The sequence below is a fragment of the Eleutherodactylus coqui genome, chromosome 3 (genome assembly GCF_035609145.1).
Source record: "Eleutherodactylus coqui strain aEleCoq1 chromosome 3, aEleCoq1.hap1, whole genome shotgun sequence".
Classification (NCBI taxonomy): Eukaryota; Metazoa; Chordata; class Amphibia; order Anura; family Eleutherodactylidae; genus Eleutherodactylus; species Eleutherodactylus coqui.
In genome coordinates, this window is record NC_089839.1 from 226,830,290 (window position 1) to 226,891,237 (window position 60,948).

General features: G+C 43.3%; 1 protein-coding gene across 2 annotated transcripts; it reads left to right on the forward strand.

The window, feature by feature from the left end:
- The first annotated feature begins 14,800 nt into the window (after positions 1–14,800).
- On the forward strand, positions 14,801–60,194 carry ALDH1L1 (aldehyde dehydrogenase 1 family member L1). Of its 2 annotated transcripts, none has more exons than XM_066597024.1 (23): positions 14,801–15,032; positions 25,835–25,985; positions 26,082–26,316; positions 30,752–30,917; positions 34,416–34,517; positions 34,852–34,941; positions 35,776–35,913; positions 36,917–37,042; positions 37,129–37,220; positions 38,078–38,225; positions 38,308–38,427; positions 38,621–38,748; positions 40,795–40,945; positions 43,100–43,170; positions 43,256–43,361; positions 44,244–44,331; positions 46,180–46,273; positions 50,243–50,342; positions 50,576–50,674; positions 50,759–50,924; positions 54,980–55,085; positions 58,838–59,037; positions 59,986–60,194. In XM_066597024.1, exons 2-23 carry the CDS (start codon positions 25,856–25,858, stop codon positions 60,039–60,041), a joined length of 2,712 nt encoding a protein of 903 aa, XP_066453121.1. In that variant the 5' UTR covers positions 14,801–15,032; positions 25,835–25,855; the 3' UTR covers positions 60,042–60,194. The 2 variants fall into 2 exon arrangements, with proteins under 2 accessions (XP_066453121.1, XP_066453122.1); XM_066597025.1 differs by having other exon boundaries at positions 14,819–15,032; positions 25,848–25,985.
- The last annotated feature ends 754 nt before the right edge of the window (positions 60,195–60,948 follow it).

The following is a 60,948-nucleotide window of genomic DNA, read 5'->3' on the forward strand; positions in this document are numbered from 1 at the left end:
CAGAGGGGTGGAGAGGAGGCAGAGAGGGGGCGAGAGCTCAGTTCCTGCTCCTGGCTCTTCCATCCTCCCCCCTCTGCGGATGAGGACGACTTATATCGGCTCGGCGTGAAAACCAAGCCGATATACATTCGTGTGAATCCAGCCTTCGAGCTTATTCGGATGACTGTATGCGCAAAAACGCTTGCGCAGCACAATGTTTTTGAGCATGGATGAAGATGGATGAGGTAGATTTGCGCACGTGTCTGCGCATATTTCTGTACTTTTTGCGCGCACAGGGCCAGTTCACATGTGTGAAGCACCCTTTCTGTGGATTAAGAGGTTAATTAGCCTAATGAGGTCCAGATGTGTTCTTTTCCCTGCGTTTAGCAAAGAGCCTGAAGAGATGGAATTTCTTATCTGTTCTACAAAACATAATAGACATGCCCGTCGTCCATGCTGGCAGTGAGGTGTGCTGACTGGGGATGACGCAGCAGTTTCTCGGCTCCCTGAGGGGGGGGCTTCAGGCCGGCAGATATATAGCGCACTTCATTCTAAATGCCAATTACTATCTTGCAGCTAATTCTGTCTTATTTTTCTATGTCAGAGTTCCGAGTTGGCAGACAAGAGGCGGTTATATAAGAGGAAACACATGTGCGACATATGAGCGCAGCCCGGATCTCCCGCGAACTGCAGGAGCCATATACTGTGGGGCTGTGTAGAATAATGTATGTGACCCTGGGGCCGCTTTCATACGGGCTGTGAAACTACAAAACGCATGTTTGTGATGCTATGTTGCGAGAAAGAAAATTATGGCATGCTCTATCTTTCTGTAATGTGCATTTTTTTCTATCCCCCGTGTTTCCTTATGAAGCCTCCTTGTATCGCATCACAATGGACAAACTTGCGATTTTCATGCGATTTTAACATTAGAAACTCCTACTCTCTTTCGTGATTTAAAAAAATCTCATAATTTAATCGCATGCGGCAGCGATGTGATATTACTCTCAAGAAAAAGCATCACTGATGCTACAAAGTCACCGGATCAAAGCTGCGATATCGCCGCGATTTTAATGCCCGTGCGAAAGAGGCCTGAGAGTGTCTTCACACTTGCAATAAAATAACGCGATGCGAGAGCGCGTGACAACGCAGAATTATGAAACCCATGCTTTTCAATGGTTTCCTTCACATTTGTGATGTTTTCACTGATGCAATGTTACGAGAAAGTAAGCATTGAAAGCAATGGGAGAGCATCGCAATCCTCTGCCCCGGCTGTGACAGCCGCGCGGGGGGGAACCACGCACTGATGTGAGACTGTTTCCATGTGAAAATGCTTGGCATCCAGGGCTTTTCAGAAGGATTGCGAGGGCGATATCGGGCCGCAATATCAGTAAATTCCACAGAATTGTGAAGTAGTATCACCGACTGCTTTAGGAGGAATCCCTCCGCACATCGTGTTACCTTCTTACTGCAGCGTGCTGTGGGAAAATGTATACAGACTTAGGCTGGCTTCTCACATGGCGAATTCCCGGCAGAAATCTCACGGTTTGGCCGCAGCGAAAAACCATGAGATTTCTGCCAGGAAAGCGCTGCTTCAAAACCGCTTGGCCGGACACTTTTCCATTGCGAAAGGTGCTCCCATAGGGAAAAGCGCGGCCGCAATGGAAAAAAAAAATGGACATGCTTTGGCCGGCGAATCCGCTCCACAACGCCGGCTTTGCCATCCCGTGTGGACGAGATTTCTGAGAAATCTCGTCCACATGGCTGGCTAATCCCGGGATTAGCGGCCACAGGCAGATTTGCCGCAGTGAAATTTCCGGACTGAATTTCCGCGGCAAATCCGCCCCGTGTGAATCCAGCCTTGCAGTGCGCCCCTTTGGCTTCAACATATGTAAACAAATATGTCCTCCCCCACATCGACAAGTTTTGGGAAAGGTTTTTACTTGTGGAGCGCTCCGACACTTCTTCAACTTGTAGTCCCCGTAGCCGTGCCATAAGGTAAACGCACACAAGTCTGATCTGCTGTGGAAAATGTATGCAAGGCAAATCTGCAGCATTTCCGCTGTGTTTGCATTGACCTCAACGAAACATTCAGTTTTTAAAAATTGGATCAAAAGGGAAAAAACCTCAAAAGGAGAAACAGAAAAATCAGGCAGTTCTCTGCTCCGCCAATGGTTTTTAAAATGATAAATTCTTTATTAATAAATTATTTAAAAAGTCCTTGGGCAATGGACTACCAAGATGGGACAAACAAATACACAACAACCATATCCCAGTATACAGTACTAGGGCTTTCCCACCAAAATATATATATATGGAATCCCTTGGTGCGTACTCAAAATGTACTGGTAGATAGGTAAGTACTAGTCGGTTTCCCAGGGCTCCCCTATAATGAGGGTCCCTGTCGAAAATATTGCAGCCTTAGTGTATAGGCCTGCAGATGTTTAACATAAAGAAAAGCAACGTCACCTGATGTGTACACCTATAGCATTTGGTTGGTGAACTCGCCCACAATGGGATGCATCCAACCAAATCCAGTTCACACATCGATTCGTATACTCAATGTGGTTCAATGCATTTTAGTAGGACCTTTCAACTCATCAGGAACCGGATAGTCATGTACAAAAGAAGAGGGAAGGACACAGTATGGTCCCTTTCCCTCAATGCACATCCCGTGGTAAATAAGATGGGAGATGCCAGAGATAATACCAGAATTTAATGATAGTTGGTATGGTAACACCGGGACGACTAGTATAATTCTTAACGCTGCATTAGTCTGGGGCTATGTTAGAAGGCTTCTACAGAGTGTAGAACTCTATGATGGTACTCCGCATTTCTGAAGGGAAGGGGTTTCAGGGGTATCGGTGCCTAGGAGGATTGCATTGGTATCAGTGGTAAACCCAATAAGAGCTATAGATCTACAAGGCTTAAATGCCATTGGATCACCCACATTTAAAGGCAAGTAACTAGGATAGCCGTAGTTGATGTCCCTGTTAACTATCATTCAATCACTCTTATTAGGCTGGCATCTGAGATAGCTACAGCTGTTGTCCCTGTTGATCTCGGTCTTGTTTGGTCCTTTATCTATACTACATTGTGCATATTCGCCTTCTAATTAATGTTAGGCATAGATAGGAATGAAAAAATCTCCTCCTTATCTTGCTTACAATAACCCCCCACCCATAACCTAGTGCAGCAAAAGAGAAGATAAATGATAAAACTAAACAAGAAAAAGGTAGTGTGGCCTACAGCAATTCTGTACATTACAGGACCAAACTGATCCCGCTGACTTACAGCTGCCAGAAACTACTGGAATGGGAGCAATCTGCAGGATTTCGTAAATTTGCCTAACTTCATACTGAAATCCAAAGAAAACATTGATGGTAAATAAAATGAGAACTGACCTTGTATCTGTCATACTGTCTGTGAATGAGTAACCACAGCTGCGCGCAAAATACTACCATACAGTAATAACTGCAGATCCTGAACCAAATCACATGCGAAAAAGCTCTGCACCGACCAGAAGAAAGTACACTAATGTACAACAATTCACTATTACCCCATCTAATGACTGCAATTACCATAGTCATTGTTGTACATAAGGGAGCAGTATTATAGTAGTTATATTCTTGTACATAGAGGCAGTATTATAGTAGTTATATTCTTGTACATAGGGGGCAGTATTATAGTAGTTATATTCTTGTACATAGGAGGCAGTATTATAGTAGTTATATTCTTGTACATAGGGGGCAGTATTATAGTAGTTATATTCTTGTACATAGAGGCAGTATTATAGTAGTTATATTCTTGCACCTAGGAGCAGTATTATAGTAGTTATATTCTTGTACATAGGGGTCAGTATTATAGTAGTTATATTCTTGTACATAGGGGTCAGTATTATAGTAGTTATATTCTTGTACATAGTGGGCAGTATTATAGTAGTTATATTCTTGTACGTAGGGGACAGTATTATAGTAGTTATATTCTTGTACATAGGGGCAGTATTATAGTAGTTATGGTCTTGTACATAGGAGCAGTATTATAGTAGTTATATTCTTGTACATAGAGGCAGTATTATAGTAGTTATAGTCTTGTACATAGAGGCAGTATTATAGTAGTTATATTCTTGTACGTAGGGGGACAGTATTATAGTAGTTATATTCTTGTACATAGGGGCAGTATTATAGTAGTTATGGTCTTGTACATAGGAGCAGTATTATAGTAGTTATATTCTTGTACATAGCAGGCAGCATTATAGTAGTTATATTCTTGTACATAGGGCGCAGTATTATAGTAGTTATATTCTTGTACATAGGGGCAGTATTATAGTTGTTATATTCTTGTACATAGGAGGCAGCATTATAGTAGTTATATTCTTGTACATAGGGAGCATTATTCTAGTAGTTATATTCTTGTACATAGGGGCAGTATTCTAGTAGTTATATTCTTGTACATAGGGGGCAGTATTATAGTAGTTATATTCTTGTACATAGGAGGCAGTATTACAGTAGTTATATTCTTGTACATAGGCGGCAGTATTATAGTAGTTATATTCTTGTACATAGGGGTCAGTATTATAGTAGTTATAGTCTTGCACCTAGGAGCAGTATTATAGTAGTTATATTCTTGTACCTAGGGGTCAGTATTATAGTAGTTATATTCTTGTACATAGGAGGCAGTATTACAGTAGTTATATTCTTGCACCTAGGAGCAGTATTATAGTAGTTATATTCTTGTACGTAGGGGACAGTATTATAGTAGTTATATTCTTGTACATAGGGGCAGTATTATAGTAGTTATATTCTTGTACATAGGGAGCAGTATTATAGTAGTTATATTCTTGTACATAGGGGCAGTATTCTAGTAGGTATATTCTTGTACATAGGGGCAGTATTCTAGTAGGTATATTCTTGTACATAGGGGCAGTATTATAGTAGTTATATTCTTGTACATAGGGGCAGTATTATAGTAGTTATATTCTTGTACATAGGGGGCAGTATTATAGTAGTTATATTCTTCTACATAGGAGGCAGTATTACAGTAGTTATATTCTTGTACATAGGGGGCAGTATTATAGTAGTTATATTCTTGTACATAGGGGGCAGTATTATAGTAGTTATATTCTTCTACATAGGGGTCAGTATTATAGTACTTATAGTCTTGCACCTAGGAGCAGTATTATAGTAGTTATATTCTTGTACATAGGGGTCAGTATTCTAGTAGTTATATTCTTGTACATAGGGGGCAGTATTATAGTAGTTATATTCTTGTACATAAGGAGCAGTATTATAGTAGTTATATTCTTGTACATAGGGGGCAGTATTATAGTAGTTATATTCTTGTACATAGGGGGCAGTATTATAGTAGTTATATTCTTGTACATAGGGAGCAGTATTATAGTAGTTATATTCTTGTATATAGAAGGCAGTATTATAGTAGTTATATTCTTGTACATAGGGGCAGTATTATAGTAGTTATATTCTTGTACATAGGAGGCAGTATTATAGTAGTTATATTCTTGTACATAGGGGCAGTATTATAGTAGTTATATTCTTGTACATAGGGAGCAGTATTATAGTAGTTATATTCTTGTATATAGAAGGCAGTATTATAGTAGTTATATTCTTGTACATAGGAGGCAGTATTATAGTAGTTATATTCTTGTACATAGGAGGCAGTATTATAGTAGTTATATTCTTGTACATAGGAGGCAGTATTATAGTAGTTATGTTCTTGTACATAGGGGAGCAGTATTATAGTAGTTATATTCTTGTACATAGGGGGCAGTATTATAGTAGTTATATTCTTGAACCTAGGGGTCAGTATTATAGCAGTTATATTCTTGTACATAGGGGCAGAATTATAGTAGTTATATTCTTGTACCTAGGGGTCAGTATTATAGCAGTTATATTCTTGTACATAGGGGAGCAGTATTATAGTAGTTATATTCTTGTACATAGGGGGCAGTATTATAGTAGTTATATTCTTGTACCTAGGGGTCAGTATTATAGCAGTTATATTCTTGTACCTAGGGGTCAGTATTATAGCAGTTATATTCTTGTACCTAGGGGTCAGTATTATAGCAGTTATATTCTTGTACCTAGGGGTCAGTATTATAGCAGTTAATATTCTTGTACCTAGGGGCAGTATTATAGCAGTTATATTCTTGTACACAGAAGGCAGTGTTATAGTAGTTATATCCTTGTACATAGAGGGCAGTATTATAATAGTTATGTTCTTGTACATAGGGGGCAGTATTATAGTAGTTATATTCTTATATATAGGAGGCGATATTATAGTAGTTATATTCTTGTACATAGGGGGCAGTATTATAGTAGTTATATTTTTGTATATAGTGGGAAGTATTAGAGTACTTATATTCTTGTATATAAGGACAGTATTATAGTAGTTATATTATTGTACATTGGTACGCAGTATTACAATAGTTATATTCTTTACATAGGTGAGTAGTATTATATTAGTTATATTTTTGTACATAGGTGGCAGTATTTTAATAGTTATATTTTTGTACATAGGGGGCAGTATTAGGGCTCAGTCACACGGGTGCCGATCCACCCGTGTTTCTGCACAATAAGGCCACTGCACTGCAGGTGCGGACGACTCTCCGCACCGGCCGGAAAAAAGAACACATGAACGGCAATGGAGCCGGTCATGCAGAGAGTCGTCCGCACATGGTGTGGCCGTCTTATCGTGTAGAAACACGGGCGGATCCACGCCCGTGTGATTGGGCCCTTATAGTAGTTATATTCTTGTACATAGGAGCAGTATTTTAGTAGTTATATTATTGTACATAGGGGGCAGTATTAAAGTAGTTATATGCTTGTACATAGGGGGCAGTATTATAGTAGTTGTATTCTTGTACACGGGCAGTATTATAGTAGTTATATTCTTGTACATAGGAGCAGTATTTTAGTAGTTATATTCTTGTACATAGAGGGCAGTATTATAGTAGTTATATTTTTGTACATAGGGAGCAGTATTATAGTAGTTATATTCTTATACTTAGGGGTCAGTATTATAGCAGTTATATTCTTGCAGATAGTGGGCAGTAGAATAGTAGTTATATTCTTGTACATAGGGGCAGAATTATAGTAGTTATATTTTTGTACATAGGAGGCAGTATTATAGTAGTTATATTCCTGTACATAGGGGCAGTGTTATAGTAGTTATATTCTTGTGCATAGGAGGCTGTGTTATAGTAGTTATATCCTTGTACATAGGGGGAAGTATTATAATAGTTATGTTCTTGTACATAGGGGGGCAGTATTATAGTAGTTATATTCTTGTACACAGGAGGCGGTATTATAGTAGTTATATTCTTGTACATAGGGGGCAGTATTATAGTAGTTATATTCTTGTATAAAGGTCAGTATGTTAGTAGTTATATTATTGTACATAGGTGGGCAGTATTATAGTAGTTATATTCTTGTACATATGGGCAGTATTTTAGTAGTTATATTCTTGTACATAGAGGGCAGTATTATAGTAGTTATATTTTTGTACATAGGAGGGCAGTATTATAGTAGATATATTCTTGTACATAGGAGGCAGTATTATAGTAGTTATATTCTTGTACATAGGAGGCAATATTATAGTGGTTATATTCTCGTACATAGGAGGCAGTATTATAGTTGTTCTAATCTTGTACATATTCACAGACGTGACTTGGTTAAAAGTAATAAATTTTATTAAGTTTTATCTAAAAAAACACGATTGGGCACAACAAAGGACACAACACAAAATCTAAGTTGTAATGGAAAGGCGTTAACCCACCAAATAGTGGATAGAAAAATGATTGGTGGGTTTCAAAATTACAACTTGGTATTACTTCTGATACTCCGTATTTCTTAATGTCGCACGTCACTTAGGAATACAGTCTGCATGGGGGCTGTTCATGGATTTCCCAAAAACCGGAACCCCAATTAGATATCTGTAGTTTTATTAATATAATGACAGAATTCGACCAGAGATACTCAGGTTGCGGAAACGTGATGTTCAACCTGAGGAAGTGAATATCTCTGTCAAAAATACTGCCTAGTGGGCTGAAAAGTTTTTAACAGCTCAAAAGGACAGTATGTCAAGGAAATTGATTTTAGTCAATTTTTATTCCTTATGGCCAGTACTCCTACTCATGGCGACAATGTTTGAGCAGAAACTTTCAGATTGCAAAAAAGTGATATTCAACCTAAGAAGATAGTTATCTCTGTCAGAGCTTGTTGCCTAGTGAGCTAAGACTTGTGAACGGCTCAAAAGGACAGTGTGTCAGAGATTTTAATTTTGTCAATGTTTTTTACTCATTATAAACAGTACTCCCACTCTACGCGTTTCACCACTGAGTGTACGTGGATCCTCAGGAGACTTAGTACTTAGAGAGTAGTAATAACAACAATAATGTTTACAGAGTTATGATGGTAAACAATTAGGGTATCACTCCATAGATAGAGTATCACTAAAATATTTAATCCTCTATCAGGAAATGAGCTCTTAGCGTTCAATTTGAGCTAGTAGGGTTTAACCTCGGTGAGGGAATAGATAAAGATTGTAAGTACGAGGTTCATTTCTTTCAAATGTTAAACCCTTCTTCTCTATCAATCCTACTTTCAATAGTCCCATGCCAGGTGTAATGGTCAATAGGATCTCCTTACAATGAGAGTAGGGATAAAGAGTACTACATGCATGAGATTACTGGGTTTGGAATTTTGGTCTGGAGGTAATAACTCTAACAGATCCAAATCCCCTATAAATGAGTGAAGGAGGTTTCAAGTCCTAAAGTCCTTAACTACTCATGCAAATACAAGCAATGAGGCCGTTAGCATAGCAGGACAAGGAGTCAATCCTCCCTAGGTACAGAGGAGTATTTTTCCCTACACCCTCCTTTCTTTTTTCTATCTTTTTTCCCCCTTTTCCTCTCTCCCAGTAAGCTCAAGGTTAATGCATGGACAGCAATCCCTACAGAAAGATAGAGTGCTCAAGAGGTCAGAGCATGACATAGGTTAGTTCCCATCGCCTTGATGGTAGGCTAGGGAGTGTAGAGTGTAGAGTGTACATAGGAGCAGTATTTTAGTAGTTATATTCTTGTACATAGGGGGCAGTATTATAGTAGTTATATTCTTGTACATAGAAGGCAGTATTATAGTAGTTATATTCTTGTACATAGAAGGCAGTATTATAGTAGTTATATTCTTGTACATAGGGGGCAGTATTATAGTTGTTATATTCTTGTACATAGAAGGCAGTATTATAGTAGTTATAGTCTTGTATATAAAGGTCAGTAAATTAGTAGTTATATTATTGTACATACAGTGGGGAAAATTATTTAGTCAGATACCAATTGTACAGATTCTCCCACTTTAAAAGATGAGAGGCCTGTCATAGGTAGACCTCAACTATGAGAGACAACATGAGAAAACGCTTCCAGAAAATTACATTAACAAATTTATTTGCAAATTATGGCGGAAAATAAGTATTTGGTCACCTACAAACAAGCAAGATTTCTGGGTCTCACAGACCTGTAACTTATTCTTTAAGAGGCTCCTCTGTCCTCTACTCATTACCTGTAGTAATGGCACCTGTTTGAACTTGTTATCCTATAAAAGACACCTGTTCCCAACCTCAAGCAGTCACACTCCAAACTCCACTATGTTTGAGCGATCGTTTCGCATAAGCTGCTAATGGGCACTAATGCCCATTAGTAGCTTACTAGCTTCATTTTCATGTAGGTGGTCTGTTATCTGCATATAGCCCCTTTGCTCTCCCGCGGGACTGCAGCTGAATACAATGTTATCAGTGCTCCCATCAAGAATCACAGCGTGCGGTCCTTGTTATCAGCTCTCCAGCTGAAGGGTGGATTTTAAACTCCACTAAAAATCATCATTCGGACAAAAAGCAAACAATGGTAGCATTTACACACAACGATTATCACTCAAAATACATAGTTTGAGCGAATTTTGAACGATTATTGTTGCCTTTTGAACCGGGCTTAATTCCCAATGCAGACTATCCGAGATGCTTGATGAGTGCAGGCACCATCATGCATGTTTTGGGAATACCATGTTTTGCAGACCTATTGGAGAGATGTCCTTGAGTTTATGGGGGCGCACCTAGGGGCCCCACACATCCTGCATCCTAAAATTTGTCTCTTTGGCTTTGTGGGGAACATTCCAGTTGACACCGTAACATGTACTGTATACAAATTTCTGTTCTTTTATGCTAAAAAAGTGGTATTGCTTAACCGGAAACACCTAAAATAGCCTACTATGGCTGCTTGGCAGCGTGAAGTAAATGTGGTCATTCCTCTATATAAACTGACATACATGGACTGAGGTTGCCCTACCAAATTTGCTAGAATATGGGACGAATGGGTTATCTGTTATCTGTTCTTTGGGGGGGGGGGAGGGGGGGGAATAAATAAAAGGGTATATGTAACAATATAAAAGATGGAAAGAATTCAAAAGTTCTGATGACTGTAATTTGAACATACCGACGATGTCTCGTCCTTTGCTTATTTGTATTATATTGTATGAGAATACAGAATAAATGTTCTTTTAAAAAAGGAACATGCACGTATTCATTGTGTTTTTTTTCCACAATGCCATTGACTTTAATGGACAATTTCAGTCTGTAATACGCACACATATAGGGCGTGCTGCATGTCTAAACACCCCAATACAAATCAGTGGGTTTATGCTGTCCGTATTACAAGCGTAAAAGATATGCACGTAATATGGACCGCAAATATGCCCATGTGAATAAGTCTTAAAAAGCCCTATCCATTAGTACTAACCATGAAGGTCGCGTTATCCGGAGTTTACCTCACCATGGGTAAGCTCCCAATACATCTGAGGGTGGAGTCACGTCCAGGAAGTCTGGGAACTAGCAACACACTTATATACAGTATCAGAAGGAAACAGAATAACACACAAACGTTCCCAAAACTGGCTTAGAGGACATGTGCCGCATGGAGGCGTCTACCGAGTCTTGTGAACATTTATATGTTCGTTATCTACGTGTTCCCTCTTCACGCAGCTGGGGATGGCGTACTGCTGTTGCTAGGCAACAGTCATGTGATCTGCTCCCTTGCTGCAGCCAGGGATGCTTCCTTCCTTAGTGGTTGTGCTTTGTTCATATGCAGAGTATATCCGAGGACGCCGGCACTGACACGGATTAACATCCCTCTCATCACCATTATGCTGCTTTACTGAGACAGGTGGGCAATGTTTTAGACTCCCTATGGGAGGCGCCATGTATAATGAACTGTGATAGGCTCTCCCCGAGGTTTAGAGGATGGGCTAAATTAATTGATTGGTTAATGCATTCTTCATACTCGCCATATATAGGGGCATTTTATGTAATTTGGTGGGTGCTTGAGAAAGACCTTATTGCCAAAATGGTATTTAACACAGAGCCGGCGATCTGGCTTGCATTGGTGTTCCCTCCACCAGCGGAGAACGAGCTGGGGAGAACCCAGAGGGCCGGTCTGTAATACAGCTGATATTACGGCTTTATCAGCTTGTTTCGGGATCAGCGTCATCAGGCTGTCATGCCCCGTGTCTGGCTACGTCCAATCGGCTCGCAAACAGTAGCATTCGGCCTCATATGCCACTCAGGAGGTTAGCAACTGAACACACAACCTGGGGAAAACGTTGAAAAGATGGCATCTTACCCATCCTTTGCTTTAACGACTTTAATGTAAATAATAAAACGAGTTCTCAACGGAGGCCTTAATCAGGCGCAGAAATCAGTAAAATATAATAAACGCAAAGAGTTTAACGTCCAGACTTTATTCGGGCCTCACGTGAGTAAAAAAAATCTCTGTAGTGCGGTCGAAGTGCAGGTTATTACAATTCAGGACACTGGGGGGCCTCAGCCGGAGGTCACACACAAGTCTCTTCAGCATTTAGATTCCCGCACACCAGGTTTACTAACACACGGGCTGTCCTGAAACTTGTTCCCGCCATTGGCACAAACAGGACTGCATGGTGGTGGAGCCAAAGGGGCTGGACCGGCTCTCTACAAAAGGCGGAATGCAAGGACCCTTTCCTGTTTTTTCTTAAGTCTGCCTGTAAGGCTTCCAGCTGTTGGCCCTGTAAGGGTCAGCTCAAGCTTCGCCTACTACGCCACCGAGACTACTGCACTTCGGAAACGGGAACTATCCACATGCCCGCCAAGAACCTCCATCCTCCATCACCATCTTAAAGAAATAGCTCCCTCTAATATCTTATACATGAAAGCACTTCACAAATCTTCCCAGAACAAAACGCCAACCCCCTCCCCCTCTACAGGTATACTACAGAGGAATAAAGTGCAGTCTACTTTCCATCCACAATGCTATCCTGATGACTTTTGGTGATAAATACCAAGGGATTCTGGAGGAAACCTGCATCATCTACAAGAGATGTGAGATCAGGATAGAGGGTCACCTTCAGAAGGACAAGGAACCCAAACATTCTGCTAAAGCTACACTGGAGGGTATAAGAGGCAAACATGGAAATGTATTGGAGTCACAGCTGTGACGCCCAACCCAATGGAGAAATCTCTGACTAGCCAAAAGAGGCGGGGCTTAGCATGGCCATCCTAGCTACTTGCCAAGCAACTGACCACCTCTAGCAAGAGGAAGGCAGGGCAGCACTCATCCCTCTTATACCAACTCTGTTTTCTACAGTAGGCCAGCTGACCAGCAGTTCTCAATTCTTTCTGGTGTGCACACCCAGTGTTCCTTATGAGGCCGGCCTCACTTACACATTGATTTATGAGGGTCGTAGCTTCAGGTCACCCTACAGCGTATGTGAAAAGTCAAGAGTGCTTCTCTCCGCTTCTGCTCTCAGTCCAATGGTTGTTCAGGTCTCTAGCCCTCGGAGTCACAATGATCCTGGTTCTCCTTCCTCCAGGCAGCAGCTTATGCAACTTCACTTCTCAGTCCCTGCACTCCTGCTTCTCCACTGTGGCGCAGCACACACCAAAAATGTTCCTTGATGTTCGGAGGTGGGGCTTCTCCCTTCAGCGCTGACAATTTCCAGTGCTTCAATGCGCTAGAACCCACAGCTATGTGCCAGAATCTACTGCAAGGCTCTGCCTCTCCTCTACGCTTCCCCTTCCCCTGTCTGACAAGAGAGCAGAGCTTAGTGTATCCAAAGCAGCAGCTTTTAAGAGCAGCTCAGCTACTAATGTGAATAGTAAGAGGGGGAGCAGGGCACTGCCCACCCCTCTCACAATGTGACGTGAAAACTTCTGGACATTAATCTAATTGGAAGGAGTTGGAGCAGTTCTGCCTAGAAGAATAGAGATCCCGGCAGAATAGAGATTCCAAGAGATCTGTGTCTGTAATTACAGCAAAAGGCGACTCCACAAAGTATTGCCCTTTAGGGGGGCAAATACTTGCACACATTGAATTCTTTTTTTTTTTTTTTTTAAATCTTAATTATTTTTTGCTTCACAGTAAAAAATATTTTGTACCTTCCAAGCTGTTGGCATATTGTGCAAACAGAACAGTACAATCCCACCAAATATCCAATTTACTTCCAGGTTGTAATGCAACAAAAGAGTACAAACCAAGGGGGTGAATATTTTTGCAAGCCACTTCATTTATGTGAATTATAGCTGGAGACTTCTGGCTTTGGGTTAGGGTGTGAATACAATGTCATCAGTATGCAGAATGCTTATTTGTTTACACTGATTCTCATATCAAAGGGTCTTTTGTAGGTCCCAGATATCGATCAGATAATGAATAGGAAGGTGAACAATGCGGGTACAGTATGGAAATGAGGTTTGATATAGATGGGGCAACACCTTCTTCCTTTATGATGGGGGCACAGCCTAATCCAACATCAAAAATGATGGTTGGACAGCAAATTGCAGCTGACAGTCGGAGACCGAAACCGGATATTTTATAAAAATATAATTTTACTGAACTGGAACTTGATGAAAATTTCTGCTCTGTGGGAGGGCGCGCTACGTGAACGTTCCATAATTACTTTAACCGAATCCTCACATTTATAAGCTGTCCGTCTCATCCGTAGTGCTGCATACTGTATTTCCAGAGGTCCACGACACAGTCTAACATCTCAAACTTAAGACACCGAATGTGACGTCTGAACATAATGCAAAGTATCTCTCATTTACATGTAAATTTGGACCTCAGCTTACTTATGTAGGTGTGAAAGATAATCAAAACATAGGTACATTGCTTGCATTTTATTGCCTCTCTATTACTGGTAGCACCGCCATGAAGTGCCCTGCCATCCTGCTACATACACACCATGAACCCCCACATAACCATTACACTTCTGTCCATCAAGTGTGTGGAGGTTTTGATGTTCCGGATCCATTTCGCCGCCGTTCAGTCGCTGGCAGTGTTTACACATAATGATAATCATTCAGTTTTGCACGATCCAGCAAGAATCTGAACGATAATCGTTCTGTGTAAAAGGGCCATAGCGCGGCACATGGCCGTGTCTGTGGATCATCCTGGGTTACAACAACTGTCCCTTGATTCATGGCGAGAGCCACTGCAGGAACATTTGTGTAGATCATAAAGTAATTTTTTATGTTGCACATTCTACTCCATCGAGCTGTCAGGTTTATGCTGGTAGTTGTAGTTTTTCAAAAGTCGAAGAGCCACACATTAGAGACCACTGATGTACTGAGAGCAGATTGATTAGTGCAAGTGATGACGGACCAGAGAGGGCGATCTTGGGGTCTGGAATCGGATCTTGCTCTGCCGCCTCCCTAGTTAGAGCCCCCTTGTGTCCAGCACTGCTACTACTACTCTGTTCCTTCTACTCTCTTTTCTCTTCCTGATCTGTCAGTTTATTGCATTTGCAGCCTTTCCTGCAGCCTTGAGACAAGAGGAACATGTTCAGCTCTGACCTCTTCATGCATTGCCCTGTGTGTTACAGTAATTATCCGTAAAACCTCCTTGGATCGTGTCCCACTCCCAAACTCCTCCTCCGCTGCCCCATCTCAGGCCTCCAGAACTGCTCCAGTCTCGGCACTCAGACACATAACCTGGCAGGAGTTTTGCTGCGTCCCGTCTCCAGGTGAGTCCTCTGCAGGAATGTGCGCTTCATTCTCGCCTCTTGCGACTTAAGGGGATATTTCAGTAATTTGTAAACAAGCCCTAACTTGATGGGCCCGGCCCGCTATATGGTTATCGTATTTGCTTCGCCTAGCAGTCATAACAAAGCAATGGCTATGCAAACTGCGACAAACATTAAGCAGATGTGGCGCTCTAAACGTTGCTTTGCTTACTGCTATATCTGTATAGTGAAGTGATCTGCAATTTTCTAAAATACATTGACGATTCCTCGTTGTTTTCAAGATCTCTGCTTGCTGTCAGTAAATGAGAATTTATTGCTTAAATCCACTTCTTAACTTAATACATCTCACAGCTGCAGGTTTGTTACAATTGCATCCTGCGTAGACAATCCTCTGTGAGCTAAACACATCAACAGCACAAATATCTCTCCTGATAATTTGTTACAATGTATCAGTATAGGTAACATGTCAGCCTGGAGTCCGGGATGTTACAATGTATCAGTGCAGGTAACATGAATCAGTGTGGAGTCCGGGATGTTACAATGTATCAGTGCAGATAACATGCATCAGTGTGGAGTCCGGGATGTTACAATGTATCAGTGCAGGTAACATGTATCAGTGTGGAGTCCGGGATGTTACAATATATTAGTGCAGGTAACATGTATCAGTGTGGAGTCCGGGATGTTACAATGTATCAGTGCAGGTAACATGTATCAGTGTGGAGTCCGGGATGTTACAATGTATCAGTGCAGGTAACATGTATCAGTGTGGAGTCCAGGATATTACAATGTATCAGTGCAGGTAACATGAATCAGTGTGGAGTCTGGGATGTTACAATGTATTAGTGCAGGTAACATGTATCAGTGTGGAGTCCGGGATGTTACAATGTATCAGTGCAGGTAACATGTATCAGTGTGGAGTCTGGGATGTTACAATGTATCAGTGCAGGTAACATGTATCAGTCTGGAGTCCGGGATGTTACAATGTATCAGTGCAGGTGACATGTATCAGTGTGGAATCCAGGATGTTACAATGTATCAGTGCAGGTAACATGTATCAGTGTGGAGTCCAGGATGTTACAATGTATCAGTGCAGGTAACATGTATCAGTGTGGAGTCCAGGATATTACAATGTATCAGTGCAGGTAACATGAATCAGTGTGGAGTCTGGGATGTTACAATGTATTAGTGCAGGTAACATGTATCAGTGTGGGGTCCGGGATGTTACAATGTATCAGTGCAGGTAACATGTATCAGTGTGGAGTCTGGGATGTTACAATGTATCAGTGCAGGTAACATGTATCAGTCTGGAGTCCGGGATGTTACAATGTATCAGTGCAGGTAACATGTATCAGTGTAGAGTCCGGGATGTTACAATGTATCAGTGTGGAGTACGGGATGTTACAATGTATCAGTGCAGGTAACATGTATCAGTGTGGAGTCCGGGATGTTACAATGTATCAGTGCAGGTAACATGTATCAGTGTGGAGTCCGGGATGTTACAATGTATCAGTGCAGGTAACATGCATCAGTGTGGAGTCCGGGATGTTACAATGTATCAGTGCAGGTAACATGTATCAGTGTGGAGTCCGGGATGTTACAATGTATCAGTGCAGGTAACATGAATCAGTGTGGAGTCCGGGATGTTACAATGTATCAGTGCAGGTAACATGTATCAGTGTGGAGTCCGGGATGTTACAGTGTATTAGTGCAGGTAACATGCATCAGTGTGGAGTCCGGGATGTTACAATATATTAGTGCAGGTAACATGTATCAGTGTGGAGTCCGGGATGTTACAATGTATCAGTGCAGGTAACATGTATCAGTGTGGAGTCCGGGATGTTACAATGTAACAGTGCAGGTAACATGTATCAGTGTGGAGTCCGGGATGTTACAATGTATCAGTGCAGGTAACATGTATCAGTGTGGGGTCTGGGATGTTACAATGTATCAGTGCAGGTAACGTGTATCAGTGTGGAGTCCGGGATGCTACAATGTATCAGTGCAGGTAACACGTATCGGTGTGGAGTCCAGGATGTTACAATGTATCAGTGCAGGTAACATGTATAACTGTGGAGTCCGGGATGTTACAATGTTTCAGTGCAGGGAACCTGTATCCGTGTGGAGTCCGGGATGTTACAATGTATCAGTGCAGGTAACATGTATCAGTGTGGAGTCCGGGATGTTACAATTGTATCAGTGCAGGTACCATGTATCAGTGTGGAGTCCAGGATGTTACAATGTATCAGTGCAGGTAACATGTAGCAGTCTAGAGTCCAGGATGTTACAATGTATCGGTACAGGTAACATGTATCCAATTGGAGTCCGGGATGTTACAATGCATCAGTGCAGGTAACATGTATCCAATTGGAGTCTGGGATGTTACAATGTATCAGTGCAGGTAACATGCATCAGTGTGGAGTCCGGGATGTTACAATGTATCAGTGCAGGTAACATGTATCAGTGTGGAGTCCGGGATGTTACAATGTATCAGTGCAGGTAACATGCATCAGTGTGGAGTCCGGGATGTTACAATGTATCAGTGCAGGTAACATGTATCAGTGTGGAGTCTGGGATGTTACAATGTATCAGTGCAGGTAACATGTATCAGTGTGGAGTCCGGGATGTTACAATGTATCAGTGCAGGTAACATGTATCAGTGTGGAGTCCGGGATGTTACAATGTATCAGTGCAGGTAACATGTATCAGTGTGGAGTCCGGGATGTTACAATGTATCAGTGCAGGTAACACGTATCGGTGTGGAGTCCAGGATCGACTAGATACAATTGTAACAAATCCTTAGCTGTGAGAAGTATTAGCTCTGTACAGGTTTTCAGCTTCTAGTTATTAAGAAGAAGGTTAGTTTTTGCTGACAGCAAGAAAAGTTCTTGAAAAAAGACATTGAAATGTCTATTAGAAAGTTGCAGAATGCTTCAAATGGGCATACAATTACAAAGTGATGAAGGGGCTACAAGGCCCTGTAAAGCCTCACTCACATGGGTGTATTAACCATCCACATATTTTATACACATTTAGCACAGACAGTATACACCCACATAGACCCGCATTGGGGTATGGAAACATGTGTTTTTAACACATATGAAAAAAATAGCAACACGTCCTTTTTTGGTTCATATTACAAACCAAAATCACCCATGTAAGTCTATGGGAGCATTAAAAATACGCAGTGAATATACAGGATACATGCATATTCACTGCAGGAAGGCATAAGAAATCCATTTGTCTTTTTTGCTTTGTTTTTTTGTGCGCGTGAAAACCACAGTGAAAATGTGTGCAAAAAAAAAAAAAAAACGCAGCAAGAACCAAATCTGCAGTAAATACGAGCAGCTTTGGTCTGTGAAAACACTGCAGATTTCACGGACCAAAACTGCATCCAGTCGTGTGAGTGAGCTCTAAGAAAGCATGAGGGCTCATTCACACGGCTGTCGGTGTAAAACACTGCGTGCATCATGCAGCGCTTTACCACTGTGGGAGCTGACGACGAGACGGCTATTGCTGCGTAAAGCAGATATAGTGCACTGCGATTACAGCGTATCTCACACACGCCGTCATGCACAGTGCGACTGTTTTTTGCTGTGTAAGCAACATTGCCCATACACACCGTATTGCGTATGGACACAATTGGATATGCTACCCATAAGGAAGAATAACGCTTTTCGTGCGTGATATGCTGTGAAATAGAGCATGCTGGGATCTTTTTAACGTGCGTATCTACACGCGATGTTTACGCTAATATGAATGAATCAATGAAAATCAATGTACTTTCATTGTCTCCATTCACCCCTTATCACACAAGCGTGCAGAATACGTGGTGAAATCACGGCCGTGTGAATGAGCCCTAAGGAAGAGCATGTGACCCCAGGAAGAAGGGGAGACTCGTCTGGTTCGGTTGGGGGTTTCTTTAGTGTACAGTAGAATGGAGTTAACCACATGGCTGACAGTCTACTGCGAAGGTGAGGGGAGCAGTGTGGGCGAGGATAGTAAAGCAGGACCACCTACCTGCCTGGCCCCCTATAAGTTGTGTTGTGATGTTCTGTTTTATAAGGTCAGATTTACACAACTGGTTTTCTTGTGCGCGTTCTGTCCGGTTGTGATTCCAACAAAACTCACACGGGAAAATAACCCATTGATTTCAGTGGGTTAATTTACATGTGCAATTTTCCGTCTGCACCAATACTGCGATCTTTCGATCTCTCACTATAACTTTTTTTTAGGTGATATCGTCCGTTATTTTCCAAGGTTAGCAAATAAAAAATGAAATTGCATGTTGTTTCAATAGTAAGACTTTAAAAATTCCATCAACATGTGAGTACAATGCAATATTTTTACAACTTCCATAGAAAATAATGGGCAATTTTTTCTTTCTTTTTAAGCAAAAATCACCCCAAAATAGGCTACACAGCGACTGTTTCATCTCAGACTACCAGAAGAAAATCGCTCATGTGAATTAAATCATTTAAATCCTTTAGGGTCCTTTACATATGTAATATCTGACCAGATTTCTATCAGTCAGCTATTGCGCATGAGAATTGGATATGCTAATGCGCCCTAAGGCTACATTCACACTGGCGAGCATTCCGATCCTCACACGTGTGTTTCACTCTCAATAGAAGATTGCAAGTGTTTCTCATTGATTACAATTAGAGATGAGCGAACCTACTCGACCACGACCCTTTTTCGCCCGAGCGCCACGATTTTCGAGTACTTCCGTACTCGGGCAAAAAGATTCGGGGGGTGCCGTGGGTGAATGGGGGGTTGCAGTGGGGAGTGGGGGGGAGAGGGAGAGAGAGAGGGCTCCCCCCTGTTCCCCGCTGCTACCCCCCGCTCCGCCACGCCTCCCCCCGCCCCCCCCCCGAATCTTTTCACCCGAGTACGGAAGTACTCGAAAATTGCGGTGCTCGATCGAGTAATTACTCGAAACGAGTATATTCGCTCATCTCTAATTACAATGCAAAACATTTCACTTGTATGCGCATCGCAGAACATGTAAGTGCCATGTGATGTCTTTGAGGCCCCATTGAAAACAGTGAGCGCTCCTTCCGAGGAACGCGAGAAAATAGAACATGTAGCATTTTTTTTAATCTCGTAGCATTGCTGTGAGGGAAAACATCACTCGTGAGTTTGAATCCATTCAAAAGAATGGAGTTCATATTCGCACGAGTTTTAAGCGTCTCTTATATCTACAGTCGTGTTTTTTTTTAGCATTTATTACGCATGCGATGTACAGCCACACGATACGCGGTGAATGGAGTCAATGAAAGTAAATGGACTTTCATTGATCCATTCACATGAGAGTGTAAACATTGCATGTAGATACACGTGAGTAATAGATTGCAGCATGCTATATTCCTCACTGTACCACACAGCGTAAAGGAGTATTCCCACTGCCGTAGACGCAACTACACTCTGCGGCATGGAGCATAGAGATCAATGGTTTTGTTTTGTCCCATTACACGTCCTTGATTATCATGGCCGTATAAGATGACAAAACCACACTCATCTGAATCCGCCTTAAGCCCATTGCGTATGCGTGGCAATTCATATGCAACCCCGCGATGAATCAGATCGGGGATTTAATTTAAAAAAAAAGACAGAATCACACTGCGCGAGATATGTGGTGATGCGCAGTATACTTGCTGCCCATACGCGATCTCTGCCAACAGAGGAGTAAAGCGCTGCAGGACACCCATACCCATACGCCTTTGGAAATGAGCCGTAAGGTGGTATTGCAGCACTTCACTCACTCACATGGAGTTGGTAGCTATGTTTCATGGCAAAACAATTGCGAGTTTCCCATCTGGTGGAGGGCCACAAGTTATATGGCTGGTCCCTCGATTGCAAGGACTTGGGTTGGCTTAGGGTGGACCAACAGTTGGTCGAGGGGAGCCAGTGGAGGTCTGCTGGCATCAGTAGTTGCTAGTCGGTGGGTGGGACACAAGTTACACGACTGGTCCCTGGTTCAGACACACTTGGGCAACCATGAAGGTTGATCATGGTGGACCAACGGTTGCTTCTGAGGAGCCAGTGGAGGTCTGCTGGCACCAGCGGCTCCTAGTCTGTGAAAGGGACAGAAGATGGTCCCAGGTTCAGTAGGACCTGAGCAACTTTGAAGGTTGGCCAGGGTGACCGACAGTTACTTGGTGGGAGCCGGTGGAGGTGCACTGGCACTGCTGACTCCTACTCTCTACCTGATTTCCACATATTTGTACCATGGTATTGTTTGGTGGGCTGTGTTAGATGGGGATGTAAGGTATGCCCTCCTTATCTTATGACTAGCACAGGGGGTCTGATGTGAGGGGTGCGGAGAATGCAGATTTTTGTAGCTGTAAGTGGTGCTGTCTTCTCTCAGACTTCTCTGCTCTTCAAGTAGCAGGTGAATATGATATGTTCAGTCATTAAAGGTCAGCGAAGCCGGAGCTGCCAGATCTCACCCAGACCAGTCTGGGCAGTGCTGACAGTGGCAGTTACCACTGGCACGGTGGTAAATGCACCCTAACTTGCACCCATGTTCCTCATATGTTTTTGCAATCATTGTGTCTCGGATATTACAATCATGAGATGGGACCCACTAAGGTCCCTGGAAACCTCAGGAAGATTTGTCCTCTTGCTGAAAGCTCAAGGACGGTGAACAATAAATGCGAATCAACGACGCTTACAGCCAGTTTATAACTAATAGAAAATAACACAACAAAGTCCATAACATCCAGGTCACTGAACGAGAGTAACCGCCGGGGAGATTACATGCACAAAGCTGACTGGGTGAGCCCATCAGGAGGTGGGATGGACCTCTTTCCTCATTAGTGAACGCAGGACAGCGCCCCAAACCTCACCCCCCCCCCCCCACATGATATGAGTAAGCCAAGAAGTCATAACACATGTCCCTGAATACATCAATGTACAACTGTAACTGCAGAGAAAGGGCAAAGAGGACAGTATTATAATAGTTATATTCTTCTATATAGGGGGGACAGTAAGAAGGCTGAGAGGAGACTTAACCCCTTAGCGACCAAGCCTGTTTGCGCCTTAATGACCAGGCCAAATTTTGGAAATCTGACATGTGTCACTTTAACATGGAAAAACACCGTAAAGGTTTTGCATATCCCAGTGATTCTGACATTGTTTTTTCGCAACATGTTGTACTTCATTTTGGCGGAAAAAATAGACCGATAGAATTTGTGTAGATTTATTAAAAGCGCCAAAATTGGGAACATTTTTTTAAAAATCGTCATTTTTTCACATTTCCAACTGCAATATCTCAAATATGTGCAAACATAACATAGAATTTTTTGATGAGATATATATTTCCATCTGTTTACTTTATTCTAGGTGCACATTGGAAAAACTTTAGTTTTTTTTAACCATTTAGGAGCCGTACAAATTTTACATTAATTATCAACATTTTGAGGAACACTTTATTTTCGGCACAAAGCCAAGATTGCAAAGGCTCATAGGTATCAGAATTATAGATACCCCCACAAATGACCCCATTTTAAAAACTACACCCTTTAATGTATTCACTGAGGGGGGTCAGGAGTATTTTGACCCCACAGTTTCTTTTCAGGAATTAATGTAATTTAGACGAGAAAAAAGTATTTCATATTTTTGCAAATACATCATTTTAAACACAGGATTTTTTCTTTAGTGCACAAGAAAATGAGGATTTACACCTCAAAATGCATACCCCCATTTGTGCTGTGTTCAGAAAACATACCCTTTGTGGCCCTAATCTTCTGTCCGTATGCACAACGGGCCAAAACTGAAAGGAGCAGCCGGTGGTTTTCAGATCAGACATTTTGCTTGAAGGCGTTTGGGCCCCATTGCTCACTTGTAGACCCCTTGAGCGGCCAAAACGCAGAGGACCCCCACAAATGACCTCATTTTGGAAACTAGACCTCTTAGCGCATTAATCTAGGGGTGTACTGCGTATTTTCACCCAACAGTTTTTGAATGAATCAAAGCAAAGCAAAAGAAAAAAATTACGAATATTGTTTTTTTATCAATTATGTCATTTTAAAAATATATTTTTTGGACAGCAGACATATGAATGAAAACTTTCACCCCAAAATGGATACCCGTTTGTCCCGTATTCAGAAACATACCCTTTGTGGCCCTAATCTTCTGTCCGTATGCACAACAGGGCCCTAACCGAAAGGAGCAGCGGGTGGTTTTCAGAACAGACATTTTGCTTGAAGGTGATTTAGGCCCCATTGCCCACTTGTAGACCCCTTAAGTGGCCAAAACAATAGAGAACCCCCACAAATGACCCCATTTTAAAAACTATACCCCTTAGGGCGCCCACCCACTGGCGTTTTTTTTCACTGCGAAATTCGCAGGTTTTTTTTTCCTGCAGGGGGTCTATTGGACTTGTAATGTAAAAATCGCAATCGCGCAAAATCGCGATTTACCGCGATATCGTGATTTTAGCTTTGCATGTCCCATAGCCCAAAGACCACTGCAGAAAAAAAAACGCTGCGAATTTCGCTGTAAAAAAACGCTAGTGGGTGGGCACCCTTAGACTTTCACCCCAAAATGTATACCCACATTTGTCCCGTGTTCAGAAACATATGCATTGTGACCCTAATCTTCTGTCTGGATGCACAACGGGGCCCAAACTGAACGAAGCGTCAAACTTTAACTGTCTTTTAACTTTTACGTGATCGCCATTATCCATTGGATAATGGCGATCACGTGACCGAAGACCGCTCACCGCGGCCCCCTCGTGACATCTCCAAACTCTTGGCTACCTTTAGTAGCCAGGAGCAAGGAGATTTTAAATTTCCTCTTGACCTCCCCAGCTTCTGCGCTTGTGTCCGCCATTTTGGCGACGGGCAAATGCGCCAAAACTGAGGAAAGGTCCGCGGAATAGGATCCCATCAGGGGACATCGCCGGTGGCCTTGGTTAAGTAATTTCACCTCCCCTCACGGATCAGATCCCTGACGGGAGGTGAAAATTGAGCTTTTTTTTTACTTTTACGTGATCGCCGTGACTTGGAAACGCGTACCGTGGCAGCCCATGAAATCTCCAGGCTCTTGGCTACATTTAGTAGCCAGGTGCGGGGAGATTTTGAATTACTCTGCCAATCTGCGGCTTTTCTGCCTGCGTCCGCCATTTTGGCAACAGACGCGTGCGCAGAAGCCGGGCAAGGTCCGCGGATAAATCTGGGGGCCTTAGCTACCTAATTTCATCTCCCCTCATGGATAGGATGTATGAGAGGAGATAAAACAAACTTTTTTTTTTCCCCACACTTTTTCTACTTTTTAAAACTTTTACATGATCGCTGCTATCCAATGGATAGCAGCGATCATGTGACCGGGAACCGCATACAGCGGCTCCCGGTGACAGCTACTTGCTCTCGGCTACTCATACTAGCCCGGCGCAGGGAGTTTTTAAATTTACCGGGCCTCCCAGCTCTTTGCGCATGCGCGTGACGTAATTCGTCTGGCGCGCATGCGCTGACACCGGCGGCAGGGTCGGGGAGAACAAAGCAGAAGCCGGACAGCGCGGAGGATGGGGGTGAGTATTCTCAGCTCCCCTTATGGATCCGATCCGTAAGGGGAGCTGAAATTTTAACTATTTACAACTTTTTATTAACTTTAACGCGGTATCCGGCGATCGCGTGACCGGAGGTTGGGTCCTGCGGCCCGGGATGACAGCTCCATGCTGTCGGCTACCTCCGGCAACCGGCAGCATGGAGCTATCACGTCCTGAGCCTGCAGGGCTGTCATTCCCAGAGGAGGCATGTTTTTACGTCCTCTGGGAATTAAGCCCAGCAGGCCAAGACGTAAAAAGGCAATGGGCTGGTCACTAAGGGGTTAATAGCTGTCTACAAATATATGAATTGTTGTCACAGTGCAGAGGGATCAGCCCTATTTTTATCAGCACAAATAAAGACTAAAAGCAATGGGATGAAACAAATTAGATATTAGACAATGAGCGTGATCAATGAGTGGAACAGGTTACCACGGGAGGTGGTGAGTTCTCCTTCAATAGAAGTGTTCAAACAAAGCCTGGACAAATATCTCTCTGGGATGATTTAGTGAATCCTGCACTGAGCAGGGGGTTGGACCTGATGATCCTGGAGGTCGCTTACAACTCTACCATTCTATGATTCCATGAGTATTATAGTAGTTATATTCTTGTACATAACAGGCAGTATTATAGTAGTTATATTCTTGTACACAGGGAGCAGTATTATAGTAGTTATATTCTTGTACATAGGGGGCAGTATTATAGTAGTTATATTCTTGTACATATGGCGCAGTATTATAGTAGTTATATTCTTGTACATAGGGGGCAGTATTATAGTAGCTGTATTCTTGTACATCGGGGGCAGTATTATAGTAGTTATATTCTTGTACATAGGAGCAGTATTATAGTAGTTATATTCTTGTACATAGGAGCAGTATTGTAGTAGTTATATTCTCGTACATAGGGGACAGTATTATAGTAGTTATATTCTTGTACATAGGAGCAGTATTATAGTAGTTATATTCTTGTACATAGGGGGCAGTATTATAGTAGTTATATTCTTGTACATAGGGGTGAAGTATTATAGTAATTTTATTCTTGTACATAGGGGGCAGTATTAGAGAAATTATATTCTTGTACATAGGGGGCAGTATTATAGTATTTACTATCCGTATATTTTATACGCGTAGCATGGACAATTATTGTGTAATCTATTTGTACTTTTTGTGCGATTTTGTTCTCATTTAGCAGGAGTTGATAATAATGTATAGCAGTTTGTAATAATACCGAATTTTCTGTAACATGTGCTCATCAGTTTGTCACACCAGCTGCAGCCATGAGGATAGCGGTGATCGGGCAGAGCCTGTTTGGGAAAGAAGTATATAAGGAGCTTGTGAAGGAAGGACACCAAGTGGTGGGAGTATTCACCATTCCTGATAAGGCAGGCGGCAAGCCAGATCCACTAGGTACGTGCTACATCATCATCATCGTCATTTTGTACATTGCCACATGAACATAACTAACATGAATTACCAGTTCTACTTTATTCCTTGTACCCGCAGGAGAAGAAGCGGAGAAAGATGGTGTGCCGGTCTTCAAATTCCCACGCTGGAGGGTGAAGAATCAGGCCCTCCCGGAGGTGGTGGAGCAGTATGAATCCGTGAAGGCGGAGCTGAACGTTCTTCCCTTCTGCTCTCAGTTCATCCCCATGGAAGTCATCGATTTTCCGAGACACAAATCTATTATCTATCATCCTTCCATCCTGCCTCGACACCGGGGGGCCTCCGCCATTAACTGGTAAGTATGGGGACTGCATTGAGAGACATTGGGGAGAAATCACATCTGGGCCCTTTGGGACCCCTAGTTCAAGATTAAAGGATGGTTGTAGAATGATGTCATCATCAAGCTGGGCGGAGCCTGCCCACTATACAAGTTATTATATAATGTACATAGGTCATATATGTGTAACGCTGTTTGGGGAGATATGAGCACCGATCTTCCCACAAGACCTTGACGCCAATGGCCCATTTATACATAACGATTATTATCGCTCAAATTTGAGTGATAATTGTTCAGTGTGAATGAGAAAAAAGACGCTCACTTTTCATTCACAGTTTAAGATTAAAAAACCTCGTTGGCTCGCTGGCTTCACGTCCTGCATAAACGCTCACCGCTTAGCGCTTCACATTGCAGGAGAAGCAGACCAGAAGCCCGCGATCCAGCGGCAAGTCTTTCTGTCTAAATGCTCTGCACAAGAACTGACGACCTTAGCGCTGTGACCTCAGCGCTCCTGCAGTCGTTTACCCGACTTTCGTCCCGTGTAAAAGAGCCATAACCTGTATGGGACACGAAGGCCTAGAAGCCTTCAGTGAATGGGAGTGGGCATGTAACTAAATCTTATCAGTGCCTGCACCCATATACTGGAAATTACAGCAGCAAGCACACAAGTGAGAAGTCCTGAAGAAGCTGTACACACATACCCGAGTATATATAGAGAATCCTGTGCACAATACCTCCAGACTAAGACGGCGGAAGATAATGCCGATGCAGGGGCCCCTGTCACTGTGCATGACTGTACATGCAGCATTCCTCCTGAAGACGACCATCAGTAGGTCAGGAGATGATGACAGGGACTTCCTCCAATCGCCAGACAGTGAGAGTAGATGCAGCCTGACTACATTAACACTTCATCCCTAACAACCGACTAATCTAGCATTGCAACCGGACTGCTAACTCCCTATTGGCCATCGGATGCCGACCTGTCCCTATCCTGTACTACACACTGATTCCTAACTAAGCTACTAACACTATCACACTGAGTATACTATACCATTAGTAGGGAGCTGCTTAAAGGGGTTTTGTCATTAGAAAAAAAAAATCAATACTTCTCTATTCTTCACCCGTCAGTCTTCTTACCGCATCTTCTCCTGACTCCTCCAGTCCCCCGGGTCACCTCACCGCAAGCCGGACGATTCTTCTTCTTCTGGCGAAGCGTCCATTCTGGGCAGTCTCCTTCCTTCAGGTCAATGTACACTACATCGCTAGTGATGTAGCGTGCACTGTCTAGCAGGAAATGCAGAGCTATTGCTTAGACTGTGCATGGGTGCTGTCTCGCAACAATAGTATATGAACACTCGTGGTGAGACAGTGCGCATGCGCAGTCTTGGCAGTAGATCGACATTCCTTGCTAGGTAGTGAACATAACGTCACTAGTGACATAACCTACACTGACCTGCCGGAAGAGATTGCCGAGAATGGACCCTCCATAACAAGAAGAAGAGTATCCGACCGGCTTGCAGTGAGGTGACCCAGAGGACTGGAGGAGACAGTAGAAGATCGGCGGAGAGAAGATGCAGTAAGAAGACTGATGGGCGAGGAATAGGTAAATATAAATTTTTTCCAAAGACAAAACCCCTTTAAAGCTTAACCCTTTTTAATCCACTGTCTGACCTGTAAAGACATTATGATTTAAGGCTGTACATCTCTGATGTTGAAAAACGTCCGTCAGGGTTCTCTTATTGTATATTGCCAGCCTCTCTGCTGTCGGAGCCTATCCAACGTGTCACCTCATGCAGTACTGGCTTTAGCCAGCATATAGCGCCGTTGTAGAACGTCAGAAAAAGAGTAAGCCCCCTAGGAAAACCATAATACAAATTGGATTGGAAAGGGTTAAAACTTAAAGGGATTGTCTCGCGAAAGCAAATGGGGTTAAGTACTTCTGTATGGCCATATTAATGCACTTTGTAATATACATCGTGCATTAAATATGAGCCATACAGAAGTTATTCACTTACCTGCTCCGTTGCTGGCGTCCCCGTCTCCATGGCTCCGTTTAATTTCGGTGTCTTCTTGCTTTTTTAGACACGCTTGCGCAGATGGGTCTTCTCCCTGCGGCTCGGCTCGGCAGCAGCGGCGTTTTGGCTCCGCCCCTTGTACGCGTCATCGCGTAGCTCCGCCCCCGTCAATGTGCCGATTCCAGCCAATCAGGAGGCTGGAATCGGCACATGTGACGGGGCGGAGCTACGCAATGCCGCGTACAAGGGGCGGAGCCAAAATGCCGCTGCTGCCGAGCCGAGCCGAAGGGAGAAGACCCATCTGCGCAAGCGCGTCTAAAAAAGCAAGAAGACACCGAAATTAGACGGAGCCATGGAGACGGGGACGCCAGCAACGGAGCAGGTAAGTGAATAACTTCTGTATGGCTCATATTTAATGCACGATGTATATTACAAAGTGCATTAATATGGCCATACAGAAGTACTTAACCCCACTTGCTTTCGCGAGACAACCCCTTTAAGTAGCAGGTGGTGTCAGTGTCATACACAGAAGGGATCACCAGAACTGTTAGACAAATCTATATATCAAAGCAGAGTATACTGGGATGCTCTATTCTAATCCACCCACCCTATTCCCCCACTTCTACTGTAGGAAGCTGCACAGATGACCAGCCTTACATACTGCTATCTCTGCTGGATGATAGTCCAGTGCTGCAGCTCACTCTACATGTGCTCAGCATTCTCCTTAGCTCAATCCTGGGGTCTCTGCTGCAACCCAGCAGGGGCAGGAGCATGGACCAACCATTAGCTAACCCTTTGATGATGGCCAGATCATTATTCTCAATTATTATTATACCCTAGGAAAATAGTAGCTCCCTACATGTGTTTAACATCTCATTAGATACTACAGGCTACACCCCAGACTGTACGAGGGCCCGGGTATCTCAGCTACACCCCAGACTGTACGAGGGCCCGGGTATCTCAGCTACACCTCACACTGTATGAGGGCCACAGTATCTCAGCTACTCCCCAGACTGTACGAGGGCCAGGTATTTCGGCTACACCCTGGACTGTACGAGGGCCAGGGTAGCTCAGCTACACCCTGGACTGTACGAGGGCCAGGCTAGCTCAGCTACACCCTGGACTGTACGAGGGCCAGGCTAGCTCAGCTACACCCTGGACTGTACGAGGGCCAGGCTAGCCCAGCTACACCCTGGACTGTACGAGGGCCAGGCTATCTCAGCTACACCCTGGACTGTACGAGGGCCAGGCTATCTCAGCAACACCCTGGACTGTACGAGGGCCAGGCTATCTCAGCTACACCCTGGACTGTACGAGGGCCAGGCTATCTCAGCTACGCCCTGGACTGTACGAGGGCCAGGCTATCTCAGCTACGCCCTGGACTGTACGAGGGCCAGGCTATCTCAGCTACACCCTGGACTGTACGAGGGCCAGGCTATCTCAGCTACGCCCTGGACTGTACGAGGGCCAGGCTATCTCAGCTACACCCTGGACTGTACGAGGGCCAGGCTATCTCAGCTACACCCTGGACTGTACGAGGGCCAGGCTATCTCAGCTACACCCTGGACTGTACGAGGGCCAGGCTATCTCAGCTACACCCTGGACTGTACGAGGGCCAGGCTATCTCAGCTACACCCCGGACTGTACGAGGGCCAAGGTATCTCAGCTACACCCCGGACTGTACGAGGGCCAGAGTATCTCGGTTACACCTTGGATTGTTTGAGGGCCCGGGGATCTCGGCTACATTCGGGACTGTACGAGGGCCAGGGTATCTCGATTACACCTTGGACTGTATGAGGGCCCGGGATCTCCGCAACACCCCAGACTGTACGAGGGCCAGGGTATCTCGGCTACACTCTGGACCAGGGGCGTAACTAAAGGCTCAGGGGCCCTAATGCAAAATGTGAGCTGGGCCACCCCCCCCCCCCATCTATCTGTATCTGTACCCGTACCCATACCTAAACCATGCTGCACAGAGACATAACTTGAAGCTTCTGGGCCCCAATGCAAAACCTGTATCAGGGCCCCCAACTATAATGCTTTATTCATAGTACTGGGCTCATGGGCCTTATGGGCCCCCTAAGGCTCCTGGGCCCGGGTGCAACCGCATCCCCTGCACCTTCTATAGTTACGCCCCTGCTCTGGACTGTAGGAGGGCCCGGGGATCTCAGCTACACTCTGGACTGTACGAGGGCCAGGGTATCTCGGCTACACCCTGGATTGTACGAGGGCCTGAGTATCTCAGCTACACCCGGACTGTACGAGGGCTGAGTATCTTGGCTACACCCTGGACTGTACAAGGGCCGGGTATTTCAGCTAAACCCAGGACTGTACGAGGGCTGAGTATCTTGGCTACACCCCAGGACTGACGAGGGCCCAGGTATCTCAGCTACACCCCGGACTACTCCTCTTCTGCTCATATATCTTTTCTCATGCAGGACGCTGATGCAGGGGGATAAGAAAGGCGGTTTCACCGTATTTTGGGCTGATGCTGGGCTGGATACGGGCGACATTCTACTGCAGAAGGAGTGTGAGGTCCTTCCAGATGACACCGTCAACTCCATATACAACAGATTCCTTTTTCCGGAGGGAATTAAAGGCATGGTCAGTATACGGTGTGTGCAGGATAACAATAAAATAGCTGCTTTCTTCCTAAAACAGCGCCAGCCCTTTATACACATTGTATGTGGTATTACAGCACAACACCATTCACCCTATTAACCCCTTATTGACCGCAATACGCCTTTTTACTGACCTCACTAATGCGCTTTAACCCTTCACATACCTCTCTTTAAGGCAGTGGCAGAGAAACCAAAGATCCAGACAGTTTAACCCCTTACATGCCACAATACATAGTAATTGCGGCATGTAAGCAGATGAATGGGGGAGAGGGCCCATCAGCACCCTACAATATGATTGTAAGGTACCAATGGGATCCCATGGCAGCCAAAAGCCTGACGAAGTTCTCCATGTCTACCATGTAACTCAGCCTATTAGACGCTACCTGCATTAGAGTAGGATGCTGTCATAGAATGCACTACATAAGTAATGCAGTGTACTATCCTAGCAATTGAACAATTGCATCTTCAAGTCAAGAATTGGTATTTTTCTTTTCTTCGCCTCCCAAAAAAATGTAATAAAAAGTAATCCAAGAGTCACGTGTACCCCAAACTGGTGCCAATGAAAACTATAACTCTTCCTGCCAAAAAAGAACCCCTCACAGAGCTCTGCTGCTGAAAAAATAAAAATGTTCTGGGTCTTAGGGCTTATTCACACATCCATATATCGGCCGGGTTTTCACGTCTGGCCGATATACCGTGTCCCTTTCTGCAGGGAGAGGAGACAGGCCAGTCTGCAGGGAGAGGAGACAGGCCGGGCCAGGAGCAGTTAAGAGTTTTTCCTCCCCCTCCATTCTGCATCATTTACATTCTGCTTCTAGAAACTCGCTTTGGGTCATGTTACAGAAGTGGCCAGACAGGATTTTTGGGCTCTCATTTCGGGTGAGGACATTGGAGGTTTCCGTTCCTTAGCTAAGTCTTCTACTTTAGTCCCATTCAAAGCTGCATTCCTAGTTCCACTACATGGAATAAACCCTGATCTTAGAGAGTTACGCCTTAGACAGGAGCTACGATCCTTTTCTGTGATGGATTCTGCTGTCTTGTATCCTAAAAAGGACGATATTGCCGCGAGAAAATCGCAACTTTTCCTGCTATTTTGTGAGCGTCAGCACTGCTTTTTCTCACAAAATTATTACTGCCACGTGTGACTTTCTCGCACAATTTTTTAGTGCGAAAGTCAATAGGACTTTCTAATGTTAAAAATGCATGGAAATCATACGTTTGTGCTTTGCGGTGCGATAAAAAGGAGGCTCTATAGGGAAACATGGGAGATGAAAAAACACAAAACGCGGAAAGATAGGACATTCCGCCATTTTTTTCTCGCAACATCGCATGAGTGAAAACATCGCAAATGTGAAGGAAAGCATTGAAATACATTGGTTTCATAATTTGCGCTTGTACTCAGTCTCGAATCACATGAAAAACGCACGATTTTCTCGCCCCTGTGAAATCACCCTAAGAAATGTTGCCTTTTTTTCTACATTGAACTATTGCACAGCAATGCACTAAATATGCAACAATGCACAAGAATATGCTGTATAAAACGTGAACCTGAAGAAAGGGGGGCAGCAGTGATGCGTAAGGCGAGATCTAAGGTGAAATCAGCAGAATTCTTAATTTTGATGCATCTTTGGATGTGACTGGAGCACAATGGAACATGATTTTATTATGGAGAAGTGGATGGCTACGAGCTAATGTTTAACATATACTGTTAGTGAAACATCCTTGACATGAAATCAACCCAGCGGCTTAAAATCCAGTTGTAATTCTAGGCTGAGTAAATATTCATTCTGGCTCATTTTTCAGATGATTAAACAGAGAATGTGACTGGGGTCAGGGTCACATGATCAGCACCCGCGAGGCAATCCTCAGCCAGCATTTTCTGCTACTAACCCCTCGTGTGATCTTACGGTAACATTTTATTAGTCCGGCATGCACGGGACTACAGACACACCGGATTATTACACATTCCAAACTATCAGACCAGTTGCAGAGTATCAGAATGTCCACATCAGTAGCCCCCCTCATTGATGGCGTAGTACTGCCAGTCCCCCAAAAATGTGTGCAGAAACAGTTAGGGCTCCTTTCCTTCACACTGGAGATCGTGATTTAGCTGCAAGAAAATCGTGGCAAAAACGCATCCTTATTCCCGCAATTTTTGAGCGTCGGCGATGCTTTTTCCTAATTATAATATCGCATCGCTGCCACCCGCAATTTTCTTGCAACATTGCAGGTGTAGAAAAATCATCACAAATGGGAATGAAACTATTGAAAATCATTGGTTTCATAATCTGCTTTTTTACTGACTCTCGCATCACGCGAAAAACCGTGTGATTTTTCTCACCCATGTGAGACCACCCTAATCGCCAGAAGCAGAGAAAGCTCAGATCCTGGCAGTTTAACCCCTTACATACCACAATCAAATAGCAACTGCAACATGTAAGCAGATTACAGGAGGAGGGGTTTAATAAAAAAAATAAATAAATAAATTAAAAAAATGCATTTTTCCCCACAGTAACCCATTTCAAAGGGATAAAATGTAAAAAAAAGCAGCATATAATCGGTATTACCGCATTCAGAGCGTCCCAAACAATGAAAATATTTTGTTATTCATCTCACATGTTGAACGTCATAAAAATAATTTTAAACATTATTATCAGAATTTGTATTTTTCTTTTGTTTGCCTCACAAAAATGTAATAAAAAGCAACACAAAAGTCATATTTAACCCAAAATGTACCAAAAAAACAACTTTTTCCTCAAAATGGAAGCTCTCAGAGAGCTGCGCTGCTGGAAAAAAGGGAACTGTTCTGGGTCTTAAAAAATGTGGCAATGCAGAGTCCATTGTTTTTCTTTAAAAGCATGTTTTTATTGTCAAAAGCAGTAAAAAAATAAGTAAAATCTCTAAAATTTGATATTGCAGTAAGGCTGCATGTCCACTGACGCGATTCAACTGGCGATAAATCACCGGCGAATCACACTGCCTGAAGCTTTCCATAGTGTTGCTATGGAAAGTGCAGCTGCGGCATCCACGAGCGGAGAATCATAGCGATTCTTCGCTTGCAGGATTCGATTTGCCATGATTCTCCGTGGTGAGCCTGTCTCCCAAATAGGCTCAGTATGGAGAACCATCAGCTGTCTACTGCTCCCCGGCGGCGGCTCCCACGGCAGAGATCTGCCGTGGGATTTTGCTACGCCCGTGGACAGGGGGCCTAATTGTGCCGATCAGATGAGACAGTTATCATGTTATATTTACCGAATGATAAACACTGTAAAAACAAACCCCAAAACAATGGTGACATTTCTAAAGGGGAGAGAGGTCCTTAAGGCACAAACAAGGCTAGTGATTAAGGGGTTAAATCCCCCTGGTGAAGAACACAAAGTATACTAGAAAGTTACACAACTTCTGATATAATGATAAGTCGTTACTGCCGGGACGGACTCCTCAGTCATCATAATCATCACTGGTTGATTCTGTCTTGCAGGTGGAAGCCGTGCGGCTCATCGCAGAAGGTTCAGCTCCGAGGATCCCACAACCTACTGAAGGCGCCACGTATGATCCCATGCAGAAGAAGGAGACTGCAAAGGTCTGTGGCGCCGTCTGTTGTACTGGTTGGTCTGATCCGCTGTCGTTAGGTACACATTGACGTGGCATCACCTGCAAGTTGCGGTAAAATAGTTGGATTACCTCAACCACACCGCAACTTCAGTGGTTAACTATAGGAAAAAGTCCGAGCGCCCTTGTGACCACTGCAAAAAATCCAAGTGTGGAAATATTGAGGTCATACATAGTGCAGGTCATGTGACTTCATCATTGACACATTGCATTTTGGAAAAGTTTTTTTTGTGCCCAATGACCCACGTTTAGATGCGTTGGTTCGGTTGCACCTGACTTTTGGGTTTTCTGTTTCCAATCTTCAGATAAAATGGGATCAGCCAGCAGAAGCCATACACAACTTCATCCGAGGAAACGATAAGGTGCCCGGAGCCTGGACAGAGGTCAACGGAAGTGTAAGTTTAGCATTATCACAGTGACACCTGGTGGGCGCCACCAGTACTACAGGAAATGAAGAACGCCAAACTGCATTTTAAGGCTAATTCACACAACCGTGATTTTGGCGCGTATCACACGTACAACGCACAGCCGCGTGACACGCTGTGAATGGAGTCAATGAAAGTGCATGGACTTTGATTGATCCATTCACATTAGCATGTAAACACTGCGTGTAGATACATGTGTGAAAAAGATTGCAGCAGGCTCTGTTTCACCGCATATCACGCAGCTTGAGTCCTATACTTTTCTATGGGCAGCGTATGCAATGCTATCCATACACAATACATTGCTTATGGGCGACGGTACATATGCAAAAAAAGATACCGGTCTCTGCCGGCTCACTCAGACTGGTAAAACGCTGCACGACCCATTCTCTTGCTTGTGGATGATGTAGGGGACATAGGAGCCTCTACTGTGAGGCGACAAGATAATATGTGTTTGGTATCTTGTTTATTGGCGCTTTAACCACCTGTAAAATTGGTGCTGTTTCTTTTTTTTTTTTGCGGGGTGTGGTGGGGGTAGTGGCACCATTTCACACTTCGACTCGGGCTGCGTAAAGGCTTGGAGTACCCCTGAGGGGACGCTGTCTACATTAATCAGAGGCAGGCGGCAGGTGTGGTCCAGTTATGTCCACTGGACTGTTAATCCTTGATTTGCACATGGTGTGTGGGGCTAAGGGGGGCTGGAAGATACATATTAGGAAGGGGGATTCATCAATAACACTATTGGGGGAAGGGTTAAACCTCATACAACAACTATTTATAGTGAATGCACTCTTTTCTTTTCTCCAGAAAGTGACTTTTTTCGGTTCAGCCTTCACTTCTAATGGGCCGCACCCTGATGGAGAACTTCTGGAGATTCCCGGGGCGTCCAGGCCGGCGCTGGTAACCAAGAATGGACTGGTGCTCTTTGGAAATGACGGGAAAACTGTAAGTGGTGGTTTGGGGGTTTTGGATGCAAATCTCCTGCAATATTTTACTCCATAAAATCCGGGCACCACGGAGACTCGCTACTTCATCCAACTTACCAAATTAAAGGGGTGTTCCCATCACGGACCAAGATAGGAATACCACTGATTGCAGGGCCGGGATGACAGAAACCGTCATACTCAGCTGAGCTACACTGTTTCCATAACTCATAGAGGTCAACGGAAGTGAAGCAAACAGCGCAGGACAACCAGCTACACAGTTTCTGCAGCTACTGAGTTACAAAAACACCGTAGCTCAGGGGTGGAACTACAGGCTTATGGGTCTGGGTGCAAAAGTTCTGCTCCCCCTGAATCGTCTCCCACAGCTAGTTTGTATGGCTACTGTCCGTTGTTGCGCCAAAATATACATGCAGACGTTATATATAATCAGGCAGCATATCTATAATTGAAAGTTTATAACACGACGGCTTAGATACTCCTACAGTAAAAGTGCCCACTCTTGTGCAACACAAAGTAATACTGCTCACACAAAGCAATAATTCTCCCATAGTGACCACCACAGGAAATAGTGCCTGCTTTGTGCCCTCCACATAGTAATAGTTCCCCTCTGTTCCCACCACAAAGTAATAATGCCCACTTTGTGCCCTAGAAAAGTAATAACACCTCACGATGCTCACAAAGTAATTCAGGTCCCTTTGTGCCCCTATACAGTTATAGAGCCCTCCTGATGCCTGCTGGAGGAGGGTTAGGAACCTTTCTATGTTCTGACGACATAACAAGTAGCAGCGTGAGCGGTATGCCTGTGCTCTGTGCCCATTTAACCCCAAACGTCTACACTAGGAGTCAGTCTGTTGGCCCGGGCATGGTTACCCATTCAGCAGGGTCTCCATTTATGGCTTATCTATATGGTAGCCACACACATCCCACCATGGGGGAGCTCATCGGTCATTGCCTCTAGAGATGTCCCACAGCCCACTTCTCACAGGTTTCTTTATTTATCACAGCTGACTGTAAAGAACCTTCAGTTTGAGGACGGGAAGATGATTCCAGCATCTCAGTACTATAAGTCATCAGATAACACATCCTTACAGCTGTCCCAAGAGGAACAAGCCATAGCGGATGAGATGCGGGTATGTCCTTCCCGAAGTCATTGCCATGAATGCCCGCTAGACCAGTAGATAGGTAATAGGTCACCACCTCTGTGCTACTGTTCCAGGCCACCTGGAGACGAATCCTCACCAATGTTCCTGGGATTGAGGACTCCACTGACTTCTTCAAGGCCGGAGCAGCGTCTATGGATGTAGTAAGGTTGGTAGTAATAACCAGAGTCATTACACCTGCAGCATGCCATGCAAAGCCACTGCAAATCAGCCTTGGGGAGATATATGGGCACAATGGCTATTGTTTTTTGGGCACTATGACTAGTATACTGGCTGTAGGATGACTGGTATTGTTTGGACACTGTAGTTAGAATTATATGTACCATATGGTGACCTTATATATGGACTGGAGATGGTGGTATGTGAGGCCAAAAACTGGTATTATGTGGGCACTGTACTATGGACTATGACTGGTATTATGTGGGCAATATGGTTGGAATTAGCTATGGGTTATGTTTGGTATTGGATATAAATTATGGCTGGCATATGGGCACTGTGGCTGGCATTAGATATGGGTTATGAGTAGTATTAGATATGACTGATAAGTGGGCACTTTGGATGGCATAAATATGGATTATGACTGGTTTTTTGTGGACACTGTAGCTATTACTAAGTATGGACTATGGTTGGTATTAGATGTGGACTGTGGCTGGTAAAAGTCATGGGCTATGACTGGTATTATATGACCACTGCAAGTGGGTATGACTATATTTGTACTACAGCTAGCATTATATTGGCTCTACTGTTGGCACTTTGGTCTGATCTAATTTTGCACCACAGCTGTAGCTATTATTTTGGCACTTTGGTCTGATTATATATGGACTATAGCTGGTGCTTTGTTAAAGGTGTAGCAGTGTTATTTATGCAGCCTGAATCTATCTGTAGGGGGTGCTGTAATTTTTGCAGTTGGGCCTGTTGAATTCTGTGGGGGGCGTCATGACTTTGGCAGGTCTGGTGAAGTCTACCCCTATGACAGATGTGCTCTTCCTTCTCTCCTATCTCCAGGCTAGTGGAAGAAGTGAAGCTGAAGTGTAACGGGCTGCAGCTGCAGAATGAAGACGTCTACATGGCCACCAGGTTTGAGGAATTCATTCAGCTGTTGGTGAGGAAGCTGCGAGGGGAGGACACGATGGACGAAATACTCATAGATTATGTAAGACAGCAAAATATCGGTGGGTGTCAGTAATGGGTAAGCAGGGAGCAGTCTGAACCCCATCTGCTCTATCCCCGCACAGGTGGAGAAGGACGTCAATAACATGAAGCTCAGGATTCCTCATCAACTTTTCATCAATGGACAATTTGTAGACGCTGAAGGCGGGAAAACTTACGACACGATTAACCCCACAGATGGGAATGTAAGTGTTAATTACCAGTTACAATCAGAACTAAAATAGTCAAAAAATTCAAAAAATGTACTGAAGCGATGATGTCACTAAATGGGTGTTCCCACTAATATGACACCCCCCACAATATGGGCCATCCTACAGGCTGGCATGGCAGTCAGGGGTTAAACTCTCCACCATGTTTAACCATATTTTCCTATCATAGGCCATTTGCAAGGTAGCGCTGGCCCAGGTGTCTGATATCGATAAAGCTGTCGCTGCTGCCAAAGAAGCCTTCGAAAATGGTGAATGGGGAAAAATGAACGCACGGGACCGAGGCCGTTTGATATACAGGTGAGTTCCTGTAAGCTGCTGTTCACACAGTGGAATCAGTGTCAGATTTTTAATTTTTTTTGCACAGATTCTGCCTCAAAATCTACAAGAGAAATCCGTGGCTGAGTGATGATTCGCACTTCAGACTTATGTGGATCCCATTGGAAAGGGATTAATTCACGTGTGGCTTTCCTGATGAGGATTTCACATCAAGAAGTGACGTCACTTTTTTTTTCCGCATGTGGGTTTTAAATTTGTGCTACATAGACTATTGTGCAAATTCTCATTCAAGTGAGTGGGACACTTAGGTGACACAAATCTGCCATGGATTTGATTTACAATCCGCTTGGATTCCATATGCATTCCATGTGAAATCCACAGCAAGAATTCCCCTTGTGAAAAGGTATACTGTGTGTTTTAGTGCATCTGCTGCTCCCGCTGAAGTGGCTGCCACAGTTGATCTGACCACCATGAATCTTAACTCCTCCACACTCCAAGACATAGATTTATGTCCTGTGTGTGCCGGGCTTTCATGGAGCAGGATCGGCTGCTGATTCTGCTTCATATTAGGGCGCCCACACACTTGCGTTTTTTTAATGCTGCATTTTTTAAAATACGGACGTCAATGGGACTTTCTATTGTTTAAAACGCAAATCACAAACTTGAGATGCGTTTTTAACATGAGAAAGCCCCATTGACATTCGCGTTAAAAAAGACGCAAGTGTGTGGGAGTCCTAAAGCAGGTGCCGACTGTCTTTGACAGCTGACATCCGCCTGCAACAGCTGCAATCAGCATTTACCGAGCGAGGTTGTTAACCCTTTAAATGCCGCCGTCAATTCTGACAGTGGAATTAAATGCCCCAATCAAAGTTCAGGTTCTGAAACGGCCCCCTGCAATTAGGTTGCCAAGGCAACCTGGGGACTTCTAAAGGCCTCCAGGACTGTCATAGTTGATTGCCTCTTAAGGCATGTGGTATAATGTAATACTGTGGTATTGCATTATACTCTGAGCAATCAAAATATCACAAATTCAAGTCCCATATGAGGACTAGAAAAGAGTTTTAAAAAGTTTTATTAATTATTATTAGAAAAAACAAAACATAATAAAAAAATCCGTTTCCTATATTTAGAATAAAAAAATAAAAATACCAAATATCTTTTTTTTTAATCACTGCATCTGATAGATTGCTGAGTCCGATCTATCAAAGTAATGTGTTATCTATCTCTTACAATGAATGCTGACAGAATAAAATTTTTAAAAAAGTCAGAATTGCACTCTTTTTGGTCAACCCCTCTCCAAGAAAAAAATTAATAAAAAGTAATCAAAAGCTTGTATTAACTCTAAAATGGTACCAATAGAAACTACAGGGCTTCCCACAAAAAATGAGCCTCACACAACTATGTTGACAGAAAAGTGAAAAAGTTATGGCGGTCAGAATATAATGGCAGCATCATTTTTTCCAAAAATGCGTATTTTATTTTTTTTAAAGCACTACAGCAAAAAAAACTTGGTATCGTAGTAATCATACTGACGCACAGAATAAAGTTGTCATGTAATTCTTATTGCAGTGTATGCAACATAAAAACAACCCCCACCCCCAAGATGGCGGAATTGCGTTTTTTTTCTATTTGACTCCACTTAGAAATTTTTAAAAAGTTTTTCAGTACATTATAAATAAAAAAACAACAAGCCCTGGAAAACTAAGAGTTCTGATTTTTTTGAAGGTCAGGAGGAAAAACCAAAAATGGAAAAAAAAAGGCCTAGTCATTAAGGGGTTAATAGTAATTGTATAGCAGTATTATGTAGACCTTGGATAGCATGGCCATTGGATCACTTTATGTAATAAGCTAGTATTCAGGCACTGTAAAGTGGCTTTTACTGTACGGTATATTTTTGCGGTAGGACCCTACGGCACCACAATGCATGGCAGCGTTTACTTAGGCACTATGCGGTATATTATTTTGCAGTGTATGGCACTTAGAACTAGGTACTATATGACAGAGCCAAGAGAAAGTATAAGTCAGTACTGTTTCCCAGTGTTCTCTTTTCCTCTCGTGTTGCCCCAGGCTGGCTGACCTCATGGAGGAGCACCAGGAAGAGCTGGCCACCATTGAATCCATAGACTCGGGTGCAGTGTACACATTGGCTCTGAAGACCCATGTGGGGATGTCCATACAGACATTCCGGTACTTTGCTGGCTGGTGTGATAAAATTCAGGTGAGATGTCCTTAAGGCCTCATGTCCACGGGCAAATGATGAATTAGGATCCGCAGCGGATGACCCGCATGCGGATCCGCATCCCATAGGGATGCATTGACCACCCGCAGGTAGATAAATACCCGCGGATGGTCAATAAAAGTGATTTTTTTAAAAATGGACCATGCTCCACTTTCGCGCAGGTCTCCCATGGGGACGGCTCCCGCGGGCTTCTATTGAAGCCTATGGCAGCCGTCCGGATCCGCGGGAGACCAAAATCGGAATATACTCACCTGCTCCGGATCTTCCCTTCTTCGCGGCTTCATCTTCTTCCCGTCGCGGCCGGATCTTTTTTCTTCGGGCCGGCGCATGCAAGAAGATCCGGCCGCGACGGAGAGAAGATGAATCCGCGACAAAGGGAAGATCCGGAGCGTGCGAGCGGTGACTTAATTTTTATTTTAAGCGCTCATGTCCGCGGGGCAGGAGGGACCCGCTACGGATTCTCCATGGAGAATCCGTAGCGGGCCTGATTTTCCCCGTGGACATGAGGCCTTAAAGTTCCTGCACCCCCTATATTATCATTGTACAGTTATTTTACATACACTAAATGGCCCCCAGCCTCTTTATTGCAGCTCCCCGCCCCCTCTCATGATTGGCTCTTCCCTGTATGCAATTTCTCCCCGTGACCCCGGAGTGCAGCATAAAATCACGTGACAAGTTTTCTGTGGATCAGTTTCAGTGTGAATCCACATTAGATGGGAAAATCCAGCGATCTGAGCGACTTCCAACGAGGCCTGGTCATCGGTGCTAGACTAGCCAGGCCCTAACTGCCAATTGTGTAGAGATTTCTCATGTAACGGTGTGGAGAGTATAATTAGAATGGCGGAATCTAGGAAATCATCCAGCGAAAGAGGAACCTCTGGATGGAAACAACTCTTGCAAAAAGGGGTCAGAGGAAGATGTCAAAAATTGTTCTGATCAACAGGTGCTGCACAATCAGCCAAATACAACACTGGTGCTTCAAAAACGTGTCCGAACACACAACTCAGTATTTCTTGGCACGGATGGGATATATCAGCAGACGACCAGTTCCAGCCCATAAACGTTAGACTCCAGCAGACAAAAGAGCGCAAAACTTGTATCACAGAACAGCAGGAAAACATCACCTGGTCAGATGGATCCAGATTTCTGTTGCATCGTGCTGATGAGAGGTCAGGAATTGGCGCAAGCGGCATAAATTGATGACCCCTTCCTGTCAGCTGATCAGAACATGTCTGCAGCAACTACAAGTAGCTTCCTGTCCGCAGGGGCCGATATTCCTTCAGAACGATTTCATCACATAGTGGAATCTATGCCATGAAGAATAAATGGGGTGCTCTAATAAAGGGGCCGTTCAGTGTATAAATCTAAGGAGCTTGTGTGGTGCCATGGTTACTAATGTCAGGGAGGTAAGGATACCAAGGTTTAGGCTGTTCAGATGGTCAGTAAAAGGCCCCGGCAATATACTCACACCCAGCAATTGCTGATGGTCAAGTTGCTACACATGAAGTTGTGTACCAGCAAGTCTGCCTTGTAACATCTACGACCATTGGCAGACAGATTTTCCATGTCAATATTAGACAAACAAGGCAAATAAAAGAACAGACGCAAAATCTACAAAATCTGCTTACCATAGTGATCAAGTATTCTTCATGACAGTTTGACCATAGAGGGTGCTATTCCTGATGATTTCCTTCTGGCCCAGGGGTGCCACAAGCCTGTAGCTGTCTGAGGCCAAGTGTGAAATGGAGCAGCGTCCTCCAGTAGTCATGGTGGACCCTGTACTGGACCTACAGTCGGGCAGCAACCCCACAAGCAGAGCACTCGCTCTGTCCACAGCTCTAGTCGGGGGGCCACTGCGCTGTCATCAGAGGCTGTGACACCTGACCTCTGCCCCCAGTGAGTGCTCTGCTTGTGGGGTTGCTGCCCCACCGGGTCACAGCTGGCAATTAATTTTTACTGGCCATTAGTATGCCTGGTAAGAAGTAAATAGTAGCCAGGTGACAACCCACCGCCCCTCTGAAGTCCTGACGCCTGAGGCAACAGGCTCAGGTCACCTCATGGAAGGAGCCCTGTTTTTCACAAATATCCAGGTGTTTGATGGGGCCTAGAATAACGTATGTGCACATTTTACAGGGCTCCACCATCCCAATAAATCAAGCGCGACCAAATCGGAACTTATCCTTCACCAAGAGGGAGCCCATTGGGTAAGTGCGCCATATAGAGCTGAGCGTAGTGCCTAAACGGTACGCTGCAAAATGTGAAACAGATGACTTATGATTTCCAATGCAGAGTGTGTGGAATCGTCATCCCATGGAACTATCCGCTCATGATGTTGGCGTGGAAAACAGCAGCTTGTCTTGCAGCAGGTAACACGGTGGTGCTGAAACCAGCTCAGGTGAGGCGTGTCACACTTCCTGCTCAGCTCTGTAGATTCACTGTGAAATTTCTTAAAACCTACAGCGCAAAAAAAAAAAAAGATCAGGCTGAGAGAGCATGCTGGGAGTTGTAGTTTAGTGTAGGTCACAGGTATTTAGGGTTAAATGCATTAGTTTATATAGGCCAGTGATTGATGTAATCACAGCACAAGAACTGTCCACCCAGAGCGTCAGGGACTATGTTCTATAGCTAAGCAGTTGCAACCTGACATCAGCATGTTCAATGCCAAGAGGTGGCGGAAAATGCTGTAAACCTCAGCATTATTTGACTCCACCAGCAGAATAGTGAGTGCAGCTCTGGAGTATAATGCAGGATGTAACACAGGATCGGTACAGGATAAGTAATGTGTATATACACAGTGACTGCACCAGCAGAATAGTGAGTGCAGCTCTGGAGTATAATACAGGATGTAACTCAGGATCAGTACAGGATAAGTAATGTATGTACACAGTGACTCCACCAGCAGAATAGTGAGTGCAGCTCTGGAGTATAATACAGAATGTAACTCAGGATCAGTACAGGATAAGTAAAGTATATACACAGTGACTCCACCAGCAGAATAGTGAGTGCAGCTCTGGAGTATAATACTGGATGTAACTCAGGATCAGTACAGGATAAGTAATGTATGTACACAGTGACTCCACCAGCAGAATAGTGAGTTCAGCTCTGGAGTATAATATAGGATGCAGCACTGGATTAGTACAGGATAAGTAATGTAATGTACTTTATGTGTTATAACATTTTAACCATTGTGATACATTGGGAAGGTCAGCTTATCTAATGCAGTTGCTAGACTGTACAAATGTATCAATTATAAGTTTATACTTGTCACGTCCTGTAGGTCACTCCATTAACAGCTCTGAAGTTTGCTGAATTAACAGTAAAAGCTGGATTTCCTAAGGGAGTGGTTAATATCCTGCCTGGAGCTGGTAGGTCCACTAGTAAAGTTTATCAGTAGAGATGAGCGAGCACCAAAATGCTCGGGTGCTCGTTACTCGGGACGAAATTTTCGCGATGCTCGAGGGTTTGTTTCGAGTAACGAACCCCATTGAAGTCAATGGGCGACCCGAGCATTTTTGTATATCGCCGATGCTCGCTAAGGTTTTCATTTGTGAAAATCGGGGCAATTCAAGAAAGTGATGGGAACGACACAGCAACGGATAGGGCAGGCAAGGGGCTACATGTTGGGCTGCATCTCAAGTTCACAGGTCCCACTATTAAGCCACAATAGCGGCAAGAGTGCCCCCCGCACTGTCAGCATAAAGATCGTTCTCCTCTTTCACAGCTGTAACAGCTGTGGCAGAGAAGAACGATGTTAGCCCATTGAATTCAATGGAGCCGGCAATACAGCAGGTTCCACTGAAAGCAATGGGCTGCCGGCGTGCGCGGGATGAATTGTCGGGAAGGGCTTAAATATATAAGCCCTTCCCTGCAATTCATCCAGAAATGTGTAAAAATAAAAATATATACCGCATATACCGGCGTATAAGGCGACGGGGCGTATATGATGACCCCCCAACTGTCACCTTATACGCCGGGAATACAGTGGAGCAAAGAATAAAAATCATTACTCACTTCCCCCGGCGGTCTGCGGTGCTGCTGCAGGCTGTCGCTCCCTCCTGGTCCCCGGCAGAGCATTGCTTTCTGGACGCAGGGCTTTAAATCCCCGCCTCCAGAAAACAGACGTGCCTTCAGCCAATCACAGCCAATGACAATGATGTCATTGAATGGCTGTGATTGGCTGAAGGCACGTGTGTTTTCTGGAGGCGGGGATTTAAAGCCCTGCGGCCAGAAAGCAATGCTCTGCCGGGGACCAGGAGGGAGCGACAGCCTGCAGCAGCGCCGCAGACCACCGGGGGAAGTGAGTAATGATTTTTATTCTTTGCTCCGCTGTATTCCCGGCGTATAAGGTGACAGTTGGGGGGTCGTCTTATACGCCCCGTCGCCTTATACGCCGGTATATGCGGTATATCTTATTTTTACACATTTCTGGATGAATTGCAGGGAAGGGTTTATATATTTAAGCCCTTCCCGACAATTCATCCCGCGCACGCCGGCAGCCCATTGCTTTCAGTGGAACCTGCTGTATTGCCGGTTCCATTGAATTCAATGGTCAAACATCGTTCTTCTCTGCCACAGCTGTTACAGCTGCAACAGAGAAGAATGATTTGTCTTCTATATGTTCTCAATGGGGTCGGCGCTGCTGCCGCCGGCCCCATTGAGCGCATATAGAGAAGAGAACAGGAATCGCAGATCGCACATAGGTGCGATCTGCGATTTCTATGGCCTAAGAAGGACCGTTGGGGTTCTTGAAGCCTAAAATCACTCCTAACACTCTCCCTATAGCAGCTCCGGCACCAATAGCACTTTCCCTGAACTATGTCAGAATGCATCTGTGGCAAGCCGCGGGCGGGCAGATTTTAATACTCGGGTGACACCTAATCTCGTCAGCCACTCACTGCAGGGGGGTGGTATAGGGCTTGAACGTCGCAGGGGGAAGTTGTAATGCCTTCCCTGTTTTTCTATTGGCCAGAAAAGCGCGCAAATTTCTCAGGGAAGAAAATGAAAGTGACTCGAACATCGCGTGGTACTCGTCTCGAGTAACGAGCACCTCGAACACCCTAATACTCGAACGAGTATCAAGCTCAGACGAGTATGCTCGCTCATCTCTATTTATCAGCCTACTGACAAAACACAGCATTTAAGTTGGTTTCTCAAGGAATATGCATTGGACAAATTAAGAGGGTTACAAACTCATTGATGTTTGTTTCACTCAGGATCTCTTATTGGACAACGTCTATCTGATCATCCTGATGTCAGGAAATTAGGATTTACAGGATCCACACCCATAGGAAAGCAAATCATGAAAAGGTAAAGTATGAGTTTGTTATACTTATAAATAGGGGGCAGTATTATAGTAGTTATATTCTTGTACATAGGAGGCAGTATTATAGTAGTTATATTCTTGTACATAGGAGGCAGTATTATAGTAGTTATATTCTTGTAAATAGGGGCACTATTATAGTAGTTGTATTCTTGTACATAGGGTAAGTATTATAATAGTTATATCCTTGTACATAGGGGGCAGTATTATAGTAGTTATATTCTTGTACATAGGAGGCAGTATAGTAGTTATAGTCTTGTACATAGAGGACAGTATTATAGTAGTTATATTCTTGTACACAGGGAGCAGTATTATAGTAGTTATATTCTTGTACATAGGAGCAGTATTATAGTAGTTATATTCTTGTACATAGGAGGCAGTATTATAGTAGTTATATTCTTGTACATAGGGGACAGTATTATAGTAGTTATATTCTTGTACATAGGAGCAGTATTATAGTAGTTATATTCTTGTACATAGGGGACAGTATTATAGTAGTTATATTCTTGTACATAGGAGCAGTATTATAGTAGTTATATTCTTGTACATAGGGGCAGTATTATAGTAGTTATATTCTTGTACGTAGGGGGCAGTATTATAGTAGTTATATTCTTGTACATAGAGGGCAGTATTATAGTAGTTATAGTCTTGTACATAGAGGACAGTATTATAGTAGTTATATTCTTGTACACAGGGAGCAGTATTATAGTAGTTATATTCTTGTACATAGAGGGCAGTATTATAGTAGTTATATTCTTGTACATAGAGGGCAGTATTATAGTAGTTATATTCTTGTACATAGGAGACAGTATTATAGTAGTTATATCCTTGTACATAGGGGAGCAGTATTCTAGTAGTTATATTCTTGTACATAGGGGGCAGTATTATAGTAGTTATATTCTTGTACATAGGGGCAGTATTATAGTAGTTATATTCTTGCACATAGGGGGCAGTATTATAGTAGTTATATCCTTGTACATAGGGGAGCAGTATTCTAGTAGTTATATTCTTGTACATAGGGGAGCAGTATTATAATAGTTATATTCTTGTACATAGGAGACAGTATTCTAGTAGTTATATCCTTGTACATAGGGGAGCAGTATTCTAGTAGTTATATTCTTGTACATAGGGAGTAGTATTATAGTAGTTATATTCTTTTACATAGGGGCAGTATTATAGTAGTTATATTCTTGTACATAGAGGGCAGTATTATAGTATAGTCTTGTACATAGAGGACAGTTTTATAGTAGTTATATTCTTGTACACAGGGAGCAGTATTATAGTAGTTATATTCTTGTACATAGGAGCAGTATTATAGTAGTTATATTCTTGTACATAGGAGGCAGTATTATAGTAGTTATATTCTTGTACATAGGGGACAGTATTATAGTAGTTATATTCTTGTACATAGGAGCAGTATTATAGTAGTTATATTCTTGTACATAGGGGACAGTATTATAGTAGTTATATTCTTGTACATAGGAGCAGTATTATAGTAGTTATATTCTTGTACATAGGGGCAGTATTATAGTAGTTATATTCTTGTACGTAGGGGGCAGTATTATAGTAGTTATATTCTTGTACATAGAGGGCAGTATTATAGTAGTTATAGTCTTGTACATAGAGGACAGTATTATAGTAGTTATATTCTTGTACACAGGGAGCAGTATTATAGTAGTTATATTCTTGTACATAGAGGGCAGTATTATAGTAGTTATATTCTTGTACATAGAGGGCAGTATTATAGTAGTTATATTCTTGTACATAGGAGACAGTATTATAGTAGTTATATCCTTGTACATAGGGGAGCAGTATTCTAGTAGTTATATTCTTGTACATAGGGGGCAGTATTATAGTAGTTATATTCTTGTACATAGGGGCAGTATTATAGTAGTTATATTCTTGCACATAGGGGGCAGTATTATAGTAGTTATATCCTTGTACATAGGGGAGCAGTATTCTAGTAGTTATATTCTTGTACATAGGGGAGCAGTATTATAATAGTTATATTCTTGTACATAGGAGACAGTATTCTAGTAGTTATATCCTTGTACATAGGGGAGCAGTATTCTAGTAGTTATATTCTTGTACATAGGGAGTAGTATTATAGTAGTTATATTCTTTTACATAGGGGCAGTATTATAGTAGTTATATTCTTGTACATAGAGGGCAGTATTATAGTATAGTCTTGTACATAGAGGACAGTATTATAGTAGTTATATTCTTGTACACAGGGAGCAGTATTATAGTAGTTATATTCTTGTACATAGGAGCAGTATTATAGTAGTTATATTCTTGTACATAGGAGGCAGTATTATAGTAGTTATATTCTTGTACATAGGGGACAGTATTATAGTAGTTATTTTCTTGTACATAGGAGCAGTATTATAGTAGTTATATTCTTGTACATAGGGGACAGTATTATAGTAGTTATATTCTTGTACATAGGAACAGTATTATAGTAGTTATATTCTTGTACATAGGGGCAGTATTATAGTAGTTATATTCTTGTACGTAGGGGGCAATATTATAGTAGTTATATTCTTGTACATAGAGGGCAGTATTATAGTAGTTATAGTCTTGTACATAGAGGACAGTATTATAGTAGTTATATTCTTGTACACAGGGAGCAGTATTATAGTAGTTATATTCTTGTACATAGAGGGCAGTATTATAGTAGTTATATTCTTGTACATAGAGGGCAGTATTATAGTAGTTATATTCTTGTACATAGGAGACAGTATTATAGTAGTTATATCCTTGTACATAGGGGAGCAGTATTCTAGTAGTTATATTCTTGTACATAGGGGGCAGTATTATAGTAGTTATATTCTTGTACATAGGGGCAGTATTATAGTAGTTATATTCTTGCACATAGGGGGCAGTATTATAGTAGTTATATCCTTGTACATAGGGGAGCAGTATTCTAGTAGTTATATTCTTGTACATAGGGGAGCAGTATTATAATAGTTATATTCTTGTACATAGGAGACAGTATTCTAGTAGTTATATCCTTGTACATAGGGGAGCAGTATTCTAGTAGTTATATTCTTGTACATAGGGAGTAGTATTATAGTAGTTATATTCTTTTACATAGAGGGCAGTATTATAGTATAGTCTTGTACATAGAGGACAGTATTATAGTAGTTATATTCTTGTACACAGGGAGCAGTATTATAGTAGTTATATTCTTGTACATAGGAGCAGTATTATAGTAGTTATATTCTTGTACATAGAGGGCAGTATTATAGTAGTTATATTCTTGTACATAGGAGATAGTATTCTAGTAGTTATATTCTTGTACATAGGGGGCAGTATTCTAGTAGTTATATTCTTGTACATAGGGGCAGTATTATAGTAGTTATATTCTTGCACATAGGGGGCAGTATTATAGTAGTTATATCCTTGTACATAGGGCAGTATTCTAGTAGTTATATTCTTGTACATAGGGGAGCAGTATTATAATAGTTATATTCTTGTACATAGGAGACAGTATTATAGTAGTTATATCCTAGTACATAGGGGAGCAGTATTCTAGTAGTTATATTCTTGTACATAGGGGGCAGTATTATAGTAGTTATATTCTTGTACATAGGGGCAGTATTATAGTAGTTATATTCTTGTACATAGGGGGCAGTATTATAGTAGTTATATCCTTGTACATAGGGGAGCAGTATTCTAGTAGTTATATTCTTGTACATAGGGGGCAGTATTATAGTAGTTATATTCTTGTACATAGGGCAGTATTATAGTAGTTATATTCGTGTACATAGGGGTCAGTATTATAGTAGTTATATTCTTGTACACAGGGGAGCAGTATTATAGTAGTTTTTGTACATTTAAGATAGTATTATAGTACTTATATTCTTGTACCTAGGGGGCAGTAATATAGTAGTTATATTCTAATGAATTTAGCATGTATTAGAAATGTCTTTCTTTCCTGTTTTCTCTTACAGTTGTGCAGTAAGTAATGTGAAGAAAGTGTCCTTGGAGCTTGGTGGGAAATCCCCTCTGATCATCTTTAAGGATTGTGATCTGGACAAGGCGGTGCGGATGGTGAGGTTTTATGTCCCATAATCTTAATGTAAATATGAAAAGACGTCTGAAGATTTGGTTAAGATCAGTGCAGCAGTTGTGCTTGTCGCCACTATGTGGAGCTCCAGTGTGTTCTTATGCATTTTGCGTCTTGTTACTTTGGACTCAATGTTCTGTATGATGACGTTTTACTTTATTTGATGTCACTTTGAAGTACTGCAGGTTATATAGCAGCTTTTTTCCTGTCCTTTCAGGGAATGAGTTCCGTGTTCTTTAATAAAGGTGAAAACTGCATTGCTGCCGGACGGTTATTCCTGGAGGACTCTATTCACGATGCGTTCGTGAAGCGAGTGGTGAGTGGACAGATAGACTACATGATGATGTAAAGACACATGAAGAGCTCCTCTGAACCATTATCATCACCTTCCCTTTTCCAGGTAGAAGAGGTAAAAAAGATGAAGATCGGTGACCCACTGGACAGGACGACAGACCATGGACCCCAGAACCACAAGGCCCACCTAGATAAACTCATTGAGTATTGCCAAACGGGTGTGAAGGAGGGTGCCACCCTGGTGTATGGGGGTAAACAAGTCCCAAGACCAGGTGAGTTATGTCTGAAAGGGATCATCAACGTGCAAAATTTTAAATTCCACAACATGTCCCAGCATATCTTGCAATTTCCACTTTCAGAGAGTATACTGAGACTTGTAGTGCTTCAGCAGTCACACATCAGTATGTCCTATCCATAGATACTTGTTAATGCTACTGTATAGTCTACAGCGTCAGTGATAGAAAATGTCTCTGGGGGGCGTCACCTCCAGTCTCGTTCCTTGTACGTCTCTCCAGGCCTCATATCTCATTCATAGACCGGGTCAGGATCTTCTGCCAGTCTGATGGTATCTGTGCACCAGGCAGCGGGTATCCAGCCAGGAACCTCATGTGCAGCATTAATACAGGAAGGGGAGAGAGTCACAGAGCAGCTGAGGACAGAACACGGGAGGCTGGGATGTGCAAGGAGCGAGAGCAGCGGGACATTGATATCTGCGCCATCAGACTTCCACCTACTGCGATGCCAACTACTGCTGCCCGTCTTACACCTTATACTTTTTGGCACAACACTGCATGATTACTATGGGGATGTGGCTGGGAACATAGTCTTTGGGTGTAAAGAATTAATAGCATCGACAGACCAAATGCTTCTCACAGCTGAGGGGTTGTTACAATTATATCCAATCTGGACTATCCTTTTGTGAGCTAAACAGTCTGGACTGCAGACTGAAACATTGTAACAGACTGTCAGCACAGAAACTAGCAATCTTTCAGCTTTTTAATTTTTTTTTTACATTTTATTAATCAAAATATGTAGTTTCCTTTACATTATACATTAAAGGGGTTGTCTCGCGAAAGCAAGTGGGGTTAAGTACTTCTGTATGGCCATATTAATGCACTTTGTAATATACATCGTACATTAAATATGAGCCATACAGAAGTTATTCACTTACCTTCCCTGCGCCGGCGTCCCCGTCTCCATGGCTCCGTCTAATTTCAGCGTCTAATCTCCCGATTAGACGCGCTTGCGCAGAAGGGTCTTCTCCCATCTGTTCGGTCCGGCACGAGCGGCATTCTGGCTCCGCCCCTTCTACGCGTCATCGCGTAGCTCCGCCCCATCACGTGCCGATTCCAGCCTCCTGATTGGCTGGAATCGGCACATGTGATGGGGGTGGAGCTACGCGATGACGCGTAGAAGCGGGCGGAGCCAGAATGCCGCTCGTGCCGGACCGAACAGATGGGAGAAGACCCTTCTGCGCAAGCGCGTCTAATCGGGAGATTAGACGCTGAAATTAGACGGAGCCATGGAGACAGGGACGCCGCAGGGAAGGTAAGTGAATAACTTCTGTATGGCTCATATTTAATGCACGATGTATATTACAAAGTGCATTAATATGGCCATACAGAAGTACTTAACCCCACTTGCTTTCGCGAGACAACCCCTTTAACGCCTTCCTGCCCCAGGGCGTTAATATACTTCCTGCAGTAGATATACATTCACACCCTATGAATGGCAGGGGCTTGGCTTCTGAGAGCAACACAGAACGCCGATCCCTGCTGTTAACCCTTACAAATTTAATTGCAGTATGTAAAAGGCTCTCAGATGAAAGGTGCTCCCTCTGTGATGTCACAGCTGGTCTCCAATGTACTGGCCATATCAATAAAATGGAGATTGGGTTTTCAGATTTACACCTTTTTAACCATGGTAAACAAATTTTAACAAAAGGCCTTTTTTAAAAAAAAGTAGACACCAGCAGTTACCTTGATTTTAATAGCTGCCATTTTAAACCTTGGGAAGTAAATATTGTTTTTAATCAGTTTAAGTGCTTAATAAGAAATTGTGCCTCTGATGATAGCTTTATCAATCAATTATGTTCAAACAGCGCTTCCTTCAGAAAGGATACCCAAAACAGCTTATTAATTGAGCTTGCCTAGGAACCAAAACTTTAGATCAGTTGGCATGTCTTGACCGGAGTAATGTGACTGTGCAACCAAATGAAATTAAATTATCATTCATTACTAAATACACGCTTTGTAAAAACAATGCCGCCCCTAGAGGGCGTTGTCCTTTTGCTGCAAAACTTGGCATGCAGTTACATCTCAGGCAGATATGCAAATAATTAGAGTTGTGGCGTGATTAGATTGAACGGTCTTGCCACCTGAGGCCCTAAAAGTGGTTCCATCAGCTCTGTTTGCATTGTTTTCATGAACGGCGAAACTGGACTGCCTTTGCTGTGGAGTGGCACACTGCCCCCACTGCTGGGGTGATAGTCTGGGGGGGCCATCATATTCAGCAGTTTGTCACCCCTAGTAGTGGTATGAGGGACAGTGACAGCACAGCGATATGTTCAGGACATCCTGCAGCCACATGTGTTCCTCAGAATGCGTCCACAACATTGTCATCCTTCCATGGCCTACCTGGTCGCCAGATTTATCATCTATAGGAAAATTTATGGAACCATCTCAGATGCCAGCTTCCAGCAGCCTATGGGTTTGCATGATCTGGAGGCTCAGTTACATCAATTATAGAGCGGTATGCGGCAGGATACCATACGGAACCTGTATGCCTCCATATCCGCCTGTATCAAATTTTGTATCCAAGCTAGAGGTAGCTCAACAGGGTGCTAGAGCCGCCATGCCCGCCCGTATCACATCTTGTATCCAAGCTAGAGGTGCCCCAACAGGGTACTAGAGCCTCCATTCCTGCCCGTATCCCATCTTGTATCCAAGCTAGAGGTGGCCCAAAAGGGTACTAAAGCCTTCATTCCTGCCCGTATCCCATCTTGTATCCAAGCTAGAGGTGGCCCAAAAGGGTACTAGAGCCTCCATTCCTGCCCGTATGCCATCTTGTATCCAAGCTAGAGGTGGCCCAACAGAGTACTAGAGCCTCCATGCCCACCCGTATCACATCTTGTATCCAAGCTAGAGGCGACCCAACAAGGTACTAGAGCCTGCATGCCCACCCGTATCACATCTTGTATCCAAGCTACAGGTGGCCCAACAGAGTACTAGAGCCTCCCTTTAAGGGGTAAATTTTTCGCAATAAATGACCCTTTTGCTCTGATATTGTAATCACTTACTTATATCAATGTTACAATCACATTTAGAAAGTTTCATTCCATTCCAACTATTCCTTCTAGGGGAGTGATTGGTTTGATAATGCGTGTATAACGCCCAATATTCATGAATTAAAGTGTAGCTGTCATTTAATTATTTTTTTTTTTACTGTACATAATAGATGATTCTAAGCATTTTTTAAAGTTGGTTTTATTAGTCTATGTTGCATATTTTTCCTTCATAATCCCTCTTCTGCTATGCAGCTAGGGGAGGACGTTACTAGGGAAATCTCTATTCACCTAGCGGCATAGCAGAAGAGCGCGCTCCAGCTGTGGCTGCAGTGATCTCTCTGGTGCAGACACTGCTGTTTCTTTATAACAATTTATTAATAAATGGAGGCTTACAAATAAATTTAACCCTTTCCAATCCACTGTCTGATGTCTGAAGACATTCTGATTGAAGGCTGTACAGCTCCGATGTTGGAAGACTTCCGTCAGGGTATTCTTACCGTATATTACTGGCTGCTTTGTTGTCAGGGGCTTCTCCAGCATGTCCCATACCGCAGTACTGGCTCTAGCCAGCAGACGGCACCATTGTGTAATGACTGAAAGAGAAAACGCCCTAGGAAACCCTGAATCCAAAATTGGATTGCAAAGGGTTAATGGAGGCTTACACACATACTTCCTTCTGTGCCCAACAACGCTGCTATTTCTCTCCTGCTCCACTGCTCCTTCCCCAATGGCGCACTGTGAAGAAGAAGCCGTTCTATGCTGCAGATGGCTTCTCCCCTTGACAGTCTGCTCCCCATTGGACGCGATGCACTAACAGAGCTCTTAGTGCATTGGGTGTACAGTAGACCCCGAGACCTTGAAAGTGCATTAGATCTGGTGGGAAATGGGTACTGTAAAGGGGGCAAGCCATCTGCAGCATAGCATTTTCTCTAGTATCCTGCAGTAAGAACCCCATACGTGACTCCCTGTCAGTTTTTCCTGCTGAATGTCATCTGGTCTGGATTTCCCATCTGAATAAATCTCATTATTTTCTCTCTGAAGGCTTCTTCTTTGATCCGACCATATTCACTGATGTAGCAGATCATATGTTCATCGCTAAAGAAGAGTCGTTTGGTCCGGTTATGATCATCTCAAAGTTTACAGATGGGTAGGAGATATTTAGTGCATCCTGACTTGTTGGAGACTGTATGACGATGTGTTATTGAGTGACCATGCCTGCCTCCGATAATGGTGATGCTCGTGTATGGAAGAATTATGAAGTAGCACTGTAAGGGCAGCTCTGGTGAGGCAGAATCAGTGTTAGAGCTGGGTGAAGCAAACATAAGAGTGTCCTCCAAATTGAAGGGAACATTGAATTAGTAACATAGTAACATATTATGTTAGACTGCATTGGATGGACATATGGCTTTTTCAGCCTAATTTCCCTCCTAATGTTGAACCAGAGGAAGGCAACAAAAAAACGTCCCTTCTGTAGTAATCAGTGACTACAACATGTAATATTGTAATGCTCATAATTACTAGTAATGACCTCATTGTGATTTGTTGCTTCATCTATTTGCCTATGTAATAGATTTTCAGTGGCTTCTGTTATATTTGGTAGCCTATAGAAAACCTCTATGAGGATTTTATTTTTGTTCTTTTTAATTTTTTTAAAAATTTCTCTTGCATGTATTTCTACCGATAGAGACTCCACATGTTTAAAGCCCATACTACAGGAAGATACATGTAAGGGAAATTAACAGGATTTTACATAAAGACAAATCCCTCCCTTTTTACGTTTTTTTACTATCCCCTCTGAACAGACTGTAACCCTGTAAGTTCACTGCCAGTCATAGCTTTCAACCAACCAGGTCTCAGTTATTGCCGCTATGTCGTAGTTTTCCTCAGACATTATTACTTCTAGTTCATTAACCTTATTGGTCAGACTCCTAACATTAGTTCCCTTATTGGTCGGACGTCTGGCATGAGTCACCATTCAGTTTAGAAGGCTTTGGTTATTTTTTATATTATGTGTATCCCTACTAACTATTCTGCCAGTTCTAACTGTACTGACCCCTCCCACCGCTCCACTCCCATTTCCATTACTTAAGGTCCATTTACACGGAATGACTGTTGGGCCTGACACCCGTCCCTGTGTGTCCACGCTCCCGTGCCGTCACACAAGAGCTAGCAGAGCTGGCTGGTTCACGGAGCGGCCAGCAGGGGGGCAGGGCACTGCAGAAGATTTCTCTCCTCTCGCTCCCCCGCCCCTCTCTATTGTGATAACACAGTGGCCATTCACTACTGAATAGCCGCTGTTTAAACTGACCAGTCCTAAGTCACTGTCTACATTATCTTCCCCCTCCTATCTCTCTGGTTGCCCTTGTTCCCCGTCCCTAGTTTAAACACTCCTCCAGTCTTCTAGCCTTCTTCTCCCATTGAGATCCAGCCTATCCCTACAGTGGAGCTTGTAGCCAACAGCAAAGTCAGTACAGTTCTACAGGATGCCAACCCCCTCCTTCCTGCACCAAGTCTTGAGCCACTTGTTTACCTCATTTAATCTCCCACTGCCTTTCTGATGTGGCACGTGGTACAGGTAATATTTAAGAAAATGCAACTAAAGTGCCACGCCTCTGAACGGATGAAAGCAATCACACACATAGTATTGCAAGGACCAATTGCACCTCTCCAGGCTAAGATGGAAGGACCCCTGTCCCTTACTTATCAGGGAAAGTGGGGAACCCCTGCCTAAAAGCAGGGTAGTTGTCCTGATAAGGTCGGCCCCACTGTCTTCATTTGGGGCATAGCTGTCTCTGATTAGGAACCTGGAGAAGTACACAAAATATAGGCAGGATGTGACACTGTTTACACACACTGAACACAGAACAGGACTGCACATAAAGCACATGTCTGGCCACCTGCACAGACATACAAAACACATCACTGTTCACACCTACATACATGGTTGTGCATACAACATATAACAGAAACCACACCCAGAGCTCACATGCATACAGATGGAATACCATAGCCAGTCCAAGTGTACTCACACCAGGGGGATAGAGAGTCATACACCGTGCTGACATGGGGAACAGCGTCAGGCATCACCCATCTGGCACACACATAGGACATCAGACATCTGGAGTCTGCACTTGTCAGAGAGATAGGGAGAAACCTGCCAGCTGCCTGCACCTGTGTGGTCACTGTATCTCACACTACACAATGCACGCACCCCAAAACGCAAGGAGGTGAGAGACAGCAGGTGCCCAGACCGTCTTCAGGGGAGGAGAGAGGGACACTACAGACAAGCGCGCACCGCACAAGCTCTGAGTGGGATTAACAGTGAAGAACTAAAGTGACCAGCAATCTCTCACCAGAGTAGACTAGAGGAGATTGGCTGGTGAAGAATACCACACCCAGCCAGCTCAATTAACACCTACCTGTGAAGGTGTGCACAAGGAAACCTGTAGAACCACAGGTCCCAGATGCATAACCTTAACAGCTACTTTGTTGGTCCTTGTCCTAAACTTACATTCTAGTTGCCTGAAATTGTTCATAAAGACCCCCCACCTACCTCTAAATTTGTCATTGGTGCCAATGTGTACCATGACCACTAGATCATCACCAGCCCCTCCCAGTAATCTGTTAACCCGATCCGCAATGTGTTGAACTCAAGCGCCAGAAAGACAACATGCCATTCAACGATCCCAGCCTTGGTGGCAGATTGCCCAGCCTGTACCCCTTATAATTGAGTCTGCCACTACCAGGACCTGTTTAGCCTGCCCTGCGCTCCTATTCCCCTTCTTACTGGAGCAGACATCCCCCTGGCGGTCAGAGGCCATATCATGCTGCAGTAGTGATAATCCTGTAATGACATCCTGCTCATGTGCCAACTTTGCAAACTTGTTCGGGGTGGGTGCCCATTCAGGACTAGCCTCCCTGGATCTCTTCAATACCTTCATATGATGCCTAAATAGTGGTACTATATAGGACACAATGCCATCATATGGTGCTCTATAGTGCCCAAATATTACCAGCCTACAGTGCCCAAACCATGGCACACATCTATTACTATCATATAAGGAATAACAATTATTCTGTATCATACCCACATAATACGACCAAACAGTGCTAAAATAAGTATTATATGATGCAAATGATAGTGTTATATAGTATATGAATAATAGCAGCATATGGCACCCAAATAATATTCTATAGCACACATATATTACTATCCTATAATGTCTGAATAGTGGTATATAGTGCCCAAATAATAGTGCTGTATTGTACCCAAAAGTACCTTCATATGGTGCCCAAATATTCGTGCTATAAAGCACACAATTAAGATGTTCATGTGATTAAAAAAGAGCTACATAGTGCCCAAACAATACCATCATATGGTACCTAAATAGTAGTACTATAAAGGACACAATTCTCTTATATAGTGCCCAAATAATAAGCTTGTAAGTTCAATGGAGGAAGATTAGAAGATCTGGTGCTTGGAGCTCAGCTTCGATGACTAGAGAATATTCAAGGGCATCCTCTCCTTTTGGCGAGGTCTACAAGATGCCCTAATGGAGGCGGATTAGCGCTGAACAGACTTTCCTTCCTGAGGAGCACCTGCACACGGTCCCTCATTGCTCTTCTACCTCCTGGGGGAGCTGTGTTTGCTATTTGCCCACCACAGTGAACACTAGGCTTCTGTCCCTCCTCCTCCCCTCTGTTAGGGAATCTTGTAGACATATAGGAAGGTCTAGTTAGAGTTCCACTTTAAATGTAGGCACTTTCATAGTCCTACAGTATCCTTGATATTCCAGTAGAGGGCGCCACTTCCCATGCCAGGGGAAATCCTCTTGTAATATTGGTTGTATTGATGCTAATATGAAGCGTCTCCATTCCCTTCTCTCCTCTGCATCCCAGCGATGTCGATGGCGTCCTGAAGAGGGCGAATGACACAGAGTTTGGTCTCGCCTCTGGAGTATTTACTAAAGACATCGGTAAGGCGCTGTATGTGAGCGAGAAGCTCCAGGCTGGGACCGTCTTCATCAACACCTACAACAAAACTGATGTGGCAGCACCATTCGGAGGCTTCAAGCAGTCCGGGTTCGGGAAGGATTTGGGTGAGGATCTTCATCATTCTCTGTTATTGCATTATATGTTTGACCTTTCTGGGAAAGCTGAGTAGTAACCAACATGGCTGCTGTTATGTCTTTTATTGGGGCTCCCACCCAGCGCTGCTTTCAGCCAATCACAACCGTTGCGTTGGTTTAGTGAGCACTGCATTGATTGGCTGAGAGCAGCGTTCAATGGCCAATCAGAGCCATCACTCCCTGGAGGCGAGATTTATGAATGCTGCAACCAGGAAGTGATGTTCTGTTGGCGGCCGAGGGGTGAAGGAAGCCAAGCGGAGCTACAGAACTTTGCAGACCAGCGGAAGGGACCTGGATTGCGCCTACTAGGTAAGTATTAATAAGACATCCCCCAAAAATAAGACCCCGTGCCTCTTTTGGGGCAAAAATTTATATAAGACAGGGTCTTATTTTTGTGGAAACACGGTACTATTTTGGGGTACATTCATTATTTTGATCACTTTTTATTCAATGTATTTGGAGGAAGGGATAACCATTCCCCCCCTTCCCCCTCCACCTGCAATTCTGGCATTCAGCTTTCACTGCAGCGTCTAAACAGTTAACTGTCACGATCAGAGCTAACTCTGATCGTGGCAATTACCGTCAGGAGTCAGCTGTAAAAAATAGATAATAGTTGCCAGGTATGGAGCAGAGGTGGCTTCCGACCCCGCTGCATGCACTCTTCACAGTCGCATGCCATGATTTTACGTATTGCGGTCATGAAGAGGTTAAACCCTATGTAATTGAAAGGGTAAACAAGCTGCGGCACACTGAGTTATATGTGTTAAAAGTCATGCTAAACTTTGCTGCATCTGTACATATAGTGATCTATTGGGACTTGTAGATGTTTGTAAACTCTCTAGAGGTGCCACCTACTGGTTGTCAGGAGGTTCTGCACCCTTATAGAAAATCTGATAACATTTTTTATGCTTTTTGTAGGTGAAGAAGCGCTGAATGAATATTTAAAGACAAAAGCCGTCACTATCGAGTACTAGACATAGGACATCACTATGCATAGAGTCGCCCAGCAGCACAGAACTGCCACCAAATTGTTACCGGTACTCTGAGCAAAGATCACATGTAAAGGGTGACACTCGGGTCACTAGACAAATGTAATAAACACAAATAAAATATAAATTAACCCCCCAGTGACTGGCCTGCTTTTTGCTTTATGAACCAAGCATTTTTCATTGTCAGATTGCAAGAGCCATAATTTGTTGAGAGACGTATGAGGGTTTGCTTTTTGGGACAAGTTGTATGTTTTTACGTCCGCACTCTGAGGTACATATAATGTTGTACAACTTTTATTACATTTTTTGGGGGGATGGGGTGAGATAGAAAAAAAGACTGTTCTGAAATTACTTCATTGTTTTGGGTTTTGTATTTATGGTGTTCACCATTCAGTAAAAATAACAACTTTGTTATCTGATTTGCGCAATTACTGTGATACCAAGTTTATAGAAATATTAATTTTTTTTAACACTTCAGCACAATAAAAGCAATTTTTTTTAAAGAAAAATAATTGAATCTGCATCGCCACATTCTGTAATACCCAAAACATTATTACTTTCCGGCAGCAGAGCTCTGTGAGGGCTTGTTTTTTGCGGGAAGAGTAGTTTTCATTGTTACCATTTTGGGGTACATGGAACTTCTGGATTGCTTTTTATTATGCTTTTTCAGAGGTAAACAAAAGAAAAATAGCAATTCTGGCATTTCTTTTTGAAATGTATCTGCGCAGAGTTCACCATGTGCCATAACAATATATTATCATTGTCTGGGTCATTACAAAGGTAGTAATACTGATTATGTGTTGGTTTTTTAAAAACTTTTAGGTATTTATTCATTCTGTAGAGAAAATGTTTTTTTTTTGTTTTTTTTAATTAAATTACTTTTCTTAAATTA

What these genes read in the sequence shown, in the direction of transcription:
- ALDH1L1 (XM_066597024.1), top strand. Translation starts at nt 25,856, where the DNA reads ATGAGGATAGCGGTGATCGGGCAGAGCCTGTTTGGGAAAGAAGTATAT. An exon ending in TTAACCCCACAGATGGGAAT is followed by an intron (nt 38,428 to 38,620) that starts GTAAGTGTTAAT and finishes TTCCTATCATAG; the next exon opens with GCCATTTGCAAGGTAGCGCT. An exon ending in ATCTCAAAGTTTACAGATGG is followed by an intron (nt 55,086 to 58,837) that starts GTAGGAGATATT and finishes TCTGCATCCCAG; the next exon opens with CGATGTCGATGGCGTCCTGA.